Source organism: Balaenoptera acutorostrata, chromosome 2 (genome assembly GCF_949987535.1).
Source record: "Balaenoptera acutorostrata chromosome 2, mBalAcu1.1, whole genome shotgun sequence".
Classification (NCBI taxonomy): Eukaryota; Metazoa; Chordata; class Mammalia; order Artiodactyla; family Balaenopteridae; genus Balaenoptera; species Balaenoptera acutorostrata.
The window spans coordinates 124,819,400-124,880,347 of NC_080065.1; the positions used below are offsets into that span (position 1 = coordinate 124,819,400).

Sequence of the window (60,948 nt, forward strand, 5' to 3'; positions counted from 1 at the left end):
GGGTCTTCGTTGCTGCGCGCGGGCTTTTCTCTAGTTGCGGTGAGCAGGGGCTACTCTTTGTTGCGGTGCGTGGGCTTCTCATTGCGGTGGCCTCTCCCGTTGCGAAGCATGGGCTCTAGGCACGCGGGCTCAGTAGTTGTGGCGCACGGGCTCTAGAGCGCAGGCTCAGTAGTTGTGGCGTACGGGCTTAGTTGCTCCGCGGCATGTGGGATCTTCCCGGACCAGGACTCAAACCTGTGTCCCCTGCATTGGCAGGCGGATTCTTTTTTTTTTTTTTAAAGGCATGTTTTTCTTTTTTTTTTTAATTTTTATTTATTTATGGCTGTGTTGGGTCTTCGTTTCTGTGCGAGGGCTTTCTCTAGTTGTGGCAAGCGGGGGCCACTCTTCATCGCGGTGCGCGGGCCTCTCACTATTGCGGCCTCTCTTGTTGTGGAGCACAGGTTCCAGACGCGCAGGCTCAGTAATTGTGGCTCACGGGCCCAGCCGCTCTGCGGCATGTGGGATCTTCCCAGACCAGGGCTCGAACCCGTGTCCTCTGCATTGGCAGGCGGGTTCTCAACCACTGCGCCACCAGGGAAGCCCTGGCAGGCGGATTCTTAACCACTGCACCACCAGGGAAGCCCTAACAGGAGTTCTTGATCAAACAACCATGAGGCTTGTTAGTCCACTTGGTCAGATCAAGATGGCAGCCTGCTGGCATCTTTCCAGTGACAGTACTCACCAGGGGAGAGAGAAGGCTGCATTGGTGGGTAGGGGGTGCCCAAGGCTCCAGGTGGGGGCCCATCAGGAGAGACATTGAACCTCTTTTGGGCTTGAATTCTGGCCTACTCAAAATGAATGCTGCAGTGAATGAAGGAAATGTTGTATATGGAATTCACATCTACTTCTTAAACTAGGTAAGGGGAGTTTAAACTTAAACTAGGTAAGGGGAGTTTAGCATTCTGGGAAAATGAAAGGGGGTCCTAAGGTCTCAGGACACTGGGTAGCTCACTGAAAGTGCCCCACAACTCAGAGCACCAACTGAGCCAACAAGTGGCCACAGGCATCTGCATAGAGCAGAGTTGAAACCTAATGGCCCACAGACATATTTTCCTTGGCCCATACAATACTTAAAAAATTTCTAAATCAGTTGCCAACACTAAAAAGTCAGAAAAGCTTCCATTAAAATGTGGTTTCCAGTTTCTTTTTTGAAGATCTGACAGTACTGGGCCCCTATTCCCACGGCAGAGGTGCTAGGCCCTTGAGAGGGGGCATGGTTCTCCACATTACCACAGTCCCCACTCCTCCTATTGGGTCCCCAACACTGAAACTAAGGGTCAGCTTCCACACAGCACTGTGCTTGCCCCGTTGCTCCTCTGGTAACAGAGTTATAAGTAAAGTACACTATTTCTAATAGTCACCAAAAGTGGGAAAACAAAAAGGTGGACTAAGAAGGTCATATGTTTCAAGAAAAATGGGAGCGAGCCCATTCCTTTATGGCCATGAAGAATACTGTACACCAACTACTTCCCTCATTTCCGTGGCCTGCCTGGTCCCTGAAGGCCTTTGCGAAGGTGTGGCCCGCCTGGGCTTGCCTGTATCCTCAGCCAGGGACAGAAGTTGGGGTGAAACCCTGCTCTGGACACAGGCACTGGGCTGTTAGGGAAGAGCCCACGTATGTAAGCATGGGAGGGAGCGCGGGCCTCCCGCCTACCATTGCACTTGGTGATGAGCTGGTCCTTCTTGCTGGACTCCTGCAGGGCTCTGCTCTTGACACTGGAGAGCCTGAGTGGAGAAGATAAGAAAGGGTGGGAAGGCTGATGGGCAGATGGGACCCCCAACCGTTCCCCCACTACCAAGGCCCACTCACGCCTTTTCAAAGGCCAGCTTCTCTTTCTCCAGCTGTTTAGACAGCACTTCTACCTCTCCGAGGGCAAACTGCAACTTCTCCTCTTCCTTGGCCAGGAGAACCTTGGTCTTGGCATGGGCAGCTTTCTCTTCCTGCAGGGGCAGCAGCAGTGACCTCATTACCCCAAGCCACGTTGGGTCTCCTAGGCTCCCTTAACCAGCCCCCTTTCTCAGAAAGGCACATACAAGCCAGGGTACAGGAAGATTCTGTCCTTACTCTTGGGGCTGGAGGCTCTCAGAGGCTAGTACTCAATGACTCTACCCAATCACAGGGATCCTGGGAAGTGGGGGAAGCTTAGAAGCTGACAGAGGCCATCACTTACCACCAGCTTTTTCTCCACTGCCTGGAACTCTTCTTTACTGACAAAATTTTCGTCCTGGAGAACCATCTGCAACAGAGCCTGGCTCAGGGAAGGGCTGGGGTGGTAGGGGTTTCTCTAGGGACCAGGACTGAGGATAGATAATGGGATGCCCAGGGCACCTAGGATGACACTGGGGCCCAGAGAAGGGAGAGTTCATTCCACAAGATTCACTGATGCTCAGCTCTACGTCCTGCCCTCAAGGAGCAAGAAGTCTCATGGAGAAGACAGCCCATGGCCACCACTTCTAACATGGTGTGTGCTATGATGGAGGTTCCCAGAGGAGGCCCCTGACCCGGCCTGGGGAAGGGTCAGAACAGCTTCAAGGGAAGGGGATGTCAACCTGATATCTGACTGCTAAATAGGGGTGGGCCAGAAGAAGAGGATGGAAAAGAAAAGTGTTCCAGATGGTGAGAACACACATGCAAAGGCCAGCTGCCAACAGAAAGACGTGGGCACCTAAAGGTATGCAGGTAATTCAGTGTCCAGAGCTGCATACTACCGTTAAAGAAATAGATGTGAAGTCAGTTTTATATGTCCCCACCTTCTTACCCAGATAAAAAACAAAACAGGAAAACCATGAACTCCAGTTGGCCAGGATTTTACCATGCCTGTCCATGTAATCTGTGGCTCCAATGCTTTGCACCCATGAACGGGGGTTTGATCAAAAAAGCAAAAGCAAAGGGACATAAAGGGGTTGGAAGCCCTTAAGTCAACATGTGAAGAGCCAATTCTGTGCTTACTGCACTCAGCATGGGGAGGGGATTCCATAATAGTAAAGATGTTATAGTTACTCTGCACACAAGGGCCTTGGGAAGTCAGTGAAGTCATCTGCAATTAGAAATGAGGAAATTGGGAATTCCCTGGCGGTCCAGTGGTTAGGACTCCAGCTTTCACTGCGAGAGGCCGGGGTTGGATCCCTGGTCAGGGAACTAAGATCCCGCAAGCCATGTGGCGAGGCCAAAAAAAAAAAAAAAAAAAGAAATGGGGAAACTAAAGCTCAGTGAATAGATGGGCATATCTATCAGGCTCTGCACAACCAGTCAAAGAGAGTAGGAAACAACTTGGCTTTGACTAAAATTCCCTGGTAAATATTCACGAGACACTGCCCCCTTTTGGCTCCACCTCTACTAGACGGAACACATCTGGGCCCCGCCTCCTCGTGATGACGCTATTGGCAATGTGCTCTCGGCCCGCCCCTGGCATCGGGACAGGGTCTGGCCCCGACCCCACCACTTAGGCGTCCAGTCCGGCATCCCCCAGCTCTTCTGGCTGCGTACCACGTTCCTCAGCTGCTGGATCAGTTCCTCCTGAGACTCAATCACGTCTCGCAGTTGATCGAAGGCGAGACACACTGATCCTGACCCTCCCGGCGACCACCCGACGGGCGTCGCCATCTTTCGCCCCCGCCAGCTCGTTGGAAATGGCTGCCGCGGGTTGCCTCCCCGCTGACGCCCACCAATGAGAATGAGACGCCACAAAGCACCCTGGCAACCGGGGCGGGGACTTCCTTTGTTAGCAGGGATGGGGCCCGCCTCTTAAAGGAGCCGCTCTCTTAGAGGAGCCGCCTGGGGAAGAGAACCTCCAACACCGTTAGTAATTTAAGTTTATAGGGAATTTGCACATCTATTATATGATATGTTTCTCACGCAGTCCTGAGGAGCGGGCAGGGCCCGGCTTATACTTACTGTAAGGGCTGAGGAGCAGGCAACACTCAGACACCAGCCCTCAGCCTTCTCCCAGGGCCCATTAAACTGCAAGACCCTGAAGCAAGGGTCAGCTGAGACAACCCCTGTATATTTAGCTTCACATGTCTCTTTATTCCACTCTAATCTCTAAATTTCCCCCATAGTATGAGACTCCAGCCTCCTGTGATCTTTATTCCTCCTAGGAACACACTTAGTACTTAGGGGGCCTGAGCCTAAGCAATGAAGGGAAGCTCAAGAATAGAAAAGGAGAGTGGCTTCACCCAAGATAAGAGTCCTCACATTCTGGTACCAGGCTCTGGGCAGCCTGAAGAGCCTGAAGAGATTAGAACTGAAGTCAGGCATGAAGGAGACTTGTAAAATGGAGGCAGGGAAGAATAAGGTGATCACACATCCCCACCAATCCTCACTGAGGGCTTGTTTTGAAACCCAAATAAGATTACGCTCAGGCTATTAGATATTAGCTATTACCAGAGCTAATATTTATCGAGTATTCACTATTTCATGACACCATTATGCCTTATTAGTATTATTTCATGTGATCCTCATAATAACCTTGTGAAGTAGGTTCTAATGTCTACATTTTACAGATGAGAAAATGCAGGTTCTATGAGAATGAATAACCCAATAAGCCAAGGTCACCCAAGCTAGTGAGCCTTGGAACAGGGTTTTGACAGAGGTAGTCTGATTCCAGAGTCCATGTTCTTAACCATGATGCTGTGCTGCATTTTGGTTGAACATAATGGATTCTGATGTTATGGAATTTGAAACCCCCAAGTAGGAAATGACTATATTAAGAAGGAGTTTGGAAAAAATGTTGTCGATGACCACAAAGGGAAGTTGAAATTAAATGATTGGAGGTAAGCCACTTAGGCTGCTCTCCTTAGCTGCTTAGGTGCCTCTTTCTGGCTGGATGTTGTGACCTGACAAACATGGCCATTCCTGTGGCTCTCCCAGTGGTAGCCCTTGTTTTATCTTTCCTTTTTTATTGTGTCTGTTCTCATGTCCTTGAGGGCAAGGCCACCTCTGTTGATCAGTTTTTTTAAGGGCCTAGAGCTGTAGAGTCTAACAGAATTTCTCTGATGGAAATGTTCTGCACCGTCCAGTACCAGCAGCCAGTAGCCTCATGTGGCTCAGCAGTACTTGAAATGTAGCTCAGGTGACTGAGGAATTGCTTTTTAAATTTTTTAAAATTCCAATTAAAATTTAAATTTAAATAGCCAGGGACTTCCCTGCTGGCGCAGAGGTTAAGAATCCACCTGCCAATGCAGGGGACACGGGTTCGAACCCTGGTCCGGGAAGATCCCACATGCCGCGGAGCAACTGGGCCCGTGCGCCACAACTACTGAGCCTGGGCTCTAGAGCCCGTGAGCCATAATGGCTTACGTGCTGCAACTACTGAAGCCCGTGTGCCTAGAGCCCATGCTCCACAAGGAAGAGTACCCCCGCTCACTGCAACTAGAGAAAGCCCAGGCGCACCAACAAAGAACAAACTGCAGTCAAAAATAAATAAATAAATAAATGTAAATAGCCATATTTGGCTAGTGGCTACTGTATTGGATATCATGGGCCTATAGGGTGCTCTGTGGTTTATGTGCCTCAGGACAGAGACCTCTAGGAACTTTGTCTTTCAAATGCGAATGCTCCTTTGAATTACCCTGGACAAAGCTGAACATTGCTCTGGGGCAGCGATCACTGAATCTCCCCATGAACTCTGTCCCCTCTCTAGGGTCTTTTAGGAGGTGCTGCTTGATGTTCCGTTGCCACTCAACATTCACCTCCGCCAGCTGCCCTTCACATTTAGGACAAAACCCTAAAAGGCTCCAGCAGCCAGTTCCTGAGGATGGGAAGTTATGAGCAAGAGAGAACCCTGGATCCAGGTCCACACCCTGCATACTAGCAGGGACATGAGGGACGGTCACCCTGGTTGGGGACTGCCACGAACTCCCACTCTATGTCAACAAAAACTACAGGTTCTTAGCCAGCTGGGGCTCAGCAAAGCTCAGGATAACATGACATCACAGATAGCTTTGTGATCCTGCCCTGGGAAGTGCTGCCTTTCCACACAGGCTTGTCATACTGGTTGATGTTCTGGTTATCTACTGCTGTATTAACAAACCACCCAAAATTTACAGCTTAAGAAAATCACTTTGCTCAGGAATCTTCACTTTGGGCAGGGTTCAATAGTGAAAGCTTATTTCTGCTCTATGTCGTATTGCCTGGGATGGTTAGTGGGGTGGGGGGTGAGGGTATGAGAAGCTCCACTCCCAGGACGGCTCACTCGCATAACTGGCAAGTTGGTGCTGTCAGCTGGGAGCTCATCTGAGACTGAGGACCAAGGTTCTTGGTTCCGCACCATGCGCCACTTGGGCTTTCTCATAGCATGGAGACTGGGTTTAAAAGAAAGCATCCAAAGTGACAAAATGGAGGGAATACCCTGGTGGTCCAGTGGTTAGGACTCTGTGCTTCCACTGCCGGGGGCCCGGGTTCCAAAACAAAAAAAACAACAACAAAAAAACAAAGTGACGAAATGAGAGATGCCAGTTTTCTTAAGGCCTGGCCCTAAAAACTGGCATAGTGTCATTTCTGCCCAACCCTATTGGTCAAGGAACCACAGAGTCCGTATTCAAGCAGTGGGGACACATCCTGCCTTTTGATGGGAGTAATTTCAAAGAATTTGAGCTGTACTTCCAGAGGAAGTCCTGACAGGTGACATGTCATTTCCTTCAAGGTTCAGTTCAGATAAAACCAGACTGGAACTTAGTCTAATGGGGGAGACAGATAATAATCAAATAAACACCCAAATAAATCCCAATTTAAGTCACTATTCAAGTAAATAGCATTATAGCTATGAGAGGTACAAGAAAGAGAGGAATGAGAGTAATTTAAAAGGAGATTTAGCCCAGCCTGGGGTGTCAGGTGTGAGGAAGAGATGTTTGAGCTGAATGAAACCTATTAAGGTAACCAGGAGGCACTTTGCAAAGGGGGCAGGGGCAAGTGAATGGGAAAGGCTTCCAGAAAGAGGGAACAGTATATACAAAGTCCCTTGGGCAAAAGGGTTGGCATAGTGTAGTAACTAAAAGGCTAGTATGGCAGAAAAGAAAAAGATGTACAGGACAAGCAGGGGTAGAGGCCAGAAACTTGTTAGAGCCTTTTTAAGTATTAGGCCATACTGAAGACTTTGCTGATTTTTATTATGGGGGCAAAAGAAAGGTACTGAAGTATTTTAAGCAAGAGGGTGACATGTTATAATTTATGCTTTGAAAAGATCTCTCTGGTTGCAGCAAGGTGTACGGATTGTAGATGGCCCTAAGTAAATGCACAGAGACTACTTAGGCAGCTACTGCAGTGGTTTCTGTCAGAGAAAGTGGATGGTATTTGGGAGTCAGATGGTATCAGAGGAGATGAAGAGAGAAGATGGATTTAGGATGTTCTGGAGGTAGAACTTATAGGACTTAATGATGGAGGGGATATGGGAAAAAGGGAGTTGAGGTGTTTGGTTGTCTACTGCTGCAGACTACCACAAAATGTAATGGCTTAGGGCTTCCCTGGTGGCGCAGTGGTTGAGAATCTGCCTGCCAATGCAGGGGACACGGGTTCGAGCCCTGGTCTGGGAGGATCCCACATGCCGCGGAGCAACTGGGCCCGTGAGCCACAACTACTGAGCCTGCGCTCTAGAGCCTGTGCTCCGCAACAAGAGAGGCCGCGATAGTGAGAGGCCCGCGCACCGCTATGAAGAGTGGCCCCTGCTTGCCGCAACTGGAGAAAGCCCTCGCACAGAAACAAAGACCCAACACAGCCATAAATAAATAAATAAATAATAAATAAAAATTAAAAAAAAAAATGTAATGGCTTAAAACAGTAGCCAGGGGACTTCCCTGTCGGTCCAGTGGTTAAGACTCTGTGCTTCCAATGCAGGGGGCGCGGGTTCAATCCCTGGTCGGGGAACTAAGATCCCACATGCCGCTGGGCGCGGCCAAAAAAAAAAAACCAAACAAACATTAGCCAGTGTATTATTTGCTCACGGTTCTGCAGTTTGAAACGGGCTTGGCAGGGCAGCTCATTTCTGCTGTGATCATCAGCGTGGGTGGCAACCAGCTTGGCTCAGGTTGTGTCTGCATTCAGTTCTTGCTGCCAGCTCAGTTGTTTGGTTCTCCTCTGCATGGCTTCTCCATGTGGTTAGCTTGGTGGTTGCAGGGTGGTGGGACTTAAATGGAAGCTGGTTTCCCCTAAGTGCAAAAATGCAAGCTGCTGGTTTTGCCACATTCTATTGATTAAAGATCAAGGCCAGCCCGGGTCAGAAAGGGGACTACACAAGGTCATGAATATTAGGTGTGGTCCACTGGAGGACACCAAATTAAGTCTACCACACAAAGTCTCCTGGGTTTCTGACTTCATATTTGGATGGATGGTGGTGCTATTTGTGGAAATGGGAGCACTCCAGTGGTGTTGCTTCTATCCCCATTTAAAAAAAAAATCACTGCACTCTGTATGAAGGATGATTACATTTCAAATCTCTTTTCCTCAGAATTGCTTTCACTGATCCTTCATCCTGGATTAAATCCCATTTGTATAGATTCCCAAGCTTCCTTTGGTCTCCCCTTTGACATTCTTCCCACTGGGAAGCATTGTCTAATTGGCTTCCCCGTTAGATGTGAACTCCAGGAGCCATGGTACTGGGTCTCACTTGTTTCCCGACCCCCATCCCAAAAGTTCAGCCCACCTGGTACATAGTAAGTTCTCCATCTTTGCTGAATTGAATATCACCTTAATCTTTCTTCACATGAAAGGTATTATTATTACATTAACAATGTCCTGTATTTCTAAACCAAGACTACCCTAACTGAGGACCATTAGGAACAAAGCCAGTAAGGAACTGCGATAACACCTGATGTTTAGATGCCAAGTAGATTTGATGTGTACATTGGCTGTAATATGCTGCAGCTGCTGACATCTGACGGAAAACAAATATTGAATTGGTGATGCCACCAATGCTATCTATTATGCTAAACACCAATAATTCCATTGATGTATGAGGGAACACTGGAGCAGAGGTCAACAGCCTGTCTAGTCCTAAGTGGCTCCAAGGAGTCAGGCAATATGCAGAACCTACGGGTGCCATGGGCAAAGGTAAAAGAACAAAGGAAAAATATAAAGCCATTCTTTTTATATAAAATCATTTAATTTCTTCCTGTTAAAATACACTCAATCCAGATGCAATGGATCAGGTGACCAGATTTTTCGGATTCTTACTCCACCAGGAGCTGATGCCGTCTGTGTCAAACCTGGCTCTGGTCACAGAACATTCACATCTTTAATTTCAAATACTGAATGTGATGCAAAAGATGTAATCAATATCTAACATACAGGTATATAGTTACTTGGTCGTCACTGCACGAGGTTATCAACAATGCAGGCTCAAAAAATAAGATGTATAATAAGTTGGTCCTTTCCAAAAATAAATATATTAGGATACTAAGCCTATACCTTAAATGAATCCAAAATAAATACTAATTAAGCCCTAGCTCCCGTGAGGAACAGTGCATGCAGACAATGAACTCACGCGTGTGGCTATTCGTAACAGAAAGCTCTGGAATCCCAACAGTGCCTCCTCACAAAGCCAGTCCTGAGTGTGAGGATGTAAATGAGAGTAACACATAGCTTGACTAGGCTGCTGGATTCCACGTTCCAGTGGGGTTTGGAGTTCGGCGTAATTTCTAATAGTTTCCAACAGAAAGAACAGCAATGGCATTTTCTTGCTGGTCACTTCTCCCAAGCTGTGAGGCCTGGAGCTGATGAAGGAAGTTCAGAAGTCCTCTAGTTTGAGCAGATGAACCCCAGGGTTGCTAATCTGGGGACACGGATTCCTTTAAGCTGCAGTGCCCCTTGTGATGAGAAGGGTTTTCATCCCACCTTCCTCACTGCTGATCATGCAGTGTAGAGGGCACTTCCATTCTTACGAGAGCTTCGCTTTCTGCTCGAGCCTCAAGCCCTATTTCTTAGCCCCACTCCCATCACGCGTCTCCAGTCTGCATTTGTGCTCACAGAAATAGTCTAGAGTTGCATGCCAAGTTCTGAGAGCAAGAATACGCCATGCCTAGAGAGTTTATACATGATAAAAACTTTCCAAATGATGTAGGCAAGAGGAAAACGCTTATTTTACCACCATGCAGACAACCCATCTAAAATGCAACCCAGGAAATTATAGTTTAACAATATTCTGGACAGTACCAAATAGATTAAACTATCCTTCAATCCAAAGCAAATACCACTCCCTTGAGGAAAACCAGATGTGAGTGTTGCAGTCTATTAGGTAATAAATAAAACAGTACCATCAGTGCTATAAAAACAGACAACAGACCTGACATTTAATGAAGTGAGTTAGTATTGCCTCTATTTAGTATCATCACAGATAACTCATCTCTGCCATGAAATCCAGGTGTGACTACACTATTCATGGGCATCTAGAGCAGAGTCTTTTACCTTGTCAAGTCAGTTTAATTATGGCCCATTTTCTAGCAGAGACTGGGGCTGGGGACAGGGGAGCTTTGATTTTTGTGTGTACAGGAAAACAACTTTCTATAGCTCATTTGGCTCACAGGCACATTTTATCATGTAAATCCCTTCAGTCACTCAGAGGGGATCAAGGAAGCCTCCCAAAACCCAGGAGGATAGACTTCATTGGGTGACAAAATCTGACTATCTCTGGAGCTGCTCTCCCTCCCTACAGCTGAGCAGGTGCCCCTACCAGCCACCAAAGCCCCACTCTTTACCTCTGGACACATCTCCTGACCCTGTGGGATGCCCACACGTGGGACAATACTAGACACATCTGCCTAAATCATGGCTATGCATCTGAAAGGAGAAAACTCTACTTTGGAAACAAGTTTTAATGTAGACTCTCCTTCCAACAGGAACTTTTCTTCCATTCTGAAGAAAACATGGAGTGTAGACTACATTTACCTACTGATCCTTCCAGGTTCAGATTCATGATATAATCTGGGCAGCTTGGTCCTGGTAGCTCACCTCCACGGGAAGGCCCAAAACCACACAGTCCAGGCAACAACTTCCCTCCTCCTTGTCACCAGTGGGAAGAGCTGCCTGCTTTTGTTTTGTATACAGAAGTGGTGTAGAGAGGTGTCCTGAGTGGATGTAGGACTGCCATAGAAAGGATACAGGATCCCAGGGTGGGGGGAGGAGCATCCTTGGGAAAGATTCTGCTTTAACCAATATGGCTAGAATTACCTGAGCAATGGGGATGATCACACACTTCCTACTTGATAGTCGGCCTACCATCTAGCTCTGTCACAACAAGTTGTGTGACCCAGTTCAACCATGCATCCTCTCTGAGCCAATGTTCTCATTCCACACCAGGCACTCAACAAATGTTGACTACATGAAAAAGCATCTCCTATCACAAACTACAGGGCACTGGGTTAAACAAAGTGACTGCTGGGGCCAACGCCATACCCCCACAGCCACAGACTGAGGGTCTTTCCCCTCTATCTCTAGGCTTGAGCAAACAGCCCAGCTGGCTGGCAGTGCCTCCTCTTAGGTATGACCACTGTAACTCTGTGGGGTGTAGGGACTCAGCTTAAGTGAGTCAAGGGGAAATGCCAACAAGAACATTCTCTGGGTTCTGTGATGGACTAGGGAACCTGCACTGAGCAGCTGAGACTTAGTCTTGCATTTTACCTTCACCCCTGGCCGCTGCTTCCATGTGTCCATTGAACTGTTTCACTCAATAACTTAATTTCTGGGCTCTCTACAAGAGAGAGGGTTAAGGAAGTAAAAGAAACCCAAATTAGGCAGTTTGCTAATGCTAGTGACTCTGAACAGAGATTAGACAAATAGAAAACTGTGGACTACAACAGTTTACATTTCTCCACATTTCCCTTAGAAAATGGAAAGTTGAGTTGTTCCAACAGCTGAATCTGGTGGGGAGACGATGACTCTAATGAAGGGAGAGGTATAATTCTCAGTGCACATTGTAAACAACCAATATTAAGCTGCTTTGGCTAAGCCTAGGACTGACTGGCTATTGAGACTTCACTGAAGGGAAGAAGGAAGAAAATATGAATCTGCTCTGGGGTGCCCTGAACTACATTTCTAGAGGCAGGGTAGGCGCAGAGCACGGGGCTGAATCTAATGCTTTGCCATTAATTCAATTTAGATGACCTGCTCCTGGCCCCCGGAGCCAATCCCCAGGAAGGATTCTGTGATGACAAGTCTGGCTCCGTGCTGAAGCACCTCCAACTCTGCCCACCAAACAAAGTTAGCAAATTGTAAAATGTTCATCATTTCCTAATTTTGTATTATACAATGGAATTAGGAACATAAACAGTAACACGCAGCAAAACCCCGAGCCTGCATAGGACTACCATCCTCTCAGCCACCTCTGCGTAGGCCAATCAGTTTGGAAAGTTTTTCACAGTTTTCAAGTTTCAGCGACTCTGCCTTCTGTTTCAATCGTTCATCTCTGTATAATCCTGCCAAATTGGTCAACTCTGACTCTGAAAGATAAAAGAGGTAACAATTCATCAAGAAAGTTGAGCTCCTCTGTTTCACTTCAATACTTCTGGAAGCAAAGCTCCTTTTACTTTAATGCTTTTTCTTTCAATTAAACTTAAGAAACACTCATTTACTCAAGAAACATGTATCAGGCAGCTACGCTACACCAGGTGCTGAGGATTAAGGGACACCTGTGATCCTGGAGTCCAACAGTATCTGTGCTCTATTACAAAAGCACTGGACTTAGTTCTTATCAATAGAACATTTGGCACCAGACTTAGGAAACCTGCACGCGTGCAGTAAAAGGAGACCCTGTTTCAGGGCTTTCCTACGAATGGTATTCAGATGGCAGTTGGGAGAGAATGGAGTCCAATCGCCTGTTCCTGTCATCTGAAACAAAGACAGCTGCTTCATCCTTCCCTCTGCGTTGCCGGATCATAACTCATACATGCGGACTGACACAGAGCCCTCCACCGGCAGGCATGCCTTCTATAGAAGGGCAGGTTGCCGGCGGCGTTCCTCATTCCCTCACCACATGTGGGGCCCCTAACTCAAAGGCCAAAGGCAGCTGGGCTCTTTTAAAAGTGAAATCATCTGGATCCGGTGACCTCTGTCTCCTTGACGAAATGTATTTCATTTTCTCTTCATGGTGGAGAAAGTCATTCTATTTTTAACCAGAATATAATCTCTGCTGTCCTCCCGGACTCAACAGTGGTTTGGCTGCCTCTCTTTTTTATTCTTTTGTATAGTTTCAGAGACATTCGTAGGAAGGAATGCCTGAAAAGCACCTCCAGAGACGTGTTGTGTATTAACAGGATGGCATGCTTCGAGGGGCTGCGTGGCTTCTGAAAGCCTCAGATAGCAAGCAGCTACTCAATGTTTAAAAGACCACACTTGTAAAAATGCTATTTTAATCATTCTGAAATATGTCTATCCATTCTTAGTCATCTTGCTGACAGATTTTGTTTTTCTTGGTGGAACGAGAGGCACCTGTCTGATTAATCAGCAAACTGCCTGGAAACAGGACTTAATACCTAGCCAGAGGGAACAATGCGCAGTGGTTTCTGAATAAGTCTGTATCAACACAAAATACAGGCATTTCTGCTCACAATGGTTCCGTTTACACCAAGTAAGGCCCAAAGTGCAGATTAAGTGCAGGACTCCAGGGTGAGGGGTGGGTATGCATGAAAACCCACCCTCTGCGATGTGGGTTCAGAGGCTGGGCCCTGGCCCAGCAGTTGCTTGGCAAACAGGGGGTCTCCTAGGCTCTAGAACAATGTGCTCTCACCCCGTGGCGTGGGGCCTGCAGTGCGTGCCAGCCAGAGCTTGCCCCCCGCACAGGCATCCTCGCAAGTGATGCGGCTTCAGGGCGGATCATGCGCCGCACCCAAATGAAAGCCCTCTGCTCCTTCGTTCCGCCCAGAGCTAGGCACTGACTCCATCTGTCTGGCTTCTTTGGCATGTGGGAAACCTGTTCAAGAGGGCTCTGTGAAATCAGGCTGTGCCTTTGGTCCTCTGAGTCACAGTTACACCAGTATATAGAGCAGATCCTGTGGCTTTGCTTTTCCTGGAAACGATTTCCTTAGGTTTTTTGTTACTGACCTTATCCAAATGTCTCATTGCCTGAAATCTCATTCCAGAAAACATTAAGGGCTAGTGATTCTTACTATTTTATACACTGACAACCACTGTAATGAGCTGATGAAAGAGAACTGCACATATATGAATGCTTTCCTCAAAACATGACGTTGCTTTTTTAAAGTTCATTGAAACCAGTTTTCAATGCTCCAGAGATTGACAGCAATGACCTTGCTCTAGAGCAATGACCTTGCACAAGGGCAGTGTTTCAAGGAACTATGTCCCACACCCCCATGACCATGCTTGGAGAAACTTCTCTCCAAACTGCCAGTGAATACTTTTGCACTTCAATGAACAAAAGGTCAACTCAATGAATATGTTACTTTTCACAAGTTCTGTTAATATTCAATAACTTCTAAGAAAAAACAAAATCTTTGGCAGGGGCAGGATCAAGAGAACATCTTTTCTTCTCCGCAAAATGTTTCCCCTGCCCTGAATGCCAGTGTAATAGATGGACAGAGCATTGCACCTTCAGGGTAAGCTGACTCAAGCAAATTGCCAAGAGAGGCAAGTCCCAAAGCCTCTCTCAAAAACACTCTGCATGACAGCCCAGATCAGAGTCCTGACAGCTGGAAGACCCCGACAGATCCCAACGACCATCATAATCCAGCCTCATAAGACAGTGCTGCATCCAGTCGAGCAAGGCCAAGCAAGGTCTGGATTCAGTCAGGATCCAAACACTTACTATATGCCAGACACCATGCTAAGCGTCATACTCATACCATCTTCTATAATCCATACAACCTCCTTGGGAGGAAGAAAGCAGAGAAAAGAAATTAACAAAAGATTTTAAAAGACAATGGCTAACTTTGCTAAAAACAGTTTCCATTCGGTATTTTGCCAAGAGTGAACTTTGTTCTCAAGCGGGTTTATTTTTACAACCTCCATGTGCTAAATTTAACCATGCTGGCTGCACTTGCTGCTGGATCCGGAGGGCAGATGCTGCTTGTTCTCAAATGGCACTTGGGCTGTGTGGAGGCTCCGGACAGCCACCATCCTTAAATGCCAGAAATAGATTTTTAAGGGGTGTGTGCTGATAACCCCCGGTTTGGAACTTGTGGGTACACGCATCATGCTCACCCACTGGATCTGTTTATACCTGGAGAGTGCCAAAGCCGTGAAAGTAGGCCTCATGAGGATGGGGACAAAAGCCTAGAAGCCACCTTAGGTGTAATCCTTACCATGAGCTCTCTGCATAATTTCAAAACCCTCTCAGAGTCTAAAATAATGGAGACTCTTAGGACATACGCTGTGGCCTTCACCTGATTTGGATCCACGTTTATAATGCCTTTAAGTCTAAGGCCTCTATCTTGCTCCAAAATTCTTTCCTGATTTTTGAAACTTGCAAAACCTAGTTTAACAGTGGGGTAGGGGTACTTCCTGACCCCTCAGTTTTTTCAATAAAAAAGCAACTTCCTCCTCCTGCTGAATTCCCCCTTACATCCAAGTCATTGCCCACCAAGCTCCTAATGCACCTGAGAGGTCAGGTGGGCTCTGCCCTACAGGAGTAGACAGCAGAGACAAGGTCCCTCAGGGGCAGGGTTAGGACACTTGCCCTGCTCAGTGATTCCTAGTACTCAGCAGTTTCACTGTTTTCCAGTCCTGAGAACCCTCTCTTCAAAAGACATTTGTGGAGCATCTGCTCTGAAGCAAAGACTGTGCCAAGGGCCTGGGACACAAAATTAGTAAGACATGGTTTTTGCCCTCAGAGAGCCCAGAGTCCAGCAGGGAGACTCATGTACCTACAGAACACGTTAATATGGCGAGGGTGGCACTGTCTTAGCAGGATGAGCAAAGTGCTTTAAAAACACAGAGGAAGGAGAGACTAACTTGGGGTGGGGTTGGGATGCATGACGGGTCAGCGAGGGCTTAGCAGTACTGTGACTGAGGATCTAAATTTATCAGACACTGTTAGATGTTTAACAATACCCAGTAACAGACAAGGTTTTAAAAAATGAGTTAGTTTGCTTTTTAAAAATTAACCAAAGCCAAGTTTTATAAGATACAATTACTAATGGATATGTGTGTGTGTGTGTGTGTGTGTGTGTGTGTGTGTACCCCCCATGAACACTCACTGGGGTTGGAAGCCAACACTGTCACCCCCATTGTCTCCAGGGAAACAGTGTGGAAGGCCTGCTCCTGGGAGAGTCGTTTTTGTTCTGTGTGGCTACAGCTGATTGGAGGGGAAGAGAAGGGGCACTGAACTCAATAACAACAACCTATAAAACTTTGGTTAGGTTGGATCAATCAGATTTCCCTCTGGGAAATGTGAAGTCAGGAAACCATGGACCAAACCAGCGAGCTACTTAAACAGGAAGCTTGTGATGTAGAAAGGGGCCAATGACTTGTGGGGTTGGGGAAGTTGGGAGAGTGAATAGGAGGGTAGCAACCAAAATAAACCATGGCAAATTAAGGCTGTGAAGGAGGAGAGCTTGAAAAAGCAAAGAAAAGAAGTTGGTAGAGAGAGGAGAGAGGGCAGATAGGCAGAGAGATGTAGGGACTCAGAGACAGACAGACAGATAGGCAACTAGTACTGCCCAAGTTCCTAAGATTTCCCAGTCCTGGCCACATGTATCCTGTCAATAAACTTCCCTTTTTTTGTAATATCCTGAATGGGCCTCTGTCCTATGCCTGTTCACGTAAACATCAGTAGCTCAAACAAGGAGAGACAAGGGATCAGGAAGCTGTGGATGCCTCAGGTTGGAAGCATGGCACCAGCTAAAGCCCCTTTTAGAGCGTCTTACTTTGTTGTTTCTCCTTCCAACAACTTGTCTGGATATAATCAATGTAATCCTTTTCTATCGTCTTCTCCAGGTCACGCAGAGATGCTCCTCTGTAGGCCTTGTCAAAGTTTTTATCCACAAAGTAAGGCACCTGTAGGTTCTGGGTTTCTCTAGAAATGGTGTAGCCCAAGGTCCTGAAACAAGGAGAGGGAGGCTCAGGTATGCCTGTCATACTTGGCAATATCACTTTTAGCACTGGCCTCACAGAGATCATTCACACAATCACCTCTTCAGAGGGCAGATGCAGATATCATGTTCCAATACATCTAACATTTATTATTTCCCAAGCAAAGCAGTAAGTGTAATGTCATCATTGTTGCTATTATGTGAGCATGTTCAAATGGATTCAGTCTCAACATATTTATTTCCTTAAAGGATTCACCTCCCTCTCTTCTCTCTCTCTCTCTTTTTAAATTTAAAACATACATCATGAAGGTTTGTCTTACATAATTATGAAATGATTACCACAATAGGTTCAGCTAACATCCATCTTCTCATATAGATACAATAAAAAGAAAAGAAAGAAGACAAGAATAAAGGCAAAAAAAACTTTCTCCTTGTGATGAGAACTCTCAGGATTTACTTTAACTTTCCTATCATACAGCAGTGCTACTACTGTAACACTGTGTTGTATGTGACATACCTCGTACTTATTTAACTTATAACTGTTAGTTTGTACCTTTGACTATCTTCCTTCAATTCCCCTTGCCTCTCTCCTCCACCTTCGGTAACCAGAAGTCTGATCTCTTTTTCTGAGTTTGTTTTTTTTTTTTTTTTTAGATTCCACATATAAGTGAGATCATACAGTATTTGTCTTTCTCTGACTTATTTCGCTTAGCATAATGCCTTCAAGGTCTCTCAATATTGTCACAAACGGTAGGATTTCTTCATTTTTTATGGCTGAATAATATTCCATAGTGTGTGTGTGTGTGTGTGTGTGTGTGTGTGTGTGTGTACAGGTTGTTTCCATGTCTTGGCTACTGTAAATAATGCTGCTGTGAATATGGGGGTGCAGCTATCTGGATTGACCTCTCTTAGACTGCTTTCTATGTTAAAAGTAGAATGCTGAATGCTTAAAAAACAATTTCTATATTGTATAGGACCTAGCATGGCACCTGGCGCAGAGTTGCTATTGGTAAATGTTGGCTGAATGAAATGATTGTTACTATAAACTATTTAAAAATAACCAGACAGCTTATACCAACTTAGTTCTAATTTTTAGGACATGATAAAAAGTACTTTACACATAGCCATTAGGTGAGAACTGCAAAAAACTAAGACAAAAGATTTCAATGATACCTCCAGGCTAACTCTCAGTGGGTCTAAGATATCCAAAGGTGTCTGGTGCTCAGAAACTTTAACAGGTCTGGGTTAACTGAAGTCTAACCATAAGAAAGTACAGAAGGGAGTTCAAATTCAAGTTAAAACAATGTGATGGCAATGTGCAAAATCCAAGCTGATTTTGTTCAAACTGGACAAAGTCCATCTTAAAGGAGTTATATTTGACCTTTTCCTAGCCTTTTCCTTTGATCTCTCAACTTATGGATCTTGCTGGATGTCTAAGAGCCATGACTGCTCTTGCCTCCCTCTGGGAAGCTGTTATCAGGGCAGGTTCCTGTCTGCCCCACTGGCCTGACAAGAAAGGAGGTAGCAGTAGCATATGGAGAAATATGGGAAGTCAGGAAATAAGAGGGAATCAGGCCATTGTGTCCCGACAGCAATAACCTCTCTCTGAGTCTCAGCTTTCCTCTCTGTAAAATGAAGATATTGATCTAGAATGATAGTCTTTAGTCTATAGTGATCACCAACAAGAGCTCTTCCTGTTAGGTACGGTTCCATGGAGTCCACATTTTGAAAGGTTTTTGTCTGCTAAACTAAAATAGTAATGACTCATTTCCCATTATTGATTAAAAAAAATAATCCAGTGATTCTCAGACTTTAGTATGACCAGAATTATCTGGAGGGCTTGTTAAAACTCATATTGCTGGTTCTCACCCCTAGAGTTTCTGAGTCAGTAGATATGGAGTAAGGCCTAAGAGTCTGCATTTCTAACATGCTGGCAGTTAATGCTGATGATGCTGGTCTAGGGATCAAATTGAGAACTGATTTAACTAAAATAATTAATTGAAGAAATTTAAAAATTCCTATCAGAGCTCAAATTTTCCATGCAATACAAACTTTATAATGATTTCTATATTTTTAGCAAAAGCAAAGAAATGAGATACTATGGTTTGACTGTATAGCCTTATGAATAAATGTACTATTCTTCCAATTTCTTAAATTGGAAATAATCACTAGACCTTAGTTACTATGTTCTCAGACTCACAGGGGTCCAGCGATACTATCACAAGCTCAGTAAGGTCCTTTTTAACTCTAAAGTGGAATGTTAAAGATTTAATCTGAACCTGGAGTTCGTCTATTAATCCTTCAGAAACCAGCCATTGCTATTCTGAAGCTGACCAGATGATGTCGCTGTAGAACAAAACAATCCAGGTCCTGAGTGCCTGGGAAACTGCCTAAAGAACAATATTTTTGAGTCTCTGTATTATTACTATCCAGCTGTTCCTTTAAACACAAAATCAGTGTTTTCTACAACAAAAGGTGAAATGGAATGTTAGTAATGTACCAGCTTGTTGTTAAGAAATATTTATAAATATTTGACTTACGATTTATAGAATAGACTATATGGGGGATTAGCAGCTAGCAGCTGAGTAATCACAGATATAATCACAATCACCAGAACTGGAAGTAACTGAATAAATGCAGAATATGTAGTCTGAAAAAGAAAAAGCATTTGGTGTAAGTGCTCTTCATCAATATAAAGCTTATTGAAAAGAGAACAGTTTTCCCAAAGAAAATATGAATTACTGATGTACTGCACATAGCCCAAGGCTTTTCTGGGAAGGTTGTACTTTCTGCTGAGAAGTACCAAACAGCCCCATTCTGTCTGCTGAAAAGGCTGAACGAGGCCCACCTACAATCTGGATTGACACTCAGTAATCCTTCTGCAGCCCCCTTTTCTAAGACCAATGAAGCAGACACCTGTGCGGGAGCTTGCCCAGACTGTGACTCTCATGAGGTCATGTTATTATGCAACTTTGTTGCCTTGGCCTCAGCTGAATGGACTGTGGGACATCTGGGAGACATCAAACCGTAGCAGGGATGATCACATTCTCCCTCCTAAGCATCTGGGATTGAGATCCATCATCATTCACTGCTAGGCAGTCACTTGAAGAAAGGACACATACTCTGAGGCACTGTAGACTGGACATTTGCAAGGGGAAGTAGAAAAGCCAGGCTGCTTAGAGAGAACAAAACAGATGCAGGGAGGCAGGAAAACTGGAGACAGTCTGGCCCCAAGAGTCATGGAGAGCACAGCTGCATGGGGGCCTGACAGCACCCCAGTTCCTGGTTCCCGTCTGACATAAGGCCCAGCAAGCTTCCTGCCCTTAAGCTTCATGAGACTCCCTTGATCCCTTACCTTAAACCCCCTTTAGTATTGAATATTTTGAAGGGGGTTCCTATTCTCTGCAGTCAAGAAAACGTTTTTCAAGACAGCCCCATAGGTGAACAGGTTTCCCAGGACAGTCACCAAAGAATGGATGGGGGAGGGGGTACCATTCTGGCTTATTTGGGCCAATTATCCAGCCCCTCTTGCCAGGCTTCTGCTTTCCTAAAGCACATTTTAGCAACATATCTCAAGTTGAACTTCGAAAACCTGATCATACTACATAAAGGTCAGCTCAGTACAAGTGTTTATGGGCAGCTGTTGTCCTGTCCTCCCCAGGTACCTGAGGCTTATCTTCTTCCTCTTCCTTCCGTGTCTGCATCCTCTCATGTCGGTGCCGCCGGCGGTAATAGTGGGGGTCATCTGTCACGTTTGAAAACATATGAATGTTTCCTGGAAAAGAAAGAAAAATACTTAGTATGCAATATGGCAAACACCCTTTCCTTGCCTTTTCCAAAGTCCTTGTTTCCAACTAGGTTCTCTGAGGGTAGAGTATTGTCCCATTTTACTCAGTAGAAAAATACAACAGTAGGTATGTCAAGTGAACCAGCTGGAAATGGGACATGCTTAGCTCTCTCGCCCTTATTTAAATAATCCTTTGTAACTAGTGAGTGAGAGAACCCCAAGAGGCTAAGAAAGATAGCACTTGGGCCATAAATCCTGTCTGACATGCTCATGTCTGCCTCCTTGCCCAATATCAGATTATGTCACTAGTATCTTTAATAGCACCTAACAAAATTCAATTTACTTCCCAGGCATTTAATTAACCCAACTTCCAACTCTCTGGGGGTACTTTTCTAACCTTTACCTTTATATAAATGCTATTTTGCAATAATGATAATACAGGCATTTTGCTTCTAATTTATAAAACACTTAAAAAAATATCCAATCCTCAGAGCAGCCTTGTGAGGTTGGTATTATCAACCCCATTTTTAGGTAAGGACACAAGATCAGACGGACTAAGTCAAAATCATGCATAGTTGGAGGGTGGAGACATGCCTTCAACCCCAGATTATCTGATTCCAAAGTTTGCTGTTGCCACCATACCATGGTCCCTCTATTCAGATCCTCAAACAGATCCTCAAAATATGTATGAATTTTTTTTTTTTTTGGCCGCACCGAGCGGCATGTGGGATCTTAGTTCCCCAGCCAGGGACTGAACCCGCACCCCCTGCAGTGGAAGCGTGGAGTCTTAACCACTGGACTGCCAGGGAAGTCCCTATGACTTCTTAAACGATAATTTTGGGATACTAACCTGTAGGAAAATGTCCTCCAAAGAAGACGTTGAACAGCTCTTCTGGAGTGATGTCGGCTTCAAAGTCCCTGTAATAATTATAAGGTCTGGCTCGAGGGGTAGTGAAAGTCACCTGTTCATCTCCATATTCATCATAGCGGAGTCTCTTCTCAGGATTGCTCAGGACTGCAAAGGCATTTCCTATTGCTGCAACAAAAACAAAAAGCACCTGAGTACATAGTCTTTGCTGTAGCTGAGGGTGATTATAGTAGTAGCAATGAAGAGCCCAGAGTTGATTGGTGCTGGACAACTTCACAGTGACCCAAGGAAAGGTGCTTGGGCCTAGAAAGTTCACCAAAGTGCTTGCCCTTGAAATCTTCCATGATCTAGTCTGATAAGCCTGAAACAACACTGGACTGAAGATGAACTAAGAAGTACTGTTCTCCGTCATCAAAAATGTGTTATTTCCTTGAGAGCAGTAGTTTATGGTTGGAAACAGTTCCTACATAAGTAGTGGTATTCTAACATGAAGTCACATACAATCTCCTGAATAAAATAATCAGTAAAAATCCTCCTGCTTGGCTAAAAGCAAAGTCCTCACTCATCAGTCTTATTTCAGCTTACTTTTTTTTTTTTGGCTGTGTTGGGTCTTCGTTGCTGCAAGCAGGGGCTATTCTTCGTTGGGGTGCGCGGGCTTCTCATTGCAGTGGCTTCTCTTGTTGTGGAGCACAGGTTCTAGGCACGTGGGCTTCAGTAGTTGTGGCACGCGGGCTCAGTACTTGTGGCACGCAGGCTCAGTAGTTGTGGCACACGGGCTTACTTGCTCCGCAGCATGCGGGGTCTTCCTGGACCAGGGATGGAACCCCTGTCCCCTGCATTGGCAGGCGGATTCTTAACCACTGTGCCTCCAGGGAAATCCCTCAGCCTACTTTTTTTTTTTTTTTTTTTTAATGAGGATCTTGAATCAGATGCGTATGTTTTTTTTTTTTTTTTGATTGATTGATTGATTGATTGATTTTGGCTGTGTTGGGTCTTCGTTTCTGTGCGAGGGCTTTCTCCAGTTGTGGCAAGCGGGGGCCACTCTTCATCGCGATGCGCGGGCCTCTCACCGCCGCGGCCTCTCTCGCCGCGGAGCACAGGCTCCAGACGCGCAGGCTCAGCAGTTGTGGCTCACGGGCCCAGCCGCTCCGCGGCATGTGGGATCTTCCCAGGCCAGGGCTCGAACCCGTGTCCCCTGCATTAGCAGGCAGACTCTCAACCACTGCGCCACCAGGGAAGCCCCCTCAGCCTACTTTTAAAAATGGTCTTTAGAAATTAACAAATGTATCTTCAGGGAATTCCCTGGCGGTCCAGTAGTTAGGACTCTGTGCTTTCACTGTCGAGGGCCTGGGTTCAATCCCTGGTCAGGGAACTAAGATCCCACAAGCCGAGCAGTGCGGCCAAAAAAAGAAAAAAAGTATCTCCAATGTCTCAAAGAGGGACCAAAGACTGAATAGATTACATATGCATACCATCACTTCTCCCTATGCACAAATGTGCAAACTTTGTCCAATTTCATTTAAAAATACAATCAGTGCCAACAATCAAAGAAATCTTGGAAAAAAATCTTTTAAGACATTCCTACCCACCTACCTTTAATTCAGTCAATACTGTCAGAAACATAGTCAGAAAGAGCATTTCCTTATGATTCTTCTAGCTAGGGAATTGTATTAAATATTTATAGCAATAAAACTGCTAAGCAGAAAAAACAAACAGAAAAACCTAAACAGAGTTGCTTAAACATTCACATCCCTTGAAATCGGGCAGATTTCTCCGAGAAATGGCATTAGTCTGTGAGGTACCTCACATGAAGGTGTGAGGAAATTGTGGGTTATCTGTTTCCTTGTAGAAACTGTGGGGAGAACTAGATTCACACTGGCACATCAGCAAGGGTAGCTTGCCCTCTGAGGTAAATGCTGACTTTAAAAAATGTCTCAGATCTATCATTTTTTACTTTTTCTTTTGAAAAATTTCAAATCTCCAGAAAAGACGAAAAAATAGTACAATAAAAACCTTTACATTTATTCATCAATTATTAGCATTTTACCACATTGCTTTCCTCAACTCTCTACACATACACATATAATATGTATTCATTTTTTTTGCTGAACCATTTGAAAGTAGGCCGCAGATATTACGACACTTCACCCCTAAATATTTTAGCTATGTCTCCGGAGAAGAAAGATATTCTCCTACATGATCACAACATCATATCATAGCTAAGAAAATTAACATCAATTCATTATCACCCAGTGAATCCATGCAAGGTTCATGAATTACATTTGGTTTCACGTCTCTTTAGTTACTTTTAGTCCAGAACAGTCTCCCCACCTTTCTTGTTTTTCATTATATTGAATTTTTTGAAGAGTAGTTCAGTGTTCTTTGTAGAATGTCCCATATTTTGATTGCTTCTTTATTAGATTCAGGTCAAACATTTTGGCAAGAATACCACATGGTATTACAACATGTAAGGTTAGGTTGTTCTAGTATTGGTGATGATAAGTTGGATCACTTGGTTAAAGTGGTGACAGCTAGCTATCTAGGTTATAAAGGAAAATTTCCCCTGTGTAATCAATAAGTATTCTGTGGGTGATAATTTGACATTATGTGAATATCGTATGCAACAACAACCTATCACCCAATGGTTTCGGCATCCATTGATAATCCTTGCCTTAATCAATGACATCCCTGAGGGTGAAGCTCTTAAGTAAGATTTTTATTTATGTGTTGGATCCAAAATATTTTTTAAGAATATATCACTGAAAGTATCATGGAAATCAATGGAAAAAAGATTCGATCTATAACCATGTTTTTGCTCTTTACAAAGCTGTATAAAGCTTTTTCATACATGTTAATAACAGAGGTTTCATGAACAAAGATTTTCATGGTCAAAGAAGTTTGGAAATGCTCTCTAGGCCCTACTTGCAAGTGGCCACCGACCTATAAGTTCCACAAGAGGAATCATATCTGTTTTCCTCACCATGGCACCTGGCACACAGATCTTCAATAAAGATTTGCTGAATCAAGGAATGAAAGGTTCCAAAAGGTGTCACAGAGAAACCAAATATTTTTTCCAAAAGAAATTAAGGTAAGTGAATGAGGACAGGAGAGAGCTATGCTAATAATCACTATCTAAGAGGTGTGGCAGGAAAAAACAAAACCCTGCTTGTGGACTTATAAAACAATTACAAGGGAGGCTGAAAACAACTTGCTGTGACCAAACAACATAGAAGGGCAGAATTAAGCATTAGTTTAGGATCAGACCTTTGAAAGCATCTGTTGCTCCAGGAGCACAGTTCTTGTCAGGATGAAATTTCAGGGCGAGTTTTCGGTAAGCTTTCTTAAGCCCTTCATCACTGGCATTTCGTGAAACCCCCAGAATTTCATAGTAATTTCTGCATTTCTTGATCCTAAAAACACAAATCAGAAATATTTTTTGGTATGTCTACAAAGGCCCCTTTTGTATAATTAACTGCAAAATAGTAAATCAATCCTCTCTCCAATCTGTGAGCCCCAAAACAAACCTAAAAGAAAACTGGTGAACACGTTAATGAAACATACAATTCACTAACAATGTCCTCCTCCCAGTGAGAGCTTAATTCCTTTCAAAGTATTTTTACATCTAATATTTTTTTCTTTCTATATCCCTGCAAGTGGATAGAACAAGTATACTAACCCTTATAATATTAAGACCCAAGCTAAGGTCCTCAGAGTTGAACCATTGGACAGCAAAGTCAGAAGAAATACCCCAACCATCCTTTTTTTTTTTTTTTTAAATCTACCTTTTGTTCCCCTTATGGCTATCTGTTTAAACTTTGTTTTAAAAAGTTAACATATTCACATAGTAGAAGAAAAATATCCAATAGTACTAAACTATATACAGTGAAAAATCTTCCTGCTTCCCCATTCCCTGTCCTCCAATCTCCTACCCTAAGAATAACCACAGTTAGAAGTTTTCTGTGGGGAGTTCCCTGGTGGCCTAATGGTTAGGGTTCTGGGCTTTCACTGCCATGGCCCAGGTTCAATCACTGGTCAGGGAACTGAGATCCTACAAGCTGTGTGGCACGGGAAAAAAAAAAAGAAGTTTTCTCTGATTCCTATGTACAGAGAGAGTACATGTATAGAGAGTTCCCCATTTTTTTTTTACATAAATGGAAGCATATTATAATCACCCTTCTGTATCTCATTTTTTTTTTCAAACTAACAATTTATCTTGGGAATTGATCCATAACTTATAAAGATAAAAAGTACAGGGATAACAGTTTAGACCACCAGAGTGTCAGTTCTGAACTTTTTGATCTAAGAAGTCTTTTATACTCTTATAAAATGATATAATGGCATGTTATATAGCCTCTCAAAAATTCCACTGTATAATTATGAAGGAATGAGAATGAAAAAGGCAAATAATACGTTTGCATTATCATGAAGATAGTTTTAAACTTGCAGACCCCTCCCCAAAAGGGTCTTGGGGTTCCCAAACCACACCTTGAGAGCGGGTGGACTACAGCATGAACTCTGGAGTCAAAATGCCTTGGTTGGCATCTGATCTTGCTGTGGACTTAACTCTGTGCCTTTGTTATCTTCTGAAATGGGCTGATAATTATACCTATATTTCACAGCTGTTATAATTAAATGAAGTATTCATTAAAATGCTTGATAGCATCTGACATGACGTAAATATTGGCTATTATTACAAATCTACCACATTCTACAGATGGTCAACAGGCACATGAAAAGATGCTCAACATTGCTAATTATTAGAGAAATGCAAATCAAAACTATAATTAGGTATCACCTCACACTGGTCAGAATGGCCATGATCAAAAAGTCTACAAATAGTAAATGCTGGCGAGGGCGTGGAGAAAAGAAACCCTCCTACACTTTTGGTGGGAATGTAAATTGGTGCAGCCACTATGGAGAACAGTATGGAGGTTCCTTAAAAAACTAAAAATAGAACTACCATATGATCCTGCAATCCCACTCCTGGGCATACATCTGGAAAAGATGAAAACTCTAATTTGAAAAGACACATGCACCCCAATGTTCATAGCAGCACTATTTACAATAGCCAAGACATGGAAGCAACCTAAGTGTTCATCGACAGATGAATGGATAGAGAAGATGTAGTATAGATATATACAATGGAATATTACTCAGCCATTAAAAAGGAATAAAATGCCATTTGCAGCAACATGGATGGACATACAGATTATCATACTAAGTGAAGTCAGATAAAGACAAATATGATATGATATCACTTATATGTGGAATCTAAAAAAATAACACAGATGAACTTATTTACCAAACAGATACAGACTCACAAACATAAAAAACAAATTTATGGTTACCAAAGGGGAAAGCGGGGATGGGGGTGGAGAGGAGGGAGATAAATTAAATCAGGAGTTTATAATTAACAGATACACACTACTTTATATAAAACAGATAAACAACAAGGTCCTACTGTATAGCACAGGGAACTATACTAATATCTTGTAATAACCTATAATGGAAAAGAATCTGGAAAAGAATATATATATATTCAGTTACATATAACACAACACTGCTGCACACCAGAAACTAACACAACATTGTAAATCAACTATATACTTTAAAATAAAAACCTACCACATTCTTTTAAAAAGCTGCATATTCTTGCATTTTATGGATGTATGTACATTCCCTACTGATGGACATTTAAAGTATCTCCATTTTTTTGCTACCACACAATTCAGTTAGGCAGGCAGAGACCCAGAGGCTTGTTGAAGAGGTCATAGTTAAGTCAGTAACACAGTTGGGACTATAATGCAGGGTCTGGAATGTCGGTCAGGGCCCTTCCCCAAGAGCTGCCCATGAGGATCCTATGGATTCCCCACCCTAGTTTCTGATCCCTCCTTCCATGGCAGATCCTCCCCTGCCTTTCTCTTTCCCTCTCTCCCTTATCAGATACATAATTTGAAAATATTTTTTCCTGTTTTACGGGTTGATTTTTCACCTTCTTGATGGTATCTTTTGAAGTACAAAAGTTTTTAATTTTGATGAAGGCCAATTTGCCTACTTTTTCTTTTATCCCTTGGGCTTTGGGTGTCAACAAGAAATCATTGCCTAATCCATATATCACAAAGCTTTACATTTGTTTCCTTCTAAGAGTTTTATGGTTTTAGCTCTTACATTTAGGTCTTCGAATTAATTTTTGTATTTGTGTGAGGAAGGGGTCCAAGTTCATTTTTGTGCATGTGGATATCCAGTTGTCCCAACAACATTTGTTGAAGACTAGTCTTTCCCCATTAAATTGTCTTGGCACTCTTGTCAAAAACCAATTAACCATAAATATAAAGGTTTATCTCTGGAGTCTCAATTCTATTCCATTGATCTACATGCCTATCCTATGCTGGTGCACACTGTCTTCATTACTGAAGCTTTGTAGTAGGTTTTGAAATTGGGAAGTGTGAGTCTTCCAACTTTGTACTTCTTTTTCAAGACTGTTTTGGCTACTCTGGGTCCTTTGCATTTTCATATGAATTTTAGGATCAGGTTGTCAATTTCTGCAAAAAAGGTAGCAGGGAATTTGATAGGGATTGTGTTAAATCTGTGGATCAATTTGAGGACTATTACCATATTACCAATATTAAGCCTTCCAATTCATGAATACAGGCAGTCTTCCCATTTATTTAGGTTTTCTTTAATTTCCTTTAATGAAGTTTGTAGTTTACAATGTAAAACCTTACATTTCTCTCATTAAATTTATTCCTAAGCATTTTATTTTTTTTGATGCTGTTATAAATGAAATTGTTTTCATTTTCAGATTGTTCATTGTTAGCATATAGAAAAATAATAATTTTTGTATATTGATCTTATACTGAACTTTGTCGAAGTAATTTATTAGTTCTAATAGTTTGTGTGTGGGGGGGTATTCCTTAAAATTTTCTATACTAGATCATATAATTTGTGAATATACTTTTACTTCTTCTTTCCAATTTGAATGGCTTCTACTTCTTTTTCTTGCTTAACTGTGCTGGCTTGAACTTCTAGCACAATGTTAAATAGAAATGGCTAGAATCTTGTTCCTGTCCTGTTCTTGATCTTGGAAAGCATCAAATTATTCACCATTAAGTATGATGTTAGCTGTGGATTTTTTTTAATTTAAGGAGGTTTTTTTAAAAAATAATTATTTATTTGGCTGTGCCAGGTCTTAGTTGAGGCATGCAGGATCTTCGTTGTGGTATGCGGGATCTTTAGTTGCGGCATGCAGGATCGAGTTCCCTGACCAGGGATCAAACTTGGCTCCCTGCATTGGGAGTGTGGAGTCTTAACCACTGGACCACCAGGGAAGTCCCAGCTGTGGATTTTTGGAAGATGACCTTTATCAGGTTGAGGAAGTTCCCTTCTATTCTTGGTGTGTTGAATACTGTTATCATGAAAGAGTGCAGGGTTTTGTCAAAAGCTTTTTCTACACCTATTGAAACAATCATGTGACTTTTGTCTTTTATTCTATTAATATGGTGTATTACATTATTTGATTTTCATGTGTTAAACAACCTTGCATTCCTAGGATAAATCTCACTTGGTCAAGATATATAATCCTTTTTATATGTTTTATATGTTGCAGAAATCTGTATCCATCTTGTGATGACTTTGTTTTTGGTTACAGGGTAATAATACTGGTCTCATAGAATGACTTGGGAAGAATTCCCTTCTTTGATATTTTCTAAAATAGTGAATGAAGGATTAGTTAATTTGTCTTCAGACATTTGGTAGAATTCACCAGTGAAGTCACCTGGGCCTGGGCTTTTCTTTTGGGAAATCGAATTTATCCATTTCATTCAAGTTATCTAATTTGTTGACATATAATTGTTCACAGTATTCTCTTATATAATCATTATTTTGTAAGATTGGTAGTGATATCCCCTATTTCACTCCTGATTTTATTTATTTGAGTCTTCTCCCTTTTTTCGCTTGGTCAGTCTAGCTAAAAATTTGTCAATTTTGTTGATATTTTCAAAAAACCAACTTTTGGTTTTGTAGATCTCTATTGTTTTGCTATCCTCTATTTCATTTAATTCCACTCTATATTATTTCCTTCATTCTGCTTGTTTGAATTTAGTTTGTTCTTCTTTTTTTAGAAGATTAGGTTATTGATTTGAGATTAAAAAAAAAAACATTTAGAGCTATGAATTTCCTTCTAAGTATTGCCTTAGCTGCATCCTATATGTTTTGGTATGTTGTATTTTCATTTTTTTAATTAATTTTTATTGGAGTGTAGTTGCTTTATAAGTGTTTTCATTTTCATTCATCTCAAAGTATTTTCTAATTTTCCTTGTGATTTCTTCTGTGACCTATTTGTTATTTAGGAATATGTTGTTTAATTTTCACATATTTGTGAATTACCCAAATTTTCTTCTGCTGTCAATTTCAAAGAACATACAGTGTTTGATTTTAATCCTTTTAAATTTATCAAGGCTTGTTTTATGGCCTAACACATGGTCTATCCCGGATAATGTTCCATGTATACTTGAGAAGAATGTGTGTTCTGCTGTTCTTGGGTAGAATGTTGTACAGGTGTCTGTTATGTCAAGCTCGTTTCCCCTGTCTCTCTTACAGTTGAAGCAGGGCAGTTACTTCAGATTATACCCTAACACTCCACTTCCACCTAGCCTTGCCTCTGAGGCCAAGAAGCTATTGTGCTTCAATAACAGTAATAAAAATAATAATAGCAGTCAATACTTACATAACACATCATCTGCTCCAGGCACTGTACATAAAATCACTCATTTAATCCCACCACAGGCTCACCTTTGTACTCCAAGCAGCTGCTCCTCAGTATAAGTGGCATTCCCCTCACCCTGTCGGGTTTGATTCCACTCATGCTCAGACTTCTTTTCCTTTTGTGCCTTCCTGCAGTTACAGCAACCACAGGGGTCATGACTTTCAGGAGGTCTGTCTTCTGGGTATTTGTTTCTTCTAACTGCATCAATGTAAGCTGCAAAGCAACAGCACCTCCATGAGGCTTCAGTCTGACCTGCAAATCAACTTTGCTACTGGCCTTAGCTATCTGGGAGGCTGCCTGTAGGCAAATGAGTGTGAGGCCCAGGTTACTGACATCATGCTGAGTTCTAAACACCCATATAAAGCTGAAGAAACATCTTCCTTGAGAAAACAATACAGAAAATACAGAGGCAATTATGAAAAACTTTTAATGCCAGAAATATGAAGCATAATAATGTCCACCATACCTACAGTCATCAGTCAGCAAATAATCTTCACTCAGAGCCAGTAAAGGGGCTCAAGAGGCATCTGCCCAATATCTTGGCTTTAGGGCAGCACAGGGGAAGCCTATTTCTCTGTGGTCCATGGTCAGAAGTGAATTGATCATAACACATTATTTTTTGTCGCAATGCCTCCCACCACTAAGATTTAAAGTAGAAATGAGTTCAATTTTTTAACTGACAGTTATAAAACTAATATGTACAAGATATTTGGCTAGATAAATCAAGGACATGTATGCATAAGATCTACTCCTGACCACAAGGAGGATATAGTTTAAAGGAGAGGATTTACTTAATCATAATGCCTGCAGAGTACGAAGAGGGCCATAGTAATATAGTCAAAGAAGGCAGAGTACTCGTGTCCTGTATGGAGGATCTGGGTAAGATTTTAAAAAACCCTTTCTCCTGCTTAACATCTCTTACTGACTAGCCACTGCTCGGTGTCCCAATTTCTTATAATGGGCCCAGCCTGTCTCTCCAGCCTCAAATCTCACCACAAGCTCCTTTGTAGTCTATGCTCTAGCCACACCAAACTCCCTTCAGATCATCAATGCTTTCTCTTTTCTCTGTGCCTTTGCACATGCTGTTCCCTCTGCCTGCAAAACTCTTCTCTAAGTAGGTCTGGCTAACTCCAACGCATCCTTCATGTCATCATATGTAACACTTTCTTCATGAGGCCTCTGACACCCAGGCCACGCTGAGTGCCTAGCCAGCATGCCCCCCAAACCTACGACCTTGCTGTGTAGCCCAGGACATTCTGGCCCTGTTTTGTAACTGACTGTTTACCTGTCAAACTCCCTCAGTAGACTTAGAGTTCTGTGGGCTCCGGGGCCCATGTCTGTCAAATCCCGCTGCAGGATCAGCATAATGCAGAGTACATAATAGGCACTGGCTAAGTACTCTTTGCCTGACTGTAGGATGGAAAAAGCTGGCCCATCCGTCCTGATGCTGGCTGCAGGGACAAGACCAAACCCAGGCCGAGGGTCAGGCAGCCCAGTTTGGAGGCGAAGATAAGGACCGGGTAAGCAAGCTGCGGGAAACCGCGTCACCCCGCTGACCCCGGCGCAGGCGGGCCTGACAGCTGCAGGCCCTGGGCGGGGCACGGGCCGGGGCGGGGCTGGGGGCCGGAGGCAACAAGTCGTCACGGGTGACTCTGGGTACCCGGCCGGGTCCTCAGCTTGAGCCAGCGCTCCTGGTTTCCGGATCCCGGCCCCCTGCCCTGGGCGGTCTCCCTCCTCACCAGGAACCCTACTCAGGCCCAGCATCTTCTCATAGCCCTCCATCCTTCATCTCAGGCCCAGGATCTCAGCCCCTTCAGGCGCCGTCAGGAGCCCCATTCCTGATTTCTCCCTGACCCTGCCCTGTCCCACCCTCCGGCCAGGACCTGATACCTTCCGTCCAGCGCTCCCCGCTGCCCAGTGTCGCTGCCATACCGCTTCCCAGTCAGCAGGTCTGCCGAGCCTCCCCCGCGCCCGAGGCTGAAAGGGAAGGGGGCGCAAAAAAGCGCGGGGCATGCTGGTCATTGTAGTCCAATCCATAGGAGCTGAGGGTCATTGGACTACAATTCCCGGCAGGGATCGCGCCAGGGGTCGCAGGTGCAGTGGTGTAAAGGGGCGCGACCCTTGCTGCCAGTTGACTGCTTTATGGCTAGCGGCTCTCAGCCTGAAAGTGTGGCCACGGCGGGCCGCGGTTTTCCTCATTTGTAGAGTGGGGATAGTGGCTTTGGCCCCGCCTAACACTTCGGACGTTCAAGGAGACGCGATGAGATCCATCCTGGGAAAGGCTTTGCAAACTATGGGCTAGAGGGTGACACTATGACTATTTTTATCCTCAGGATGTCCTTTTTAAATATAGCTGATGCCTGTTCTGTGCAAAGTGTATGTTCGGTCCTGGACAGGTTTTGGTGATGTCGAACCTAACCCTGGGGAGAACCAAGAAAATAAGAAAGTGAGAGATATATGGGGTTAGAGGGCGGCTCCTCTGGCATAGCTTCATTAGAGGGACCGGTAGGAGTCAGGGGTAGAGAAAGAAGAAAAAGGCAGGTATTGGAGCTGGTATATCGATCCCCTATCTTTGCTGTTCCTTATCCTTCATTCATCCCATCCTACTCCAGGGCCCCTTGGAGACTTTTCTCCTCTCCTCCACCCCATTTGTTTCCTTGGCCCATTCCCTTCTTTTCTGAAGGATCGGGCCCTAGGAGATTAGTAAAAAGGAAATGAAGAAATATTCCTGCTTTTCCCCACCCAGGTTTGTATGGGGCCTAGCAAAGAATAAAAGCAATTCTTCATAGGTGGGTAGGTCCGGTGTCACTGACTCATCCCTGCAGGTGAATTGGGATGGCCAAAAATCAGGTCTGCAAAAGTGAAAAATGATCATGTACATCCCCAAATAAAAAATTACCTGGAATTCATTGAGATCTTAGGAAGACCAAATCAGTTATGTCAAGTATGATATCAACCAGCAGTTACTTAGGTAGTTGGAGTGGGGAGATGTACAGCCCTAGACACAAACTGAAAGGGTAAATGCCTTCAGTGGTATGCAGTTCCATCCCTTCTCTGCAGTCATGGCCCTGGGATATATGAGCATCAGTGTGTTCACAGAAGGCTGGGTCCTGAAGAAGCCACTTGTGCTCTTCCGACAAGGGGTCTGATCAGGGACATCCTTTAGGTGGTCGAATATAAGAAGGAAGTGTATTTGGTTTAGGGACGCTAGACAGACTGATCTAGAAGATGGACAGGGGAAGGTGGAATATGTCTCGAAGTCCAGGGGCACAGGGCTAAGGTCTGGAGATACTCAAAGATGTCAGAGTGCCATGAAGTGAGAGGTATCTGGTTGAGAGTGGGGATACTAGAGCATTTTAGGGGGAATTGGATTGAGAAGGGGTGCTACAAATTATGGGGCTACTTAGGAGTAGAGTCCAGGTTCAAGAATGCTGGACAAGATTTGGGAAGCTGGGGCCTCTTGAAAATGTCTGGTACCTCAACAACCTTTCCCATTATCCTCTGAAACCTCACTTCCTCCTCTTCTAGATGGCTCATTTACTCCTCGATCAGTAAACAATGGTTTAGCTTGCAACCTTCTCAGGTGTTGCCATGCACGTATATCCTAGAGCTCAGTTACACCTCAATTAACACCTCTGGATGAATTTTGCTATGACTATATCACCAGGACTAACTTAGAACTCCAAACCTCAACACTTAGAACACTTCTGTGCCAGTTTTTGCTTAAGCATGCCAACCACGCAACAAAAATAATTCCCACTGTCAAATTCAATCTCTGTGTTTGGTAAAAGAGGAAGCTGTGGGCTCAACAGCCTCCAGATAGAGGTGCCAGGGGAAAGCAATCCACAGGAAGAGTGAGAGCACCTGGGAAGGAAATAAAGGACAAGAACTTGGCAGTTCTCAAAGAGAGGAAGGTAGGTGCAGAAAGAAGTTCAAAGAGGTAAGAAAGGACATCCACAGATCCAGGGGAAACTGCTGAGCAGAGGCACACAATGTTTTCCAGCAGATTCAAATAGAATTGAGTAGTACTAGCCTGGCTTTGGGAAACTGTGTTCTAGACCTAGGCTGGGGACCCTGCAGTGACTCTTTACCTGCTAAACCATTTTACCTAGAGCCAGCCTCGAATTTCTATCAGTTTTCTCTTCTTACTTTTAGAAAAACTTGTTGAACTGTAGTGAATTTTTGCTGGTGATACTGAGGTTTGCCATGTGCCCTATATGATTGAGGTGCTGCCCCATCCAGCCCTGGAAGAAAGATACTGAGTAAATGATCCCTCTATTCAACTGGGCCTGTGCTCCTGAGCTGGCTTGTTGGTTGCCCCCCCATAGGATGAGGGGAGAAGCAAGGGAAGAACACACAGCAACCACCCCACCCCTGCCACCCGTTCCTGCTTTGGGGCCCTTTAGTCCTGTGTTAGAATAGGGAGGAAGCCGTCTTCTAAATGGCCACCATCCTGTTGTCTAGACATAAAGGAAGAGATATGGTCTCAGGGAAGCTGCAGGGAAAGGCTATATATACTTGGATTTCCTGTCAGAGGTGGGGTCTTGTATTTACATAAGTAGTAGGATCCTCCAGCAGAACCCCATCTAATATAATTTGCTAGAGAGCGGAATTCAGCATTAAGTGAATTCATCCTCAACCCCTTCGCAAAGGGTAGTTATTTGGCAACAGGAAAATCAACATGGCTAATGTGGTATTGCAATGTCAGTTTCAGGGTAAAAGCCTTTCAATCTCATATTAATACAAGTTCACCCCAACTCTCCCATATATAAATACCTTAGGACTAACAGCTCATATTTACAGGACATTGTCCAGAGTCAGGGGGAAGTTTGTGGCCTTATATGGAAGATGTCAACTTACCTAGAACGAAGCCCATGTCCTTGACCTAATTAGTCCAGCATGATAAGCATCTGAACTAAGTACCCATGGCAGTCAGAATAACAATAACAATTCAAACAGAATCCAGTACTTCTAGACATTGTTAGGTCACCTGCAGAGTTCTGTCCCAGTGATGGATTTTTGTACTGGAACTGGCTTGGAAGTCATATGCTTTTTGCATTGTGGCTTAAATAAAATATATCTGAATTATTTTTTTAAATGCTATAGTCTTGCTGTCATAGGTTGGGTACTCCAAGAAATAGAGTCTCTGAGATTTACATGCTGAAGGTTTATTGGTGAGTGCTCCTGGAACTACAGTTGTGAGGAATAAGGGAAGCAGGATTAAGCAGAGGGAGAAATTGAGGCAAGGGGTCCAGGTCTTCATCTCCACCTCCCCACCCCATCAACTGGTCATCAGTCAGCTATGAGCCCTCAGCAGCCAACACTCCCAGCAATTCAAGATCAAGGGTCTTGATCCTGAAGTGGAACCTGGGTGGTGGTAGTCCATGTTGTCTGCTGCAATTGCCAGCTAGTGCTTTTACTTCCCAAGTGTCTCCACATTTACTATTCCATTTTACCTACCAAGTAGCCTGTGAGAGAGACAGGGCCAGATCGGGATCATTCTTCCACATTAATACACATGAACGCGCAGGAAAACCTAAGTCCAGAGAATCTAAGTCCCAGAGTCACCCAAGACTTGTCTCTGGCTCCCACCCAGAGCGATCTCTACTTAAAAGATTGTGTTTATTTTTTCTTACATCTAGAGTTTATAGAACTGTAAAATATAAGAACCCAAAAAGATAGTGAAGGCCAGGTAGTCTACCTCATTTTATAAGTAAGAAAAGTAAGAAAGTAGGCTCAGAGATTGGGATGATTTCGCCAAAATCAAGCTACAAGTCTGTGGCAGAGCCCAGCCTTTTGACTAGATTTCCTGCACTAAAGATCCAGTTTTCATGATCTCTGATGTGCTGAGCACAGTGTACCACATAGGAGCTACAGACATGAGCAGGTTATAAAATCCTCTGCCCTAGAGGATTTTAGAATCCAGTAGGTTTCTTCAGGCCACTTTAATAGTTTCACTGAGACAAGTAGAGTGAAACTTTCTGTTCTAAGTGTTCTCTCTCCTTGCAGAGTCTAAATCCAGAAAAAAATAGCATATGGTTCCTTCAGAATGGGTAATCTATGCTCTAAACTGCCATCAACCAGATGCCTGTTGCACTCCATGCATACATACCCAGATGACTCTTCCATTGACTCTCCCCAACCAAGATTCATTTCCAAACCAGTGTCATGGTAGAGATGACTAAGATAACTGCATTCTTATTCTCTTGAAACAACTTTACAGTGTTTGTGAGCCATCATTCTGTGTCTTGGACACAAAAATCATAGTTGTGTGGGGCAAAGGGAGTGGATTTGGGTTTACGAAGTCACAGATCTATCCTCGCTCCAAACCTTCCCAGTGCTATTCCCACAGCTAGGACCAAAATGAGGCAAGTCTACCAGGGCTGGCAGAGGACATTTGCCCTTATATTATTCAGCTCTCATCACCGGAGTTTTCTAATCAGAATGCATTGTGTGTCCCATGTTCTCACTCTCCAGACTTAAAACTTCTTTACTGGTGACAGTGATCACTGTTTACAGCTCCTTTTCTCTCCCTTCTATTGGAGTGGTTAGTCCTCGTCACTACTTAATAAACCAGGTGAAACAAGGCAGACCTGACAAAAAGTTCTCTCCACCTCCCAGGTTTCTCAGAGAGCTCCCCACAGGGGTAGAAACTTGCACACGTGCCTTACCTACAAAAGGAGGCCCCAGAGCTGCTAGAACACTCTGTTAAGAAATACCCATGGGAACATAGACCTTAAAAGAAATTAGACTGCAGGCTAGAAAATGATTTTAATGCAAAATAGAAAGGACCAATTCACTGTTATTTTCCTTGCTCTGGCCCTATAGACTCCTCCTCCCTGTGACTTTGAGATGGTGGGAGGAGCATGCTGTGTTTCTAGGGTGACTGCCCACGTGGGAAAGAGTCTCTCAGGCTGGCAGCTTGCTCCCAGATCTGGAGGAATGCTAATGTCCTTTAGATCTGGGAGTAGATGTGAAACAATAAAATAACATATCTAGTTTATTGCCTCTACCCATCCCATCGCCTTCCTTCTTACAGTCACAGGGAAGCTGCATCATCGTCAGATCCACAGGGACCCAAGGTCGCTTTTAAAGAACCTGCAAAATAAATACATAATGAGGATGGATGAAGTTAACCAGGAGTGGTAGGGTAGGGAAGAGGAGAGAAGAGCCTGGATCTTTGAAAGTATCTCCTTTCTGGTTAAGGAAGTGGAGCATGAAAGGAGGAGGAAGAGGGAGAAGGGAGGAAGGAACCAGGAAAAATGCACCTTCTCTGCTGAGGGGCATCCTTTGCTGTTATTCATGTTGATGTTCTTCATGGAGATGAGGGTGATGCTGTCTTTCTCTCCATTGGCTGTGGAGCAGCTGGGGAAGGAAGGGAACATGGGTTAGAGACAGAAGGAGCCATAGGGCAATGGGGATCAAGGAATTGGGGGGTTGTGAAACTTAACCTTTGTTTTGAGAAACCTTTATTTTGGTGGTGGACTATAATGAAATGAGTGTGTGCTTTGAAGCCCCAAAGACTTGTGTTTAAATCTTAGTTTTGCTACCTACTACTTGTGTGATCTTGACCAAATTACAACCTCTCCTAAGTCTTAATTTTTTAAATGTGTAAAATGCAGTCATATCTGCCTTGAAGAACTCCTCTAAGAATCTGAGATATACAAAAATTTCTACCATAGTGCTTGGCACATATAAGGTGTTCAACCAGTGGTTCCTTAAATAAGTACCTTCTTGTTTAAGGAGTATATTAAAATCTGAATTCCTGCACTTTTCACAAAGGGGTTATAGAGGCTTAGCCTTGGGGCTGAAGCGTTCCAGTCCATCACCTGCCCGAGCCCTGGTCTCGGTGAGGCTGTCAGGATTCTGTGTGTGTGTGTGTGTGTGTGTGTGTGTGTGTGAAGGCAGGAAGTGTTGGTCCCTCTTGGAATGGGGGAGTAAGAGGTCAGTAGAAGATTCTTCCCTTACACCTCTGACAGTCTTACCTTTCCGAGAGCCCCGAACTCCCAGGTTTCTGGGGATCTGTAAAAATCCAAAGGCACGGATTGGAGGTCACAGGCTGTAACTGGGAAGCCCAATCTTCCCCTCAAAGCCCACCCAGTGGACCCTCCCATTTTCCCTAGTGGTGCCATTCCTTCCCTCAACCCCAGGCTGGGTGTCAGTTCCAGAATCTAGCTCTGGGTCCCTCATCAAAGAGAGGCAAAGGGGACCCTGAGGGTCAGGGCATGTACCTTCAGACTCCTTGTTCTTCCGACACTTAAACCTTAGACTGACCACACTGACCAGGATGATCACCACAACCACCAGGATGGCAATGAAGCTGATAACACCTGAATAGGGAGAAGGATGGGGTGAAGGAGAAGCAGAGGACAGGACGGAAGAGGGCAACAGGAGTCCAAATTCCCTTCCCAGCTAAGTGCTGTGTAGACAGGCTCTGGGAGTAAAGTGAATTCCCCTTCTCTGTTGAATGAATGAGCTCTCAGCCTGCTATTCCTGGCTCCACAGCCCTGCCCCATCCTCCCTTAAGAACATGGAGCCCATCAGAGTCCAGAAGAGCTGAGTGGAGGGCCAGCGGAGGCTCCATCCCACCAGCGTCTTCCTCATCAGCCAAACCCTCCTAAACCAAATGGACAAGATTTGAACTTGTGTTCCCAGACCTAGAGTCCAAGTCAGCTCAGGCGTGAGGTCCCCTGCCACTCCCCACCTTCTCCTTCCTCTCACCGAATGCAGCCACAGTGAGCACCGTCTCTGACGTGGGGCTGGGCAGGATGGTCGAGTCTTCTCTCGTCCTCAAACTCATGGTGGGTAATTTGGATGTAACATTGTGAGAGGTGTCTAAAAGGGAGTAGGGATGGGGGTATCAGCGAAGGGACTGATGCAGTCTATGTGAGAAAGCTGGCCCCCTCCCACTTCCCCCAGTTAGAGGACTGCAGAGAGAACTCATGCCCTACCAAAAAGACTTCCTCCCACCCTTCAGAACTGGGTGATGTGGGATCACGTGAAGAGCATTGCTGGTTGCTCATGTTCCTAGTTCCAGAGGACTTCAGAAAATTCAGGATGCTTCTCTCATTATGCTCTTCCCACCACACCCGTGGGGTCCAGAGGAAAGGGATTTATGCTGCAGAGATAGGGAGCCAGACCGGGCAAGGGGCAGCCATCTGTGTTTTGCCAAAGGTTGAGGCGGAAGGAAGGAAGGGCATCAGATGTTTGTCCCCAGGCACTGACCTAACAAGCCAGGCTGCCAGTTAATGGGCACAAGTTTCTGGTGCTCTTAAAAAATGGTATGGTCGCCCATCTCTGCCCCACTTCAACACATTTACTGCAGGCCTGATTGCTATTCCACTTCCTTATCCTCACCCAACTCCTAAGTTTAAGTCTGGAAGTGTAAAAATGCCCCAGAGCCGAGGGCTGGGATGAGAGAAAGGGTCAGGGTGCTCTTCACTGTGAGCACAGACAGGACATACCTCTGCTTGTACTGCCACTGCTCTTGCCGCTGCTTGGGACACCTGTGCCTGCACCATGAAACAGGAGGGCCCAGATGGAGGGTATCCACCCCCTCCTAGTTTTCTCCCATGCTGCTGGGTGAAGGCCAACCTGCCCTGAGAAGCGTGTAGCCCTTTCCCGCCTTTTGTGTCTCCCTTTCCAACATTTTGGGTTCCCCTACCCCCAGCTTACCCCTTCTATGCCTTTATCAGTCCTGAGTCCAGGCTCCTTTTACCTTCACTGAGACCAATTCCTGTCTCCACTTCCCCCCCACCTCAGGCCTCTCTACCTCTCTCCCAAAGCAGGGTACCATTGGTGTGGATCCTAGCCTTGAGAACCCTCACTGTGGGGCAGGACCTGGGCTTCCCGAGGCGGGAAGAAGGAACCCAGCCAGACATGACCCAGGGTTTTTCACCCCCAGTCCCAGGTACTCATGGAGTCCTGACGTGTGCTTCTGTGGCTGGGACCAAGTCAGTCCCAGCAAGGACAGGGGTGACCAGCCACGGCGCTTGAACTCAGAGTCATGTGTTTACTGGCTTCCATGGAGACACGTGAGGGCTTCTGTGGAGCTGCTGCAGATTAGGAAGCATGCGTGGCCTGCTTAGGGCCTCAACCAGCATGTGCGCAGGGAAGCTCTTTAGCCCCAAATCTGCCTTCAGTTCCTCTGGGCCTTTACCTTTGCAGTTCCCTCTCCCTGGGATATGCCCTACCACCCTCCACCCCACAGTCTTCATCAGATTAACTCCTTCTTGGGCCTCAGCTTCAGAGATCACTCACTCTGGGATGTCTGGCCCCCAAGTCTGAAGTGGCTAATGTTGCCCTGGTTCCCATAGCACCTTCGGCTTACGCTCATCGTGGCCCTTCTCACCCTGCTTTGTAACTGTCAATATGAGGTCCTATTTGCTTGTCTGGTCCTCCACTTATCTATATTGTCCTTTAGAGCAGAGACTGTGTCTGCCTCCTTGCTGGACCCTCCCTGAATGGCATCTGTAATCTGAGTGGCAGAGTACCTGGGATGCTGGTGCTGGACAGAGGGCTTGAGTAGTTGGGCTCTGCAGAAGGACCGTCTCCTGCAAGTACAAGTGGAGGGCAGCTGGAGGTGGGGCAGGTTTGGTGACACCACACTCCCTAGCCCACCCGAGAACGCTTGGGCTCCAAGCAGATCTAAAGGGCTGGGGAGAGGGCTGGGCAAGGGGCAGGGCTTGGCCCCTAGGCACCCACACTCACTCACCTGTCTGGGGGGAAGTTGGCTCTGTGGTTGGACTATGACTGCTGAAGTTTCCTGAAACAGATCATCTGAGACTGAGGGTCCACTGCCTCCTATTGCTCCATCTGCCTCTTTCCTTCGCTAAGCTGGTGTTTTCTAGTCTTTCTTCCTCCCCCACCCCACGCCCCAACCTGTCATCTCTCTCCTCTCTCAAGGCATGTGAAAGATTAGTGCCAAACAGGCCTGGAGCTCTTTCCACTTTTCCTCAGCTCGCAGGCCAGAATGCTGGAGTAGGCCCTGTGCCTTTGGTCTTACCCTGAGGGCTAGTTGTCGAGGGCTGGGAGTTGTGGCCTGCAAGAGAAAGCAGAACACGTAGACTAGCTTGGTGAGCCTTCTGCCCAGCCTTCACCCCCGCCCCGGAGAAGAACCCAGGCCTTTTGGCTTCCAGCCTCCCACGCTAGAAGGCAGACACCCTTGGCAGTAGGCTAGAGGATGTGACTCCAGCTCATGGCGCTGGCTTCCTCTGAGACGGTGACTCAATCACACCATCGCCACCACCTCATGGTTCAGTGTCCTAGAGTCCTTTCCTGTCTCTTCAGTCCCACATGGGTTATATACCGACCTGACACAAGGGCAGGGGAAGGTTATTCCAAAGTAGTGATATGTCCAAGGACAGAGGGCCAGTGACCTGCCACGTCTAGACAAAGACCCAGAACTCCAGGTCTCTAGCTAATGTTCTCACTACACTACCATGGAGCCATCCCTTTTCTGTGAATACTGTCATCCTGGTCTTGTCCCAAGGGAAGGGGATGGAAAGATGTGGTGAATACGATGAGGTGAGGGATTGGGGTTGGTACCTGGGCTGTCTCTCTACCCCTCCAGCTGGAGGTAAGGGCCTACACAGGAAGCAAGTTCTGAGGTACATACAGGAGGCAAGGAAATTCTAGAACGAGCCACCAGTTTACTCTAACAGGTAGAGGCTACTTCAGAAATGGTCACTGTTAGCCAAACCCAGGGAAGAGGCAATTATCAGGAGGCCCCAGTCACAAGGCCTCGTTCTCCTTTGTGTGTGTGCATGAGTGTGCCTGAGGACCTCCACGCAGATGTGCATGTGTGCTGTGTGTCCATATATGTGTCCCCTGTGTGCGTGGGACCTGAAAGGTCAGGTTGTGTTTGCTCATTTTCCACAATGAAATCATTCTTGAAACCTGTGAACAATGTGAAAGGAAAACAACGTGGGGAAGTGGAGCCGCCCAGCTGGGTTCCCGTCCTCCACTAGCTGGGCTGGGACTGCAGCCGCTGGCCTGGCCTCCTGCTCCCTCAGCCCCTCATCATCAGGGAAGTACCAAGCCTGGGAGCCCAGGCCCCAGTGAACAGAGGCTGCTGAGGGCCAGGGACCTGCCCAGCCTGGGGCAGCCCACTAGTTTATTTTCTTCAGCCACTGCCTTCCTCCATGGGGCTATCACTTGGATAGTGTGGAAATAATTGCTTCCAAGCCCAAGCTTGCCCAAAGCCAGGGCTGTGTTTTCCCAGGTCACCATCTCTCATACCCCAATTCCCTCCTTGGGTGGGGCAGTCAAGAGGGGAGTTAAAACTTCTAGGTGCCCCAGCCTAGAGAGAACTCTTCCCAGCTGGGGAATCACCCTGGATTTCAATCTGAGGCAATCTGAGGCATGTCTTAAAAAAAAAAATCTATCAGTTATTGATCAAGCATATCTAAGGTACCATCTTTGCTCTATAAGGTGATAACTAGTTTTTAGTGGGAAGGCACAGTTCACTGCCTTCCTGCATTTATCTAGAAGCAAAACTAGTGTCTTAGAAGGAGTTCCAAAGTCACAAGCTCTGAGTCCCAGTGGCCCGCTCTCCCTTTGTCTCCTGTCTCCCCTCCCCCTACCGGAACAGTTTGTCAACAGTGGATTCCTCTGTGAGGACGGACTTGGGGAACATCTGTTTCTATAGGCTGGGCTGCCTCTGACCACTAGGCACAGGAATATCTTACTTTCCTGTCTCCCCTCCCTAATCCCTACCTGCTTCACTCCCTGCCAGCCTCTCTCTTCCCCCTCTTCACCACCACCACACTGTTCTCAGCAGCATAGTTTAGTAGTTAAACTCATGGATTTTGGAGTCTGAAGGTCTTGAGTTCAAGCCCTGACTCTGTCACTTACTGTCTGACCTGGGCCTCAGTTTTCTCTTCTTTAAAATGCAAGTGATTTTAGTAGCCCAAGAGTCATTGTGAGGATAAGAAAAGGCACATAAAGCACTTAACACAGGGCCTGACAGTTCATGCTCAAGAAATTCTGAACATTTAAATTTTTGCCCCCTTCTCTCCAATCCTCCAAGTTTCAAGTCTGCCCTGAATCTGTGTCTCCACAGTCACGTCTCTTTGTGGGCCTGAATATCCTCAAAAAAATTCCCCAGTCCACCAAAGGAAGGAAACAGCGAGGGCTGTGAGATCCTGGGATGAGCGGCTAGGATACTCAAGGGTGATTGTAGCTCAGGAAGAATCACTCAGGACATTCCTAACCCTGGAGCTTGGCTGGGACAGAACGGCAGGTAGGGAAGCTGGGAGAAGCCTAGGTTTGTGAAAATGTCCCCTCGTGGGTCTCACCTTTTAATCTCCTCCTCTGCCATTTCTGAGGTTTCTACGGCAGCCTAGTCCCCCAGCCCCAGATCAGATGTGTGACTCTATCCTCCCGGGAGGGGGTGGGGGGAATAGGAATGGGATGATCAGAGTTTTATCCCCAGTCCTTGGGCTTTTAGAAAAATGTCTGACCTCTCCAGGAGACAGAGCGTTGGGGAACTCGGGCCCTCTCACCCACCGCCAAGAAACCGCCATCCTCCCTCCCCATCCAGATACTCTTGAACCCCCTTCTGCCGCTTTGAGCACATGCTCATAAATCCTCCACAGAGGACCTGTGGAGGGTGAGGTGGGGGTGGGGAAGGGATGACCGAAGGGAAGTTTCTGCCCTGTGAGTCAGAATCTCCTGGATTTCTCATGGTTCCCAGAAACCGCTCCCTAATTAGAGGACCGCTTATGAGCTGCTTCACACTCATCCGCTAGCAGAGCTCTATCTGAGAGGTGTTGTTCCCAAGTCATTTCCTCTGGGGGTCATTTCATCTGGCCTCCTAGATGAAATGCGTACATCTTCTTTGGCAAATGGTTCTTTGTATCTAACCTGAGTCCCTCTTCCTGTGATTTGAGCATAAAGTCAATATTTGGAAATCTCAGGTTGTTACTCCTCATATGAAAGAAGAAAAAAGATCACCTGTAAAGCCAAGGTACAGACAGTTTTGTGCTAGGACACCCTGGAAGGAGCTTTCCAGCCTCAACCTCACACCAAGACAGTCACCTCCCACATTTCAGGGGGCCAGCCTCTCCGGGGGCCCCAGTTCACCCTGGAAAATGTCCCACAAAAGAGTCTAACCATACCTCTATTTTACCGCTGCCTGGGAATGACCAGCTCCCAAGCCAAGTGATCCCCTTCACAAAAAGGCTCTGGAATTTCCCTCCGGGTGAGCGAAGCCCTGGATGCAGAGCCTGTGTGGTGTGTGTCCTGAAGGAGAGACAGGCGCCCAGGACTGCCGGCCGCAGGAGAGGAGCTGCTGAAGGACAGTGGCAGGTGCCTCTTACCTTGGAGCAGGAGGAAGCCCAGGATGGCCCAGCACAGCTGCGTTTCTCCGACGCTCCCCATGTCAGCTGGGTCTGCGGCAGGCAGGCAGCCTCTGTGCGGAGGCTCTGTCCATAGTGGAAAAGAGAGAGGGAGTGCTGGGGCGGGATGGGGGTGGGGGCTGACTCTCCAGAGCTTCCTGTCAAAGAATAGAAGGAAACAGATTGGGACTGGCTCCAGGGGCCCTGCTCAGCCCGGCAGCCCAGTTGAGGATGTAAGGCTGAAACAGCCGCGCCTGCGCCCGGGCTCCTCGTGGCCTGGGCTAGGGCCACCGTGGTCTCCTCCAGGACCTGTGCCCAAAAGCCAGCGAGGGCAACTTGGCCCCGTGCCCCCTCTCTTCCCCTCCGTGGGGATCCATCGGTCCCTCCGTACACCACCTGGAGGCTTTCTTGGAGTGTAACTCTGTTTCACTGAGCCCTATAGCTCGGCCCACCGGCCGCCCACCCTCTGTAGACTGAACCTCTACATGCCTCTCCCTCCTCAGGGCTCCGGATGCAGATGGGACTCCCTACATCTTTCAGGGAGACCTTACAAACATTACTGTTATTCTGAATAGAAAAACAAGAGGACCACGTTCTAAGCATCCCTCCCTCAGCCCTCCCCTCACGTTGGGGTCAGGTGTTCCCTGTGCTCCAGCAGCACCCTGTCCTTAGCATCCAGCCAGCCAGTTGCACTCGCTCTGCCGGTCAAGTCAGCAACCCAATGACCAGCAGCTTAAGCGAGCTCGGAGGTCTGAGTGGGGTCCCTAAACGTTAGGGTGTGTAGCAGCTGGGCTGAGAGACAAGGAATCAGGAGGCTACATCTTACTTCCTGGGATCAAATCACTGGGTGAGGGGAGTTCCTGGGACGTCTCCTGGTCTCCAGACTGGAATAGAGGGTGGTGCATGCACAGCGAGGGACAGATTGAGGGATGGCTGGTCCCATGGAGTTAGTTGGGAACCAAAAATTATCCTTTATAAACTGTCTCCGGGGAGAGGAGAGACTGGTGGGCACTTTTTGTGACTTGGATGCATTAAAGCACACACATTCACAAATGAAGTTATAGACAAGTGCAAAGAGACATATCAGAATTCATATTTGTGAAAGTCAAAGAAGAAAAAACCCAAAGAGAAAAGAATGCCTTGCATGGGAATGATAAATGTCAAATTCAACAAGATGTTTATCCCTACGGTGAGAAGGAGGGGAGAGGTCAGGGAGTGGGGCTTCTATTTTATTTGTAATGTTTTAGTCCTTAAAATTTTTTGAAATCAATGTGACAGACTATTGAGATGAACAGAACTAGTGGTTGGGCCAGAGAGATTTAGTATATTATAGTCTGAACTTTCCAGTGTGTTTGAGAAATCCCTTTTTTAAAAAAAATCAAAGATAATGACTTCAAGGAATCAGTTGGGATAGAGAGCAGGCAAGTCCTGGTGGGGGGGGCGGGGCGGGATTAAGGCGCTGGCCAAGTGCCTGGGATCTTGTGGAGGAGGGACAGGCAGGCAGACCTAGGCTCCTGAAGCTGGTAGGGAGCATGAAAGGAGGTGCCAAGGAGTAAGATCAAAGCACTCTCAGAGTTGAGGGCTGGGCTCAGGGTAGTCCAGATGTTTGAGGAAGTAAAAGCGCAGGAGAGAGTGTTGAGGCTGCGTGTGCAGAGGGTGTGTGCCCCGTAAGCCCCATAGACGTGGCAGCTCCGGGTAGGGACCGAGCTGGGGAGGCAAGTTCTCCTTTGCCCGGCTGGCCGCCAGTCCCGAGGGAGCCTTGCGCAGCGGGACAATGCATCAGGTAGATTCTCAGCTCACCCCCTCCCGCCAGGCTGGTGAGACTCCCCCCAGGGGCCCCAAGCCTTTCACGAGCCTGTGCTTCCCTTTTTCCCCCCGTACATCCGGAGCTGCTTCCCCACCCCCTGACCTGGGAGCTCTGTGGCCTGGGCCCCAGAGAGCTCTGAATTTCAAGCAGGGTGGGGAGGTAGGTATTGAGCTTTCCAGATGCCAAGGGACAGGTATTGGGGAGGGATGGGGTGGACAGTGTGACTCAGGAACTAAAGGGAGTGGGTTTGTCCTGGCCAGCCCTTCCTGGACCCCAGGTGCCTAGCCATGGGGATAGCCAGGCTGAGGGTTCAGGGTTAGGGGAGGGGCTCCACCTCAAGGGTCTGCTCCTCAAGGTCCAGCTGGGGAAGAGAAGACTAAGGAGATAGTTTCTTGAGCCTGTGATAACTTCGCCAGCTCTGGGGCTTACAATTTGGAGGTTTGCTACCTTGATGGTAATCCCCCCAACCCCCTCTCAATACTTAGCAGGATAGAGACAGACAGAGGTAGGGATCATGACCCCCAGCTTTTGGTAGAAGACCCTGAAAGAGAACAGAGGTTGGCGTGGGGTCTCCTCAGTCCATCTTGGACAAAGCCAGGAATCCACACTGGCTATTCCCTCCCCTCCAGGACCCTGAACCTGATTCTGAGCGGGGTGTTTTGGGGTATAGCTCTTGCCTCACTCCAAGTCTCTGGGGTTCATGCCTCCTCTTCCTCTCTCCCTCTCCCCGGGGTACACCCCTCTTCCTACTGTGTGTGTGGAGAGTAGTGGGAACATAAGATGCTGGACACAATGACTCCTTTTTCCTGGGACTTTAAGGAATAGTTGTTCACTGCCCCCCTGGCCAGGGCATGGGACAGCAGCCCATAGTGTGCTAAGATTCCTGACCCAGGACATAGGATCTATTTAGGAATTTTGCTGAAGACCTGGGAAGAGAGAGCAGTGGGAGGGGACTTGGCAGGGGGTTGTGGGTGGGGGGGGGGGAGGCAAACTTTATATGCCAGGCTGTAATAAAGCCCCTCTCTTTGTCCCTTTCCGAATGACCTTGTTGCCTTATCTCTGTTTTTTTTCCCCCTCTGTCTCTGTCTCTCTGCATCTATCTTCACTTCTGTCTCTTTATCTCTCTCTTTTTCTTTCTGTCTCTCTCTTTGTATCTTTCTCATTCTCTCTGTATCCCCCTCTGTCTTTTTCTTTCATTTTCTCTATTGTTATGTGTGTTTATCTCTGTGATTCTCTGTCTCTCACTTCTCTCTCTGTCTTTACTGTCTCTCTGTCTTTCTTTGTCTCTCTCTCTCTCAGTTCCCTTTGGGTGTCTATCTCTCTCTATTTTGGTCTTTTTCTGTGTGTATGTGCCCATGTCACCCTCTCCATCTGCTGCTTCCCTCCCAGGCTGGCCACCATCCCTGGCTTTCTGCAGCTGTGAACGGCTCAGCGGGGCAGGTGCCCCAGAGGCAGCTTCCGGAGGTGCTGGGCGGGACCTGGGAACCACCTCAAGGGGTCGGGCTGCCCCTGCTAACTGTCATTGTCACTGCCTTTGTCTTGCTGGCAGTCTGTATCGTGGTGGCAGTCCACTTTGGGCCAAGGCTACACAAGGGCCATGCCACTCTCGCCACAGAGCCACCATCCCCAAAGCCAGAGGGCGGCATCTCTCTCACCCGCTGGCGAGTGCTGGGCCGTCAGGACAGTCACGAAGATGCCCAGCAGGAACCTCCTGGCTCTGACTCCTGCCCTGTGCCAGATGGGCCCAGGTTCAGCATTGATGAAGTCACATTTCTGTAGGAGGGAGACTTTGGAAAGTTGGCCTGACCTGGCTCAGAACAAGAAACTGGACAGAGAATTAGGGCAAAAGCAAATTGGGGCCTGGGCATCAGAGCTTCGGAAGGGCACACATGGACTTAGCTGGAGCTGCCCTCTCAGCAGAGTATTTATACAGAAAGCCCTGTTGTGGACCAAAAAATAAAAGAAGCTTGAATGCTGCTGTGAGCATTCCCAGGGTCCAAGTTGCCCTTACAAACTTACTCCCTCCTCTTCAGGGACCACCAGACCACTGAACCTCCCTCTCTGAGGTCCTACTCCCTCCTCCACTCCTCATCTCCTCCCCTTTTGGTGTCAAAGTGAGTCTAGCTTGGAAGATTACACCACCCACCCCACCCCTGTGCAGGGATGTCAGAGGCTCCTGGTAGAGGACCCGTCCCCACAGCCTGTGAGGGCTAGCCAGGGAGAGCCAAGGCAAAGAACCCAGGGGTCTGCCTTCTCTGAGACTCAGGAAAGAAAGGAAAATCTGTTACCCTTTACCTTTGGCTGTCAGGGCCCAGGTCTTGCCAACAACTACCAAGGCCCTTAAAAGCCCCAAGCACCAATCATAGCTCCCCAAGTTGTCTTTGAATTGCCCCCACTATCTTGGAGCAAGACTCTATCTTGCCTTCCCAGGATGGGATAGAGGAAACTGGGGGGGCTCTCAATACCTCCCACTTTCTGTGCACATTGGCCTGTTAGAACTAGCCTAGGATTTACCCCAGGACATTTCCCAGATCCAGAATCTTCCAGCTGGTGGGAAAACAGGAAAGGAAAAGGAGCTCCATGGAGGTTGTCTGGGGAGAGGAAGGGGTGGGGATCCCTGCAGGGGGCGGGACATGGAGGCTGGGAAGATGCAGGAGGCCAGGAAGGCAGAACAGAACCTCCCAGTGGCTCTCTGGAAAGGTACCCCTTTCCTTGACACCTTTGAGCCTCACTTATGTGCAGTCAAGAACATGCAGACAGACATTTATGGAGGAACTTCTGGGTGCTTTACTCTGGGGGACACCTCAGGGCAACAAGTCAACCCTGGGCACTGTCCTCGGTGAGACCCCAGTACAGTCAAGGACTCTGAGAAATAACAGAAGATGAAGAGGAACAGAGACGGGGATTGTAATGTGTGCAGAGGACTGGCTTGCCTCCACTGAGACTGGTAAGAGGCAGCTCTAATGTTAATAGCTGCTCCTTCCTGTGGGCCCACTATGTGCTGGGCTCCAGGCTCATCCATGGACCTACAGATATTATATTGTTTACTCCTCATAACATCCCTGGGGGGAGGAGCCACTGTTATCCCCATTTACAGTTGGGGATATCAAGACACCCAGGAGGACACAAGTACCAAGTGGTGGAATCAGGATTTGAACCTGGGGCCGTCAGACTCCATAGTCTGAGCACCATGTTGGGGGCCGGATGCATAGGGAAAGGTTATGTTGGGGATACCCTTAATTCTGGGCTGGTTTTTAGGTGTTGGAATGACTGCTGTGAAGTTGGGGGATCCTCAGGGGCAGAATGGCTGGCACAGTGGGGGAGGAGAGGAGACTGTCTTCCCCTTCACTCCCTTGGGTCTCTCTTTACTCTCTGTCATCCTTGGGAGCAGTGGGTTGTTTCTGGCCGATGTGTGTCTGTGTGTGGAGTTTTTCTCCACAGTAATACTGTACTCAGAAATTCGTATTGAGCATTTGTGATAAAAACAAAGGTGGGAGGGAGGGAATAAGTCTTGGGCGGAATGGATGGAAGTGGCAGAAATGGGCTGTCCGGCCTCCCAGATGGGGGCAATTTTGCCACCACGGTGTCGTTGCAATGGCTCAGGTCTAACAGTGACGGCACAAAGTATGGCAGGTGGCCAGCTGCCAGTGCCAAGGTCCCCAGCGTATATCCCATCACCTCACACAAACCCTCTTCCCCCCATTATCCAGGGGACTCTCATCCGGAGACATTTATTCAGTGACCCCTGCTTCTTTGAGCAGCCCCTTGCCCAGGACACATGTGTGTAACCCTCATGGCATCTGTGTGCTGGCTCAGGCCCCTCCCTGTCCCCCAAGCCTCCCACTGGAGACAAGGGCACTGAAAGGACAGGTGGAGCGGGGGTGCTGCCCAGCTCTATGCCCTCAGCCCAACTGGTGGGCTCTGTCTACACTGAAATGATAGCTACCACCCCATGGCCCTGTACTAGGATGAGGGGGGTTGTAAGGAAATGTGTCTGTGCAAGCAGATTTGGACATTGAAGATAATAATGGCCAACCGCCTGTGTCAGTCAGAGTCTGGCCAGAAAAAGATGGCATACTCAAATAATCTGAGGAACGTTTAAAAAGGGGACTACTTAGGGACTTCCCTGGTGGTTCAGTGGTTAAGAATCCAAGCTTCCACTGCAGGGGGTGCGGGTTCAATCCCTGGTCAGGGAACTAAGATCCCAAATGCTGCATGGTGTGGTCAAAAAAATTAAAAAATAAAAAATAAAAAGGGGACTATTTAGAAAGGGCAGGTGTAAGGAAACTACAAGTGAGAGTGAGCGCTCCAGACTGAGCATCAGTGAGGCTCCAATACCACTGCCAGGACTGAAGGGGCATGAGGAGGAGGAAGTTAATGAGACCTGGAGATAGACAGGGTTACTGAAAGGGTCCTTTAGGTCTAGAGAGAGCCCACAGTGACCTTGATACTGCAGGGAGGGACCTGGGGGAATAGATACCCCAGGCTCACCCTTCCCTTCCCCTCCTTCTCCCACTGGGGCTTCCCATTGACTGAATGTGACCAGAATCCAGAGGGCAAGGGAGCCTGTTGAAGCCATCCCAGGACAGAGGAGAGGTAGAGAGTAGGTCTGAGGGTCCAATGGAAGACACCTGGAAGATCCTTTAAGTTTACCTGGCATTTAGAGTTTACAAAAAACCCATACAGCCATAGTCCTCACAAAAACTACCCTGTGAGGTAGGTAGGGCAATGATTATAATCCCATTTCATAGATGAGGACACTGAGGCTCAGAGAGGTGAAACAACTTGCCCAAGGTCATAGGATTCATCTTGAGATGTCAAGTCCAAGGACCTTCTCTGAGAGGCCTCCTATGGAAGGAAATGGCTCTGCTAGGCCTCTAGCTGCTGAAGAAAGAAATCCTCCAATCCAGAGTCTTGGGGATGGCCAGGGGCTCAGGGAAGGTGACCCTGGGCCTCAGAAGACATCTGAGCGGAGCGGGAGAGGCTGTTCCATGCCACTGATGAGGAGCTCAGGCTCTTGGGACAGTGTGGAGGAAACGGGCATCACCGAGGTCCCCACGGTGCCCATGGTAACTTCCCTTTCCTCCTGCCGAAGGTGCTGGAGAATCTCTTGTGACAAGGAGAAGCTGCTTCCCTCTGCGGGTTCTGGAACAAGGGTGGGGGTGGGGAGTGGGGTGAGGGCCTCACACATTCCCACTCTAGCACACCCAGAGGACTTGCTGGGTGGATCCTCCAACCCTCCCTCTCCCCCACCTCCCTGCATCTCCTCCCCACTCCTAGCCACTGGAGCTAGGGTTTCATGAAATCCTAGAGCTAGCAGTGGTTTTAGAGACAAGAGAATTCCACCCTCTTTCTTTTAGAGATGATACTCAGAGAGGGGCAGATACCTGCCTAAGGTCACAGAGCAAGGGAGTGGCATGGCTGAGGCTGCAGCCCTGGACTCTTGGCTCCTGGCCTGGGGCTATCTGCTTCTTCTAGCAACCCTAGATGAAGTGAGAGGCCCCTAGAGCCCACCTCTTCACACTCCACCCGGGACCCATAGCCAAAGGCCTCAGAAAGCAATCAGGTATCCCACGGTGGGGAGATGGGACCTCTCCCAGGGGAGGAAGGGGCAGGGCTTGAATGCCCTGACCACTTGGGAAGACCCGGCACGGTGCTGCCATATCTCCTGCTGACCCCCTGGGAGACCCCTGGGGCCCCCAGCTTTTCCTGCCCTTAAGCCTATCAACCCCTCACCCTGGTAGACAATGAGGTGGCAGTTGTTCTGAGACTCAGGGGCAGCTGCCAGAATGTCTTCAAGTGTCCGGCAGAAGAGTTTGGCCTGCTCAAGCCGATCCTCCCGGCTAAAGCCAGCTCGGCCATCCTGTGACATGGCAAACAGGGTCTGCAAGGGGGTGGCATATTCCAGGATACAGATGCCTGCCTGGAGGAGGTAAAAGGAAGCCCAGACTCAACCAGGGGCCAGGCAGACAGACGCTGGACCCCAGTGCCACTGCTCAATCTGTAGGGATGGAGTCAGGGGAGGTGGCCACCTGATGGGGTCTATACTGTCTGGTTGGCCTTTGCCTCTGACACTCCACTCCTAAATCAGGGCCAGGGCTGCATTAAATTTACCCTTCCCAGATCCTCCTAAGATTCTCAGGGCAAGGCCCACTGAGCTAGGCTGTCAACTGCTCCAGCTGGAAGTCAAGTCTGGGGATGGGGCTCTGGGGTTCAGCCTTGGCTGGGTTCCCCATAGCCCACATGAAATCCTTCAGACATTCTCACGGCCTTCATCTAGGGCAGCTTTATGGTCAAGAGCATGGTATACTCAGGGTGAAATTGTCCACTTTCTCCCTGGTTCTCTGAGTCTCGGTTTCCTCTTCTGTAAAGTAGGGGCTATAACAGTCCCTACCCCACAGGGTGGTAGTGAGGATGCAGTGAGGTAGTCAGATGAAGCACCTGGAATAGTATCTGGCATGCAGTAAGTGCTCAATTAATGTTACTTGTCAGTATCGTCATTCAGAGCTCAATTTTGCCCAGCCCTGGGACCAATTGGAGAAACTGAGGCTCAGAGAAGGGCAATGAATTTTTATCAGGGCTTGGCCAGGGCCCAGAGTTCTGGGTCCCTAGGCCTGACCCCTCCCCAGCATTCCCACTTCCCTGCACACTCACTGGCTGCCCATTCTCCAGAAGCTCATAGATGCTGTTGGTGTAAACCCGGCCCTTGATGCCAGCACGGTCAGCACTTTGCTCGGGCAGCTTGTGTAGGAAGCGAATGTTAGGGTCAGCCATGCTCAGGTCGTCAGGCACCCCACAGTCCAACGGGAAGAGGATGTGCAGCCGGTGGCTTCCTGCGCCCCGTAGCACATTATTGTGGAACTGATTGTAAATTTGGATCCTGGCCTGGAGCCCTGGGGTGGAGAGGCCCAAGAAGTCATTTCCACCAACTGTGTCTCCCACCCAACTCAGGACAGAGACCCACATCATTGTTCCCCTCAATGTGTGGGTGCAAGAGAACCGAGGGGCTAGTCCACTCACATTGCCTGGGAGGCCAGGAGGGGAAGAGCATGTGAGCATCCTCCCCGCCCCTCCAGCTACTCCCACCACCCCTTTCTCTCCCGCACTTGACCTTTGTCCAGATTTCTGTCAGCCCCACTCCTTCCCACCACAGCTTTCAGGGCTCTGAGAGGCAGGCAGAGTCCTGGGAGGTGACATGCCAGCAGCCCCACATGCACTGAGCCAGGCCTCTAGAGGAAGCCCTGGTGTCAAGGGAAGGCAACCATGAGACAGGGGAGAACCATGGCCTTGACCAGCAAGTCAGAGGAATGAGACACGACCCATGGGCTCCCAGTGGGGTAGTCAAGGGTCCAGGCTCTGGACAGGCCTGGGTTCCAATCCTGTCTCCTCCTCTAACTAAGCTGTGTGACTTTGGACAAGTCACTTTATCTCTCAGAATAGCTGTGAAAACAGGGGTGATGATTATCCCTTCCTCACAGGGTGTGAATTAAAGGAGAAAGTGCGCATGAAGGGCATACAGCATGCGGCAAAAATTTATTGAAAGAATTCATGGGTGACTTGGGACAAGTCGCTTAATGGATCTAAGCTCCAAATTTCTTCCTGTCAACCAGGCATAATAATAACAGCCTTCATGCCTACAAGATTGCTTTGGGAATCAAATGGTTTGTTAGACATGAAAATGCTTTGAAAATATATTGAGTTCTGGAAACACAAGGTTGTGTGTCTTACTGTCTGTCCTGTAGATCTGGAAATGGGGGCAGAGAGGATGGCCCACCTGGCAGGATCAGCCGCAGGTACCCAATATAATATGACCAGGCCAGCCCATGAGCCACATTGAAGTTCCTTTTTTCACAGATGGCAGAGACCTCTGCTGGGGTCAGGCCCTGTGGATAGCAGGGTGGGGCTGTGGGGCCTCCAAGAAGAACAACCAGAGCCCTCCTCCTCCCCCCAAGATTACCCAACCTGCTGCCATTTGGCTCCGTTCTCTGCCACTGCTGAACCCAGACCATTATAGGCTCCATCCAAGGACCAGCCTCTAAACTAGTCCCACTCCCAGTACTAAGCTCAGAGCAGGTCACATTTGCCACACCTCCTCTTGAGCAGACCCTCCACCTCTCTTTGTGTCGTACCTGGAGGCCCAGGAGGATGTTAAGTGCCTGTGAGAGGCCCAGGAGAGCAAGCATCCAAGTGAAGGGCAGGCCAGCCACGTTTGGGAGGGAGCGGTAGAAATAGCAGGACAGCAGCAGCAGGGCCCCACGGCGCATGGGGCAGCCCAGGCAGGCCCGCACAGCCTTCCAGTAGTTGCCCTGGTACCTGCAAGTGACAGCCAAGCTCCAGACCCCAGCCCAGCTCAGCCAGAGAGATTCAAGGAGGGGCAGGGCTGGGGGTCAAGGGAGTGAGACATGTTGGGTGCCTAATCGCCATGGGTACTGCAGGGAGTCACCTGGAGTGGACGTGGCACAGCTCCTCGGCCAGACTGCAGACCCCCTTGATCAGCAGTCCCATCTGCTGGGAGGCCAGGTGGAGCACCAGCCACTGGAGAGTGTAGTCTGGTAGCTCCCCCAGCCCCCAAAGGGCCGCCAGGCAGGTACCTAGCAGGACCAAGGCTGCCTTCTGGGCCCTGTGACCCCTGGGCCGTGGGATGGATGGATGCAGGCTGGAGTGGGGCATCTGTGGATATCAAGAAATCCATGGTTGTGTTCCCCTCACTCTCCTATTGTTCCAGGACTGAGGCTCTGGCTGGACACTTGCCCCAGCTCTACGTTTCCCTGGTGCCTAGCCATACGCAGAGGCTGCTCTTGGAGACACCTCGAGGGGACAGGCTGGGCATACAGCATCCCAGAGCTCCGATCCAAGAGAGATTTGTTGAAAACAGAGCAGGTGGAGAAAGAAATGCATGCGCCCCACATACACACCCCACCCAAGCCCAGTGAGACCACAGGTGTGGCAAAGAAAGAAGACAGCGACTACCCCAGACCTAGACCTGAAAGTGTCCCGTGAGGTACCACCCACCTGGGGACCCTTGGGGACCGGGGCTTCCCTCTCCCCACAATCTACCCCAAGGAGGACCTTAGTCAGCAAAGCTGAAAACCACAGTTCAGAGGGTAGGGGCAGGGCAGCCAGAAGGTTGCCACCCACCTCTGCAGCTTCTGCAGGGGCCTCAGCCTTGGAACTCTGGCCGGGCTGCTCCTGATCTTACCTTCTGCCTCCCAGACGGCAGCTTGTTTCTGGAAGGCAACAGGGAGAGAAGGCCCGGCACAAGGGCTCCCAGCAACCAAGGACGGCCTCTCAGGGTGTAGCCTGAAAATGAAAGGTTAAAAACAATGGAAGCTTCCTCCGCAGCACTCGAGCCCTGGTATCTCACCAAACCACAGCTGCACTGGGCTGCGCTGGGGAGGTTATTTCCTGCCACCCAAGGAGGGAGGAAGAGCCTTCCCACCAAGGCCCCGGTGAGCCACGTCCCAGTATTGGGGTGAGGGAGAAAGCTTGAGAAGGCCCCCGTTCCACTGCCCATCCCCGAGACCGAGGGCATTCAGAAACTCCCTCAAACTCCCTGCAGTCACAGCCCTGAACACCGGCTGCCCCTCAAGCACCCACAGTCAAGCCCACTCTACCAACACCCACGAGGCACTTCACACACCCAGCCAAGCACACACACTACACCATGCTGCCCTGCCTGCTTGTTTTATTCTGATTTCCAGATGCAGATCCTCTTTTTCTGAAGATTGTAATATCAGGCCGGAGGCGGGGAAAATGAAGAGTTATTTCCTGTAACAACAGCCTTCTAGTAAAAAGCTTAGTGGGAGCAGAAGCCCTGCAGAAGAGCGGGGTTTCGGCTCTCCACAGGAAGTGGCAACGCCTGTGACTTCTCAGAGAGAACTTGGTGCTTCCAGCCAAAAAGGCAGTCGCGTGAATAATAATAATAGTAATAATAATAAAGTGCTCACCGTGCTCCAGACATTATGCCAAGCGTTACATAAATTGTTTCACTTAATCCCCTCAGCCACCCTGTCAGGAAGGTATAGTACTAACCTCATGGACAATCTGAGGCTCAGTGAGGTGAATTAACTTGCCCTCGTCCCCTGGCTAGTAAAGGAGGGAGTGGGGACGTGAACCAGGTGGGTGGCTCCAAAACCCAGCTGGTTCTGTGCCTTGATTTCCCAGAAAAGGGTGGAAGGTGTCGCTGTACTTTCTCTCCCCTACAATGGCTCACAAAGGGGCCCCCTGCAGTGGGCAAGGGCTCCAGTGCTTCAGAACCAAAGGAAGTCAAGGTTGCCAAAGAAAAGGCCTGAGCAGAGTCCTCCCAGAGTGGGCAGTCCACAGCTGTCCCAAAGTCTCCCTGTGCCAAGCAACCTTGGGCCTCCAGTATCCTGCCCAGCGGCCAGCACCACCTCCCCTGGGTGTTACCACTGCTGTCAGCTCCACTGTTCCACCCCTGAACCTGTGCTTCATCTCTGCCCCCTTCTCCTGGAGGATGGTTCTCTATTTTATAGGCCAGATTTGCACTATGCATCAGAAGCCTTAAAATACACATAGAATCGTAGACCTTGCAATTCACTTCTGGGAATCCTTCATCAAGAAATAATCAGACAAGGGCACAAAGACGCCAGTTTTTCAGATGTTTGTGCCAGTGTTGTTTATACCAGAGAAAAACTAAAAACTATCTAAATGTCCAACAACAGGGGACTGATTAACAAAATTGTGGTTCATCTTATAATAGAATGTTAGGTAGCCACTAAAATGATGATGTAATTTTGTATGTTGACTCTTAAATACGTTTAGTATATTGTTTCTTATTGGAAAAAAGCAGAGTACAAAACAGTATAATTGCATTTTAAGAAATACACATTGCACGAGAAAAGGTCTGGAAGGCTACATGATATACGAAAAATGCTAACAGTGATTACTCTGTGTGGCGGGAATGTGAGTGATTTTTAGTATAATTTTCCCTTTTTGCTCATTATGTTTTTTAAGGTTTCTTTTCCTGACATTGAACATGTATTCGTTGTTTGATGCTTGGAGTATGCTGTAAAGAGAAAAAAATCCCAACATTGTCCTGGGGCCTCCTTCCACCCCCCTCTGTCCTCACTGCCCTTTGCTGCCTGCCGCTGTTCTGGGCTCTTTTTCCTGAGTTTGAACCTGCTCTGAGGAAAGCCTTGCAAGAGGCATGAGGGTCAGGTCATTCAGGAAGAGTAAGATGTGGCCTGGCTGAGGGGGAGTGAGGAATGATGGGGACCAGGGAGGCAGGGAGGCCATCCGGAGTGTGGAGGGCTGGGGGCCAAGTCTGACTGGAGAGAACGCTGCTGAGGCAGCTGAGGCCCCAACGTCTGGGCCCTCAAATACCAGCCCAGGAGTTTCCACATACCATGCAGTCCACATGGGTGTGTCCTGACTTCCTGCTGTGTGTGTCAGGGAATGTGCTAGGCATGGGACGTGCTTGTGTACGTGTCAGGCCAGAACCCTGTCGTCACAACACCTATAGCTGGGCAGGGGCAATGGGCCTTGCATAACTGTGCAAGTCAGAACGAGTCACTGCAGATATGGTGAGGGCTTTGAAGAATGCATTCCTATTGCTTCTCTGAGGGGAACTTGGAAAATCCCAAGTCCAGATTTCCCTGAAGGAGTGCCATTTTTGCTGAGTTTGGAGGACCAAGAGAGATGTGTGGGGGAGGAGTGAGAGTCTAGAACATTCAGAAAAAACAGCACACATAAAGGTCCTGGGGTGGGAAGGAGTTTGGCCTGAGGAGAAACAGAAATGGCAGGTGTGGCGGGAGCATGTAAGCATGTTGGGGGTCTGCGTTATTTTCTTAGGGCTGCTATAACAAAGTACCACAAACTTGGTGGTGTAATACAACAGAAATTTATTCTCACACAGTTCTGGAGGCTAGAAGTCTGAAATCATGGTGTTAGTAGGGCCATGCTTCCTCTGATGCCTCTAGAGGAGGACCTCTCCTTGCCTCTTTCACTTTCTGGCAGCCCGAGGTGTTCCTTGGTTTGCAGCTGTAGCACTTCAGCCTCTGCCTCCATCATCACGGGGTGATCTTCTCCCTGTGCGTCTCTGTCTTCACATGGCATTTCCTCTTCTTATAAGGATACCAGCCATTGTCCCATTGGATTAGGGCCCACCCTAATGACCTCATCTTAACTCAATTGCACCTGCAAAGACACTGTCTCCAAATAAGGTCACATTCCCAGGTACTATGGAGTTAGGACTTCAGCATATCTTTTTGGGGGGACACAATTCAACCCATAACAAGGTCAGTGATGTAAGAAAGGGTACTGGAGAGTTGGTTGGAGCCCTGTGGGCTGTGGCCAGGGCCTCAGGGCATGGGGAGTGTCACGACGACTGCACGGATGAGATTGTCCTCATCAGCTGTGCTGATGGCCAGGGACCTTTAAGCCCTTCCAGACTGGCCTTCTGGCACCCAAGGAGGAAGCCGAGGACCACAGAGGGAAGTTAGGTCTAAGTTCCAGACTGCCCAGCTCACAGGCTGCTGCCCTCGGGTCAGTGTTGCTGAGTGCCAACACTCTGCTCCACAGCCTGCTCACTCCTGGGGCCTCCCCCCCTCACTTCCTGGTAGTTGCATCTTCCCTCCAGATACCCCAGAAGTGCTGGTCTGGGTTGGCTTTCACTTCCATTTCCAGCCTAGTTACAGCTCCCACGTGTCTTCCCTGAAACTTGTCATCAGTGTTCCTGGGAGAGAAGAAAACACTAAGCACTCATTCAGTGGACACCGGTTCTGGGACAGAGCACAAGTGGGATAAGGAGGCCTCTGGCTTCTAAGGAGCCACTCTTTTGCCCATGCGATGCCTTTCATGGTTAAAAGTCCCTGATATTTGTGTGTAAATGTTCCTGAATCCTGCTAGCGCAGGGACATTGGGGGGATTTTATTATCAGCTGACCATGGTATACCTGGGATCTTGCCTCTGCCTCTCCTTGCTGTGTGACCTTGGCCCAGTTATTTAACTTCTTTGAGAGTTAGTTTCTTCATACCTAAAGTGAGGATGGTAATACCTTTTTTCTCATAAAATTGTCATGAGAATGAAATGAAATGATGTGTTTGCAGGCCTGACTTGTAAGTGCTCAGTAATTGCTAACTCTAATCACCACCACCACCATCATCATCATCACCATTGACAATCACACTCTTGGAGTTGCCAGCCCCTGTCATCTTGGCCTCTACCCTGGGCTCAAGTCACCTCTCCGGTGGACACAGAGACTTGATGTCTCATCCATGGGTGGCTCTGAGTCTGACCTCAGCCACCTCCTTGTTGTAATTTTATTGCCCCATCATGGAGCTGCCTAGTGTGTCATGGGCTTTCCAGGACAAGACAATGTCCTGGTAGATGTGATAGAGAAAGAGGGACTGGATGATGCATGATTGGGGTTGGGGAAGCACAGCTGGTTGAGCTTCTGTATCTTCAGGGAGTAAATAATGGACCTACATCCTCCTGGAAGGGGGTATTCCTCAGGGTGGAGAGATTTACCGTTGTTTTTTGTTAGTTTTTGGTAACAGCCTAATTGAGATATAATTCACATACCATACAACTCACTTATTTAATGTACAATTCAGTAGTTTTTAGTGGGCTTCCCTGACAGCACAGTGGTTAAGAATCCGCCTGCCAATGCAGGGGACACAGGTTCAAGCCCTGGTCCGGGAAGATCCCACATGCCGCAGAGCAACTAAGCCCCTGTGCCACAGCTACTGAGACTGCGCATCTGGAGCTTGTGCTCCACAGCAAGACAGGCCGCAACAGTGAGAGGCCCACACACCGTGATGAAGAGTGGCCCCCACTCGCCGCAACTAGAGAAAGCCCTCGCACAGAAACAAAGACCCAACACAGCCAAAAATAAATAAGTGAATAAATGAATAAATTAAAAACAAACAAACAAACAAAAAAAACATAAGAAGGTGCATCTTTGTGCACTTCTCTGATTATTAGGAGAGATTCTTAGAAGTGGGATTGCTGGATCAAAGATTATGCCTATTTTTCAGGCTTCTGATGGATAGTACCAAAAGGCTCACTAGATGTATGCTGTTTGTTTTGGAAGCCACCATGAGAAAATAGGAAACAACTCAAATTTTCAGCCCCAGGGAATCAGTTAAAATAATGACAGTACATGGTGAGCAGCCACAACACACTATAATGTAGCACTAGATTTACTGACGCTGAAAGACATTTATAGTACATTTTAAAATCACAGAACTAGTTACAAAATAGTCCATATTAAATAAACTTGGCTGCCTCCATTCAGTAAACTACTCTGAAGCTCTTTTAAAAATGAGGCAATTCTCTATGTACCGATGGGGAAATATCTGAGAGCTATATAGTGAGGTCAAAGAGTAAGTTGCAGAACAGTGAGTGTGGAAA

General features: G+C 47.1%; 5 protein-coding genes across 17 annotated transcripts in view; 1 reads left to right on the forward strand and 4 right to left on the reverse strand.

Annotated features, from left to right (window-relative positions):
* Positions 1–3,668, reverse strand: part of SPATA24 (spermatogenesis associated 24) — a 6,147-nt gene extending 2,479 nt beyond the window's left edge. For 2 of the 3 annotated variants that reach the window (XM_007172246.3, XM_007172247.3), the window contains exons 1-4: positions 3,527–3,668; positions 2,211–2,276; positions 1,850–1,980; positions 1,694–1,764 (exon numbers count right to left, since the gene is read on the reverse strand). In XM_007172246.3, the coding sequence (XP_007172308.1) occupies positions 1,694–1,764; positions 1,850–1,980; positions 2,211–2,276; positions 3,527–3,643 (385 nt within the window). In that variant the 5' untranslated portion in view covers positions 3,644–3,668. The remainder of the gene's footprint in view (positions 1–1,693; positions 1,765–1,849; positions 1,981–2,210; positions 2,277–3,526) is intronic. The other variant, XM_057539674.1, reaches the window with a different exon arrangement.
* Positions 3,669–11,951: 8,283 nt separating this feature from the next.
* DNAJC18 (DnaJ heat shock protein family (Hsp40) member C18) lies at positions 11,952–34,729 on the reverse strand. The gene is made up of 8 exons (XM_007172248.3): positions 32,320–34,729; positions 30,456–30,642; positions 24,930–25,075; positions 21,648–21,833; positions 20,676–20,785; positions 19,551–19,660; positions 16,846–17,018; positions 11,952–12,465 (listed from the first exon to the last, which is right to left on the reverse strand). The coding sequence occupies exons 1-8, from the start codon at positions 32,357–32,359 to the stop codon at positions 12,341–12,343; spliced, it is 1,077 nt and encodes a 358-aa protein (XP_007172310.2). The 5' UTR covers positions 32,360–34,729; the 3' UTR covers positions 11,952–12,340.
* Positions 34,730–37,181: 2,452 nt separating this feature from the next.
* Positions 37,182–44,882, reverse strand: ECSCR (endothelial cell surface expressed chemotaxis and apoptosis regulator). 6 transcript variants are annotated; one of them, XM_007172249.2, is made up of 10 exons: positions 44,751–44,882; positions 41,435–41,470; positions 41,144–41,194; positions 40,923–40,982; positions 39,894–39,941; positions 39,151–39,264; positions 38,661–38,759; positions 38,415–38,451; positions 37,698–37,794; positions 37,182–37,527 (listed from the first exon to the last, which is right to left on the reverse strand). In XM_007172249.2, the coding sequence occupies exons 1-10, from the start codon at positions 44,809–44,811 to the stop codon at positions 37,519–37,521; spliced, it is 612 nt and encodes a 203-aa protein (XP_007172311.1). In that variant the 5' UTR covers positions 44,812–44,882; the 3' UTR covers positions 37,182–37,518. The 6 variants fall into 6 exon arrangements, with proteins under 6 accessions (XP_007172311.1, XP_007172312.1, XP_007172314.1 ...); XM_007172250.2 differs by lacking the exon at positions 41,435–41,470 and having other exon boundaries at positions 44,751–44,873; XM_007172252.2 differs by lacking the exon at positions 41,144–41,194 and having other exon boundaries at positions 44,751–44,873.
* Positions 44,883–46,542: 1,660 nt separating this feature from the next.
* On the forward strand, positions 46,543–48,539 carry SMIM33 (small integral membrane protein 33). The gene is made up of 2 exons (XM_028163974.1): positions 46,543–46,551; positions 47,965–48,539. The coding sequence occupies exons 1-2, from the start codon at positions 46,543–46,545 to the stop codon at positions 48,352–48,354; spliced, it is 399 nt and encodes a 132-aa protein (XP_028019775.1). The 3' UTR covers positions 48,355–48,539.
* Positions 48,540–51,223: 2,684 nt separating this feature from the next.
* Positions 51,224–56,286, reverse strand: STING1 (stimulator of interferon response cGAMP interactor 1). 6 transcript variants are annotated; one of them, XM_007172256.3, is made up of 8 exons: positions 56,216–56,275; positions 55,775–55,875; positions 55,019–55,245; positions 54,705–54,888; positions 54,350–54,458; positions 53,230–53,468; positions 52,312–52,498; positions 51,224–51,720 (listed from the first exon to the last, which is right to left on the reverse strand). In XM_007172256.3, exons 3-8 carry the CDS (start codon positions 55,243–55,245, stop codon positions 51,530–51,532), a joined length of 1,137 nt encoding a protein of 378 aa, XP_007172318.2. In that variant the 5' UTR covers positions 55,775–55,875; positions 56,216–56,275; the 3' UTR covers positions 51,224–51,529. The 6 variants fall into 6 exon arrangements, with proteins under 6 accessions (XP_007172318.2, XP_007172317.2, XP_007172319.2 ...); XM_007172255.3 differs by having other exon boundaries at positions 55,775–56,286; XM_007172257.3 differs by lacking the exons at positions 55,775–55,875; positions 56,216–56,275 and adding an exon at positions 55,714–55,743.
* Positions 56,287–60,948: the final 4,662 nt, after the last annotated feature.

Bases quoted from the DNA above. Each gene is read 5' to 3' on its own strand.
- DNAJC18 (XM_007172248.3), bottom strand. From the start codon at position 32,359: ATGGCAGCGACACTGGGCAGCGGGGAGCGCTGGACGGAAG. The intron at 21,834-24,929 runs GTCTGATCCTAA...TTTTTGTTGCAG, and splicing joins AGCAACAGATGCTTTCAAAG to CAATAGGAAATGCCTTTGCA. The intron at 20,786-21,647 runs GTTAGTATCCCA...TTTCTTTTCCAG, and splicing joins TGGAGGACATTTTCCTACAG to GAAACATTCATATGTTTTCA.
- ECSCR (XM_007172249.2), bottom strand. From the start codon at position 44,811: ATGGGGAGCGTCGGAGAAACGCAGCTGTGCTGGGCCATCCTGGGCTTC. The intron at 41,471-44,750 runs GTAAGAGGCACC...TTTCTCTTGCAG, and splicing joins GGGCTTCCTCCTGCTCCAAG to GCCACAACTCCCAGCCCTCG. The intron at 40,983-41,143 runs GTGAGTGAGTGT...TTGTACTTGCAG, and splicing joins GCCAACTTCCCCCCAGACAG to GAGACGGTCCTTCTGCAGAG.
- STING1 (XM_007172255.3), bottom strand. From the start codon at position 56,107: ATGCCCTCGGTCTCGGGGATGGGCAGTGGAACGGGGGCCTTCTCAAGC. The intron at 55,246-55,774 runs GTAAGATCAGGA...TGATATCCACAG, and splicing joins TGCCGTCTGGGAGGCAGAAG to ATGCCCCACTCCAGCCTGCA. The intron at 53,469-54,349 runs GTGGGCCATCCT...TCTCCACCCCAG, and splicing joins CCTGCGGCTGATCCTGCCAG to GGCTCCAGGCCAGGATCCAA.